We start from the raw sequence: 72,089 nt of genomic DNA, 5'->3' as shown, positions 1-72,089 counted from the left end.
GTCCCTGCTGGGGGGGAGGGGCCAGCCAGGGTGAGGGTGCCTGGTCGTTCTGGTCTCTGGTCCTTCTGGTAGTTCTGCTGTTTTGGTCACTGGGCTTTTGTTATATAGTACATCAAGTAAACTGTGTGATAAAAAAATAACCCAAAAAACTCATAGATAATGTTTTAGAGAAATCTCATTTCAAATTTTTAGATGTAACTGAGATGTAAAAATGCACACCAATTTTTGCATTTAAAATCAGCATAATTAAGTCATTCTCAGCCAGTTGACCTCTACATGTGTTTGCACTAAAATCTTCACAGAGGAAGGAGAAACTTCTTCAATCTAGGGGTACCTGTGTGCCTCTAAGCAAGTGTTATAAAATACTAGAGGCCCAGCACGTGATTGAAATCTCACGCAGAAGCACCCCCCTGGGAGCTGGGACTCGTCTGACTCACGCAGTGCCAGCCGCTGCAGAGTCAGGCTAGACCAGCGCTGCGGAGGTCCGAGACCCGCGCCTGACTCGCAGCATCCCCGGGCCCCCTCAGGTGTCCGCTCTGGGGCCACCTGAGCCGCCGTGCTGGCTTGGGCAGGGCCCCCTGTCTCTGTCTCCATCTCTGCTCCGGGCCTCACCTGTGCATGCAACCTCCTCCTGTCCAGTTGTGACCCGTTACAGTGTCCTGGCCTAATTTGCATATTACCTCTTTTTATATTTATATAGATTAGCTTATCTCCAGAATGCCATCAAATATTTTAGTATTTGGAAGTACATAATGAATACAAAAGAGTTAAGAAATATTAAATGGATTGTACAAATCATATACTCCATGTATTTAATTTCCTGAATTTGCTATCTTCCTCTTGGACCTGGAAGAGGTGAAATGAATTAGCCACAGCTGGTAAGTGACAGGAGTCATATTTAAACTCAAGTCTTCTGACTCCAAGGCCAGTGCACATTGTATTGCTTTACCTTTTCTCTTAGAAGTTCACAAATGTACAAGCCATGACGGTGTGGTTAATCACATTAACAGATGCCAGCAGTATTTCTTCTCTTGAACTCTAGTGCTTAGCTGAATACAACAAGTTTTTTTGTTTGGTTGGTTTTTTTATTGACTTCAGAGGAAGGGAGAAGAAAAGAGAAAGAAACATCAATGATGAGAGAGAATCATTGATTCACTGCCTCCTGCACACCCCCTACTGGGGATCAAGCTGGCAACCTGGGCATGTGCCCTGACTGGGAATCAAACTGTGACCTCCTGGTTCATAGGGTGACACTTAACCACTGACCCATACAGATCAGGCTGAGTATAACAATTTAAAAATTCATTCTCGCTTGGCAATCAATTATCATTAGATTGACTTTACTCAGCTATATTTTTCATATTTCAAAGTTAGAAGATATATGGCCCACAATTTTCTTTTATGACTTTTTAAAACACTCTAGAAATGAGGAAGAAAAAAAAAAAACCTGGGTTACATTTTCACTAGAGCATAGCTGTTCTTTTCTCCTGCCCCCATGACACCAGCCTCCTGCTTTTCTCTTTCTTTCCAGTTTCTTTTATTTTTTTTAAATATATTTTTATTGATTTTTTACAGAGAGGAAGGGAGAGGGATAGAGAGTTAGAAACATGGATGAGAGAGAAACATCCATCAGCTGCCTCCTGCACACCCACCACTGAGGACGTGCCCACAACCATGGTACATGCCCTTGACTGGAATCGAACCCAGGACCCCTCGGTCCGCAGGCCGACGCTCTATCCACTGAGCCAAACCAGTCAGGGCCCAGTTCCTTTTAGACCCCTTGCGGGGGCATCTCCTCTGCTTGCCCGTTAGATGCTGGTGTTTCCCAGAGTTCTGTCCTTGGGCATCTTTTCTTCTCAGCATATATGATGTCTTCTAGGTGATCTCATGCATTCAGTGTCTGCTACCTTCTGTAGACCGATGACTTCACCCTTGGTACAGATCATTTTGACATGCAGAATCATAGATGCCAGTTCCTCTTATTGGGCCATTCTGCCTGGCTGACCCACACTAAACTAAGTCTCAACATGCCCCAAGTGGAGTTCATTGCCTTCACCGCGCCCTGCTCCGCACCTCCCAGTGCTCCTCCTGTATTCTCTATGTCCTCCATGGCACCTGGGAGTCATTTCCAAGCCCTTTTCCTCCCTCTTCAACTTCAGGTGTTCACTCAGTCTCACTGTTTTGTCTGCTTTATATCTCTCAATGTCTTCCCCTCCTCTGTATCCCCTCATCACAGCCTCAGAAAGTCTAATCTGCATTATTCTAATACCTCTCCTCACCAGTCCCTCCCCCTTCAGCTGTGTCCCCAGGCACAGGCTGGACCATGTTATTGTAGCTGAAAGCCCTGCAATGGCTTCTTAACTCTCAAAGGGCAAAACCCAAACTCCAAGGCCTCCCCCACCTTCCTCTACAACTGAGCCCTCACTGAAATCCAGGTTTCATGGGCAGCGACTACCTGCAGCCTGCTGTGCTCCCTTTGCTGTCAATCATCTTCACTTACACTTCTCTGTCCAACCTCTTAGTGCTGGGTTGTTAGGTCTCTGCCTTTTATGTTCTTGTCATTACAGATTTATTCAGCAAATGTTATATATTTTTAACATTTAAAATTGTTTTTGTATTTCCCCATTCTTTTTTTCAATTTTTCTCAAAGAGCAAGCAAATCTTTTAAAATTAGAACATCTGCCAAAACCGGTTTGGCTCAGTGGATAGAGCGTCAGCCTGCGGACTGAAGGGTCCCGGGTTCGATTCCGGTCAAGGGCATGTACCTTGGTTGCGGGCACATCCCCAGTGGGTGATGTGCAGGAGGCAGCTGATCGATGTTTCTCTCTCATCGATGTTTCTAACTCTCTATCTCTCTCCCTTCCTCTCTGTAAAAAATCAATAAAATATCTTTAAAAAAAAAAAATAAATAAAATAAAATTAGAACATCTAACCTTTGATAAAACACCTTAATGAATAAGTAATGGTTTTCTCTTCTGCTTTATTTTTCTGATATAGTTTAGATAAACATAGGAATTGTATAACTTCAAAAAAGTTGTAATTCTTTTTAGTCTGTTCATATTTGCAAAGCTTTTAATTTTATATGTAACTCACACCAGAACAAGGCTGGGGTTGTGGATTTTCTCTGAGATCTTGAGTAAGAAATTAGGCTATTTCTTGTCTACCAGAGTAATTCTTCATTCCCTTCTTTTATAGGAAAAAAAGAAGAAGAATAAACTTTATGTTTTAGTATAGTTTTAGGTTTTATTCTTATTTATTTTTTTTTACTTTCTTTTTTATCTTTTATTTTATTTTTTACATGCAATAAACATTAATATTTCAAGAAAAAATTTTTAAATATAATAATATCAAAGCTGTACTAACACAGTATAATATCACAAAAGTTGTAAGGAAATATTAAAAATCTGCAAATAACAGGATTACTTCTATTATATTCTAAATTATTTTTTTTCTCTGGCTCTATTTTTGTTCATCAGTATATGTTGTTCATTATATTCCACAAATGAGTGAGATCATATGATATTTATCTTTCTCCGACTGGCTTATTTCACTTAGCATAATGCTCTCCAGGTCCATCCTAGTTTTAGGTTTTAGATTTACAGAATAATTGTGCAGGTAATACAAAGCATTCCATACACACACACTCCACTGCCCCCTCCCATACACACACATAGTTTCCCTATTATTAACATCTTTCATTAGTGTGGTACATTTGTTATAACTAATGTTCCAATACTGATACATTATTATTACCTATAGTCTGTAGTTTACATTAAGGCTCACTCTTTGTGATGTATAGTTCTATGGGTTTTGACAGAACATATTAAAATGATATGTATCCACCATCACTATTTCTCACAGAATAGTTTCATTTATGCTTCATTTATTCATCCTCCCCCTCCCCCTCAACTCATGGCAACCACTGAACTATTTCCTGTTACTATAGTTTTGCATCAAAATTCTATTTTTATTAAATTTATTGCAGTGACAATGCTTAACAAAATTATACAGGTTTCAGGTATAGAATACAATTCTATAATACATCATCTATACCAGTGGTCGGCAAACTCATTAGTCAACAGAGCCAAATATCAACAGTACAATGATTGAAATTTCTTTTGAGAGCTAAATTTTTTAAACTTAAGCTATATAGGTAGGTACATTGTTATTAGCTTAATTAGGGTACTCCTAAGGCTTAGGAAGAGCCACACTCAAGGGGCCAAAGAGCCGCATGTGGCTCGCAAGCCGCAGTTTGCCGACCACGGGGTAACTTAAGTCCTCTGATAGCTTCCTCCTCATCTGTATAGTAAAAATATCAGTGTATCCCTTGTAGTGTTACTATAAGGTGTACAGATTATGAATACAAGATGCCTAAGATAGCAAGATTTAGATACTTTGGATGGGATTGGTAAAAAAGCTAACATTTTATGAAATCTTAAAAATGGTGCCATGTAAACACTCTGTTGAATTTCCTTCTTAGTATACTGAATATCTTTTTAGTATGTAGTCCTTAAACTCATAATATCTTCTTTAGTCTTTTTTAACACTTTTGATCATGAGAATCCTGAGTCTCATAAATTGACAGTATAGTAGCCTGGAATGTCAAATGCAGGTTTTACAAAACGTAAGGTACACTTTATTTTCTCAAAACATAGGGATTATAATTTTGCCAGGTATTTATCCAATTAATCATAATTTTGTCAACATGCATTTCATGCATTCAATCATTCCTTATTTCATATCATTTAGCAACTGTCTATTACGTATCTGTTATTTGAAAGGCACTGTGCCAGACAACAGCAGTTGAACACACAATATTGAAGGAGAAAAACAAAATTGAAGGGCTGACACTAAGTTTTTAAATTTTTCTTTACATTATGTTTGGTTAATTGTAGATCTGCAGGTTTCATTACAATCTCAAGATTTTGATAAATATGTTAGAATAGGGTAAAAAGGTTGCTTAAATTTTATTTTCTGCATTGTTATAACTATAGAATAAAAATCAAACATACTATATAATAAAAGTTGGCTCAGGTTCTCTAAGCATCAAGATGCAGCATATATTTTCAGAAAACCAGCAATAAAATTCCAAATGTGTTTAAAATATTACTTTATTTTGTGTTGGTTTAAACAAACTCCTTGTGAATTGAAGAATTTAGGTGAGGCAGTTTTCCTCTCATGGTCATTTATCCAAATATATTAACATATAATCCCATGTTTTCATATGCTCTTTATGTGCTTGTTTTTATATATTAATTATAAATATCTATATCAAGTATTTTCATCTACTGTTTATTTTTTGCCATGAAAACGTGATCCTCTCTCTGTTTTTTGAATCTATTCTTCTTAAGTTCAAGCTTTAACAATTGCTTTTTTTTTCTTTCTGTGTAGTAAGAGTAGAAGAACATTGGGAGCTGCAAATAGACAATTTAAGAGTTCTGGCTCTTAGCAAGGGCTATCTCAGTGACTTGAGAGAGGAGCACCTAAATTCCCTGGCTATTTAAAGGAAGATAAATGCACAAAATCATATTAGTGATTCTTAGCATTAGGGGATAAGAGGGAGGGATACGGGCTAGGGGTGGAAAAAAATCTAGTATTCACCTTACATCTCCCAGTTCTTTGGACTTTCCTGGCTATTTTCCTGGCCGCTGGTGGAGGCCTTTGCCCCTTAATCCACAAGCTAAATTATAAATATCTACATTGTGAGAGTGGAACTTTGGGAAACTATCCTATTTTCCCCAATCTGTTGCCATACTATTTTTTTAAGAATCCTTTCCCAAGGCTGTTTATTGATTTGGGAGAGAGGAGGAAGAGTGAGAAATATTAATGTGAGAGAGAAACATTGATCAGTTGCCTCCCATATGTGCCCGGACCAGGGATGGAACCCACAACCTAGGTAGGTGCCCTGACCAGGAATGGAACCCGCAGACTATTGGTGTATGGGATGATGCTCCAATTAATTGGGCCACCCAGCCAGGGCCTTATGTTTCACCTGATATTATGATAAAGAACATGGCAGCCAACATTGACAAAGTACCACTCTATATAGAAATATCTTCTTGATGCAATATCCATAAAAATCCCAATGTCAATTTCAAAGAAATAGAACAAAAAAAATCATCAAATTTGTATGGAACCACAAAAGACCCTGAATAGCCAAAGCAATCCTGAGAGAAAAGAACAAAGCCAGAGGTATCACACATCCTAACTTCAGATTATTGCAATGGTACAATAATCAAAACAGTATTGTATTGACAGAAAAATAGACACACAGACCAATGAAACAGAATTGAGAACCCAGAAATAAACACACACATTTATGGGCAACTAATTATTGATAAAGGAGCCAAAACACCCCCTAAAAAGTATTCTTTTTATACTTAAGCTTAAAATCTTTATGTAATTTCCCAAGAACAAGTTGATACTTAAGCCTTTCCTTTGAGTTTTTCTTTTCTAAGAATGGTGGTTGTACGAAAATAGAGATAATAATGCTAAGAAGTTCATAAAGAAAGAAAAATTTACCAAGACTAATTAGTTGATAATCAAGATGTCATAAGTACATGAAAAGAGTATTTGTATTTGTCCTTCTATTATGCAAATGGAACCATATGCTTCATTAAAAAGTTATTTTGCTCTATTGTCCTATTTGACTTTTGGACATCTCAAAAGGAGTTGACTATGTTTATCACTGAAATAATATTTAAGTCTTGTTAATAAATTTTTTTACAAAATCACAAAATTAGAATTTAACCTCAAGTTCAGTAAGTATAGCCCAGTGGTCGGCAAACTGTGGCTCTCGAGCCACATGCGGCTCTTTGGCCCCTTGAATGTGGCTCTTCCACAAAATACCACGTGCGGCGTGCACATACAGTGCGATTGAAACTTCGTGGCCCATGCGCAGAAGTCGGTATTTTGTGGAAGAGCCACACTCAAGGGGCCAAAGAGCCGCATGTGGCTCTCGAGCCGCAGTTTGCCGACCACTGATCTATACACTCTATTGTGTGTTCAGCTACCCCAAATCAGGTCTCCCTCCATCACCATTTATCCCCTTCTCCCTCCCATCTCTTGGCAATCACCACTGTACCCTCCCCCCTCCATCCCGCCCCCTCCCCTGGCAATCAGCACACTGTTGTCCGTGTCTATTTTGTAGCAAATATTTCATCACCTTTTAAGGCAGATCCCTGTTTCCTTAAAATGAAAAAAAAGCATCTCATTAAATGTAAGTTAGTTTGCATAGCTAGGAAATGTTCACAGATTGGATTTTTTTTAGTTAGCTGTAGTGTTTTTCAAGGACCAGGTTGTATTTTCTTCTTTCATTAACTTGCAGTGAATAGATCACTGGTCAACTAAAGCTATAGGAGGAAGATCCACCCTTGGGAAATAAATGAGAGTCCAGATAGACCCAGAAATGCCCGTGAAAGATGCTGAATTCTCTTTACTACCAAGTGCAACCAGCAGTAGTGTAAGAGCTTAGTAAAAGGCTACTCGTACACTGGCCAGTGTGGCTCTGCTGGTTGAGTGTCATCCTGTGCACCGAGAGTCACTGGTTTGATTCCCAAGCCCAGGTTTCTGTCTTGATCCCCAGTAGGGAGCATGAAGGAGGCAGCCAACCAATTTTTTTTTTCTCTCCTTCCTTATCCTCTCTTTCTTCAAATCAATAAAAACATATTTATAAAAATTTGTTTTAGAAAAGGTTATTCCTTTCTTACATATGACAATGATAAAATCATCCAATACATCCAATATATAGTCTAGGTAATACAATTGCAGTGGTCAGTATTATCATTTTCTGTATTTTTCCATCAGAACAAAACCTAGTCAAGAGTTCAAACTGTTGCCAAAACTGGTTTGGCTCAGTGGATAGAGCGTCGGCCTGCGGACTGAAAGGTCCCAGGTTCGATTCCAGTCAAGGGCATGTACCTGGGTTGTGGGCACATCCCCAGTAGGAGATGTGCAGGAGGCAGCTGATCGATGTTTCTCTCTCTCATCGATGTTTCTAACTCTCTATCTCTCTCCCTTCCTCTCTGTAAAAAAATCAATAAAATATATTAAAAAAAAAAAAGAGTTCAAACTGTAGACCTCAGCACTGCTCATTTACAAATAGATACCTTAACGACCCATTTCTAGATGCTGTTCCCATTTAAAAGTGCTAGTGCATGAGTATCACTGTTTGTCTTGGAGTAAATGATCAGGACACCAGCGTAATACAGCAGCTGAAAGCAGGACTCAATGTTACCACATGCAGTCCGCAGGCAAGAAGCCCTGACCTTCGCTTGACCACATTGCAGTCATTTGATGCAAAGTAAACTTAAGGGACATAGAAAGACCAGATGGGCTATGATCCAAGTTAAAAAAGAAATCCCCTTTTGACTCTGAAGGCAAATAACTTTTGCTAGGTCTTGCTTTTACAAGTATGGGGAACAAAAAGAGGAGTCATGTGAGAAGCTGAGAGAATGGCATGACCAATGGTATGGGAGAGCATGAGCAGCCCGATAGCTTAACAAAAATGAATACTTTCACAGTGTTTTGTAGTTTTGTCATATACACACTTTGAATAATTATAAAGGCAGTGTTTATTAAAATACATCTCATTTTCAAAATTGAGCTATCAGCTATTAAAATGGGTATACAGTGGGGTCTTGACTTACGAGTTTAATTCGTTCTGTGACGTAGCTCGTAACTCAAATTACTCGTATGTCAAATCAACAGTGAACGAGTGAGACACGTGATGCTGGGCTGATGTTGTGGCGTTCACTGTGACGTTCGCTGCACCAACTAGTGGTGGGGTATCTGAAGCTGGCTCGTAACCCGAATTTTAGCTCGCAACTCAAAGCAAAAAATCGGCCGAGAGACGGCTCTTATCTCGAAAAACTCGTTAGTCGGGACACTCGTAAGTCAAGGCCCCACTGTACTTTTTTTTTTTTGATACAAGTTGTTCTTATCAGATGTGTTAATGCTATAGCAGTGTTTTAAGATAGTGAAAATCAACTGCTGAGAGGAACAGATCAGGGTGATCAGAAATGATCTAACAGGGAAAATACATGGCCTTCCTTCAGTGAAATGCTGGTGAGCTCTCTGAGCTGAAAGTACGACTTGCTATTCCAGAACTGTCTTCGTTCAGCAGATATGGAGTTTGCACATGCATTTTATGTAACTGGGGCAGACTCACATTAGGGGGGAAATAAAGTGTATGATTCATAAGAAGAATGGCTGCCTTTGAAATCGCTTCCTACCATAATACTGGCCACTTCATTACAGTGATAATTAGAAAATAAAAAAACAGAAATGGCCATTTAAAGAGGGAATTAGTGCTTAATTTCCTAGACTGTTTTAATGGATGCAATACTGGCAGGATTTTATATTTAGATTGCCAACAGAAGAATGATATGACTAGTGTTTTAGATCTGTTTTCTAAATGAAAACACTAAATGCAGCATGTGATGAAAAAGTATCTGGGACTGAATATATATCTTTACAGGAGTGTTTAAAGAAACACACGTATGGAGGTAGGCAAGTTACATTCATTTAATGCATCTCTAAACATTATAGCTTTCCTTTGCCCTTTTTTTCCTTTGGAACTTTGTATAAATGCAGTCATACAGTTTATCTTCTTTTGTACTTACATTCTTTATTTTTTGGCATGCAATGATTAAATGTCAATAGTTCTTTTACTTGAAATTTTATGTTGTACCGAGATGCTTTTTTAATGCACTTCAAGATGAGACATTGTGGGCTCATTAATTTCATGCCCATATTTCTAATACATATTTGTCCAGGGTGTGTAAGTTAAAAGAATTCTGATATTTGCCAATTGAATATATATGTATATATGTATAATTATAAAGGCAGTGTTTATTAAAATAAATTTCATCATTTCATTTTCAAAATTGAGCTATCAGCTGTTAAAGTGTGTATACCATCTACACTAATAAAAGAGAAAGATGCAAATTGACCATACCTTCATGATGCCCACCAGACAATCAGGAGTATGCAAATTAACCCAACAAAGATGGCGGGTTAATTTGCATACGCAGGGGCCGAGCAGCCAGGGGCGGGGTGGGACGCCCATGTTCCGGACAGCTCCAGCCGCTCCAGGCCTCTGGGTAGCGTGGGAAGGAAGAAATGCGGCTCTGGGTTAGAACGAAGGCAGAAAGGTGGCCCTGGACCGGAGCGAAGGCAGCGCAGGCAGCTGGGGAAAAGAAGGCCCATTCTTGCACGAATCTTGTGCATTGGGCCTTTAGTATATCTATATCTATATCTATCTATCTATCTATCTATCTATCATCTATCATTTATATACATATATCTGAATCAACAACTCTACTTGACAATAGAGTGAATCTTTCTGTAGTTCTATTTAATCCTAAAATTCCTCCAACTGCCTTTTCCTTTGGATACTTCTCTGTCCTCATCCCTTTAAGTAGAGATCTATCTATAGGTTCTGTGGACAGAAGATCTTTGGGGAATATAGCTTATGAGACATGTCTTGCCATGATGGGTTCAGAACAAATGGGACTTTTGCTTTGGCAAATGTGAAAATGGAATTATACCAAACAATTAAGTTAAAGCTATTTTGAAGAGGGAAGTTCTGAGCTTAGGAATTGTGTTAAATGTTACAGTCCCAAAATGCCATGGGCTGCAGGTAATTCAATTTGAAGGGTGAGGACATGTTTATTTTCCAAAAGGCTGCCCTTGTGGGGGTGTGACATGGCATTTCCTCAAATATTGGTAATGAATATGCATGCCCTGGGTGCACTCGGCCTCAGGTGTCCCATTTGAATGAATAATTATGATGGAAAGTCCACTAAACAAGCATGGAGGACACAGGAAACTCCATGAGACAATCATATATGAGGCCAGCTATGACTTGGCTCTGAAATCTTTCTTCCTTGACTCCAAGTTACCTTCTCCTGAAGCCTAACTTTTTGTTTATTTTAAAGTAAGTCACTAATAAAATATAAATGAGATAAATCAGGTCAGCAGATAGTGGTTGTACAGTATTTTACTAGAGAAACGTTTCTCTGAGTTTATCAATTTATGAGGTTAACAACTTTTTTTCTTTTTTAAAAAGACTTCCTACTCTTCTGTCTCCAGTATCAAGGAATTGAGGAATTGAGGACTTTTTATTTTTATTTTTTTATTAATACTTTATGAGAACAATACTAATTAGAAGATAGGTTTTGGTTCATTTAAAATCTCCTCACCTGGAAGTGACTTCAGTAAGAGATAAGGAATGACTTATTTTTAAGGCAGCACACATTGGCAATTATTGTCCTACTAAAGGCCCAGTGCACGAATTTGTGCATAGGTGGGGTCCCTTGGCCTGGCTGGCGATTGAGGCCTATCAGGGGGCCGGCTTGCCAGGGGGAGGGAAACTGGGAGGTTGGCTGGCTAGCCCCCCAATTTGGGGCCTATGGGGGTCCGGCTGGCTGGGGGGAGGCTCTGTGGGAGGTTTGGGGGGCTTTTAAAATTTTCCCTTTAAAAACCCTGACCACCAGGGGGCAGCTCCTGCGTTGAGCGTCTGCCCCCTGGTGGTCAGTGTGCATCATAGTGACTGGTCGACTGGTCATTCTGGTCATTCAGTCATAATGATCACTTAGGCTTATATATATACTAGAGGCCCGGTGCACAAAAATTTGTGCACTCGGATGGGTCCCTCAGCCCGGTCTGTGCCCTCTCACAGTCTGGGGCCCCTCGAGGGCCACTTCCCCTGGCTGCTGGCACCAGTTTTCCTCCGGCGCCCGGAACCCAGGCCTTCGCTCTTCACCGGGAGGGGCCAGCGTGGCGGGCTTTGCTCTTCGCTTTTCGCTGGCCGCTCCGGCCCCGGGGGCATGGCCGAGGCCGGTGTGGCAGGCAAGGGGGTTCCCTCTTTGCTCTTCACTTGCCACGCCGGTCTTCGCTTGCTGCTCCTGCCCGGGGCCAGCCAGCTTCGCTCCATTGCTTGGTGCCTACATATGCAAATTAGCCGCCATCTTTGTTGGTGGTTAATTTGCATATCACGCTGATCAGCCTATGGGAAGCGTAGCGAAGGTACGGTCAATTACCCTTTTTGTCTTTTATTAGATAGGATAGATAGCTCTAGTAAATTTTCTTTTTAAAAAAATTGTATTTATTGGGGTGACATTGGTTAATAAAATTATATAGGTTTTGGGGTATAATTATATAATAAATCATCTATATATTTTGTTCACCACCCCAAGTGAAGTCTCCTTCCATCACCATTTATTCCCTTTGCCCCCTTCTAACTGCCCCCAGCCCCTCTACTCCCTCCCCTCTGAATGCTGTTAGTCTGTTCTCTGTATCTCCCAGTCTGTTTCTATTTTATTAGTGATGCTGCTCCAAATATTCTTTTATTTTTTTTAACCCTCACCCAAGGATATATTTATTGAGGAGGGAGGGAGAGAGAGAGAGAGAGAGAGAGAGAGAGAGAGAGAGAGAAAATCATTGCCTCCCATACTGGTCCTAACTAGGAAATCGAACCTGAAACCTAGGTATGTGTCCTTGTGCCCTGACTGGGGATGGATCTACAACTTTTTTTTTTGTATATTTAGATATCTTTAACTGTAGCCTTTCTGATAAGTTTGTAGTAGACTTTCACTTGAGGTTAAATTTATATTTCACTGATGACTAATGACGTTGAGTACCTTTTCATATGTTTATGAACATTTGGCCATCCTCTTGTAAAATGTCTCAAGTTTCATATTCTAGATATGAGCTCTTTTTTGGTTTTGTGTGGTAATTTTCTTTTCCTACTTCGTGGCTCCCAGTTTTATGTTCTTGGTGATATCCTTTTTATTAATAAACCCTCTTATTTTAAAAAATTCTATTTTGAATTAATTTTAGATTTACATTAGAGTAGAAAAAAATACAAAAAGCTCCCATATGCACTTCATCCAGCTTCCTTGAGTATTAACATATCAAATATATCAAACATTTTTTAAACTCAGATATTAACATTGATATCATACTCTTAACTAAACTACAGAGTTTATTCAGATTTCACCAAATTTTCCACTATTGTTCTTTTCCTGTCCCAGGATTCAATCCAAAATACCAGAATACCATGATGCATTTAGTTGTTCTGTCTCCTCCAATCTGTGGCAATTTCTCAGTCTTTCATTGGTCTATATATTCTAAGAGCCTTGCAAATTGCTCAATACATATTTGTTGAAGGGATGAAGCAAAGTGACATTTGGGTCAATGGATGTCATCAGAAAAAAACAACTACAGAAAAATCAAAGCTCACTATTTTTCCATTACTTATTACAATCACTAATAATTCATACTTTCAGTGGAGAGGTCATGTGGGTCATGGCTTATTATTATTAACCTTTCTAAAAAATCAGTTCAGATGGGACTATTAATTTTAGTGGACTTGTGTCAATGTCATTTTAAAATGGAGCTGAATTGTTTATGATCATCTCTGCTCTCTAGAAAAAGTCCGTGTTCATGCACTTACAATGAAGCTTTCTGACATTATAGCCACCTCATTTGAATATTTATGTCTATTTGGAAGATATAGTGAAATCATAATATTATTTAAGTTGCATGCTTAGAGAAGCTGAGGATCATATGAGTTCTCAATATTATAATTTCAAATTATATGCCATTTAACAAAACTATTACAAAAAACTTCAATTCTGTGGTGAAGGTTTAATCATCTCTTTTTCAATATTGTGGGTAAAGTTAGTAAAATCAAGCAATTTATACTAAATCTCATCATATTACTGACAATAATTCAGGAGTATTGATTCCCAATTCTCTATTCTCTTTCTTATGACGGTAACAATACCTCCATCTAACATAGAAGAGTCACCTGAAATCATTAAGTATAACTTTTGATCTTGCTCTTACATGCCATATTTTTGAAATTCCCATTGTTAATTACCTTTAATCTCGACACCAGCTCTAGGTTTAGTCCCATTTTGATTTCCTGTTGGGGGAGGCTAATGGACCATAGTTTAGCAAGTCAGATTCCATTTGGTTCACCTCTGACCTTGGAGGCTACATTCTCTATTTGCCCCTGGTAATTAATCTTCTGCCATGTGTCCTATTTCCATTGATGTCTTCTCAGCTCTGACCACACTTGCCTTGGCTCTTTGTTCAGCACTTCTTGGTTCACAAAATTCAGATTGTGATCAGTCCTTTGATTCTACTCCCACCCCATTGTCCCTAAACACTTCTCCCTATGATTGATTTCCATTACCTGCTAATAAACTGCCCTAATGCCTACCTGTAAAACAGGGCTATTGCACTGATGCATAGGTGGACTGGCTGATCAGAGACACCAGGCAGAAAATCCCTTGCTCTTTCACCTCTGTCTGTGCATCCCTCCTAAAGCCTGATTGAGGAAGTCGGTATTCTGAGATGGGTTAATAAATACACCAACAGGATTGCCCACAAAAGTCCTTCCATGGTAAAGTTTTGCCCAATGTAAGTGATCCAGAGAAGGAAGGCAGCATTCATTCTTTGGGAGGACAAAGAAAAAGTGGAGAGGATGCCATCCTAAGGTGGTAATGAAGTTGGAAAGGGTAGAGGTTCAGGAATGGCAGGCTATTAGACAGGCATTAGGATCCGGAGTCAATGGAACTGGATTCAGGTCCATTCTGCCACTTCCTACATGTGAACCTTAGGCATGTCATTTGTCTGGCTGAGGCCTGTTCCACGTCTGCTCAATAGAAATGATTTCTGCCTTTCAAATTTCACTGGGTTTTGTACAAGTGATGCTTTCTTCACTGTGAACTAGACAACAGCAAAATTGAGGAATCTTACAAGATATTTGAATTGGTATCATCTCAAATAATCAATATTTTCAGGTGAAGTAGTCTTCCAATCTCAATTATATTAAAAACAATCTTATCTAATTAATCATGATATGAAATTTAAGCTTATTGTAATGACTGAATTTTATTTTCTATTTCTATTAGTTAATTTTCCTTCCAAAGGATTTTAAATCTATACTTAAATTGTTAAACATTACAAATGTTACTGCTTAAATTTGAAGTTTTACTAATTTAAATTGGTAAATAAACCAGTATTTTAAAAATAAATTGAATTAACAGACAGAAAGCTATTATTTATATGGATTGGGATGATAATCAGAGAATTGTTAATTAAATCACCCCAGCCTGCACCCTCTCCAATCTGGGAAATCCCCCTCACAATCCGGAACTGCTAGCTCCCAACCGCTCCCCTGCCTGCCAGCCTGTTCACCCCCTAACCACTCCCCTGCCAGCCTGATTGCCCCAACTGCTCTCCCCTGCTGGCCTGGTCACCCCCAACTGCCCTCCCCTGCTGGCCTGGTTGCCCCTAACTGCCCTCCCCTGCTGGCCTGATCACCCACAACTGCCCCTCCCCTGCCGGCCTGGTCCCCCCACAACTGCCCTCCCCTGCCAACTTGGTTGCCCCTAACTGCCCTCCCCTGCTTTTCTCCTAATGCCAGGTGCATTGAAAGGAACAAAAGCAATCAGGCTGGCAGGGGAGGGCAGCTGTGGGTGATTAGGCCAGCAGGAGAGGGCAGTTGGGGGGGGCACAATTAAGGTACATATTAATAAACCTTATCAGAACATAAAAATCCATTTTCACGTGCTCATATTCTGTTGAGTCAGAAATGAAACACACTATATACCTGATTGCTTTTGTTCCTTTCAATGCACCTGGCATTAGGAGAAAATGGAAGATGAGTCCTGCAATGAGATCTACAATAATCAGACTCCAAGGTCTCATTTCTATTGTCATCATGAAAAATTATCCACATTTCTTTACTTGTTTTACCTATGTAAGTCTTATCTATTGTATTACACTGATTGAAATGATCTAATTATATTTTAGAAATGTTGGGGGTATCACAGGATTAAGATATTAATAAAACACATTTTGTGATTAAAGTCTCAGAAGAATCCCTTAAGTGTTAAGTCCTACTTCCCGAACCCGCTGGAATCCAGTTCCTTCTGAAGCAGTGGTGAATCACTGAAGCGAACCTTTTCTTCATAATGTCACTGCAGAATAGCACAAAAAGTACTCTAACTACATGCCATGAAATTAAAACAACAGACCATGACTGGTGGGAAATTATGGGTTTTATCTTACTTTCGTGGAGATTTTAAAAAGTAACATTTATAGAGAAAGTAATGAATATTAAATCCTTTATACACTTACAATGACTCAAGAAATCTTTTCACTTATGCAAGCAGCTCCGTTGCATTTGGACAAAGAGACTGTGAAAGTCTCTTAAATCAGATTAGGTTACACAGAATGGGAAGTTAGGAAATGGAAGGAAATCAGGAGAACATTATCCAAATAATTCAAGATGTCCTGGTTCTGAAAACTTCTGGAGTTTATTCCCTAAGACCTTGAGACTTAAGTGTAGTCCATGGACCAAACTGATGTAGCATCAGTTTCTTGTTGGAGTAAAATATCAGGCCCCATGCCAATCCTACTGAATCAAAATCCTCCTTTTTAAGATCTTCAGGTGATTCACATGCACATTAAAATTTCAGAATCACTACCACTGTGGGAAATTACTATTTTGAAAACTTAATGTTAATGAGATAACCTACATGTATTTTTTTTTTAATCCTCACCCGAGGACACACTTAGAAAGAGGAAGGGGGAGAGAAACATCGATCAGTTGCCTTCCTTATGTGCACAACCAGGGTTAAAACCTGCAACTCAGGCATGTGCCCTGGCCAGAACTGAACTGGCAACCTTTCTGTGCATAGGATGATGCTCAACCAATTAAGCCACTCTGGCCGGGGATAGTAATATATTTTTAAATAGATATCACAGCAATCTTCTCTAGAATGGGTATGCCTTGAGTGAAGGTTATAGACTCAGCATCTCATATAATGCCTAGCTCATATTGGCCTGGAGGAATAAACGATGTTAAATAAAAATAGAGCAGTCAAGTTAGTGATGCTACACAATGTGTTAAAAAGGTTAAGATGGTTGGCTCAGTGGGCAAGTACAAGGACATTCAATATGGACATGATAAGAGTAAGTGAAAATATGAAAATTTTGCTCAAACATATTAGGAAAAATTATCATGTGCTTCATTAAGAAGGCAGCACACAAAGATTCTGAGCAATATTATGATAATTTTATAATATAATTTGATAATAGACTGATAATTTGATAACTGTGTAGTTTACAGAGCAAATGATATCAAAATGCGTATTTTACTTTTTGTTAATCCTCACCCAAGGATATTTTTCCATTGATTTTTTTCGAGAGCGGAAGACAGAAAGAGAGAAACATTGATGTGAGAGATACACATCAATTGGTTGCCTCCTGCACGCACCCTGACCAGGGCCTGGGCCAGGGAGGAGCCTGAAACCAAGGTGTGTCCTTGACGAATCGAACCTGGGACCCTTTAGCCAAACCGGCGTGGGTGAAATGCACAAATATTTTCATTATGCTAAGCCATATTAATGGTCCATTATCCTAGTCAAATCTTACTAAAATTCTTTTTGACCAAGGCAGAATCTATAATGTAAAGTGGATTTAAGAGAAATCACTTGAGAAAATTAAGAGATTTATAGTCCAGAGAATACTAATAATTATTTAAAAACATTTGTTGAGCATAAAGCCTGCAGTGAACTTCTAACTATCTGGAGTTAGATCAAGTTCCGCAAAACTGCCCTCACTTGAGACACCAGCTGCAATCTCTGAGGTTCCTAGGCTATTCACACCTGTTACCAACTGGTTACAAATTCAAGGGGTTCCCACTATCCCCTCAGGTTTGACTGTTTGCTAGAACAACTCAGAGAACTCAGGGAAGCACTATAATTTCCATGATTTTATTATAAAGAATAAAAATTAGGACCTGACAAGAGACCGATGGGGCAAGATTTGGGAGAGTAACAAACACTAAGCTTCCATGTTTTCAGGATGAATCACTGTCCTGTCATATCGATGTGTATTTCCAAGCAGTGGAGCTCTCCCAAGAGTTGGTGTCCAGGGTTTTTATTGGGGTCTCACTACACAGCCATGATTGACTGTATCATTGGCCACATGATTGAACTCAATCTCCAAACACCTTCTCCCCTTCCTGCCCCCCAACAGGTTGGGCTGATATAATGTGGTTCAAAACCCCAACCTATAGTCACAAGGTCAGTCTTTCTAGCACGATCAGTCTCCACCCTGTCATTATCTAAGGGCCCACCATAAATAACAAAGACACTCCCAACACTTGGGAAACTCCAAGGATTAAAAGCTCCCTTCCAGAGAACAGGGACAAAGGTCAGCCAGATTCTTTATTACACAACATGGCCTTACTGAGGGCTCTGGATCACCTCTAGGTCCAATCTTAACACAGTGATCCACATAGCCAGATTCTTCTGCTGTGTATTTTGTTGACTGAATATGCCAAAGAAGGGGACATAATATGGCAAAATTCACAATGTCATTTATCCAATTATCTTTTTTGATCTAATGATATTCTTTGATGTTCTTAGTCCTGTATGAGATATTTATTGAGTGCCTACTGTATGATATACAATTAATGTGAACATAGCTGATGAAACAATTTATATCTAATACTGCTTAAGACACACATATTTCTCTGCATTTAACAAATGTTCCAAGCAAAACATCCTTGCTTATTCATTGAAGTATGTCTCAAATTCTTTATTGAGAGACACCTCATCACTTAATGTTACTTTGGGTTACTTAAATGTTCATAGTGGGGTTCAATGGATAGAAATATCCCATAACAGTTATGTAATTGTGAACTCGTCTTCAATTTCTGTATTTGCAAAAATGTGAACATGAATAATCACATCTACTGAGAGAGGCAACATAGTGATTAAGAGCATGGACTCTGGAACCAGAGTGCTTGACAGACAGTTCTGGCCCTTTGCAGCTAGGTAAGGCGAGGAATGTCACTCACTCCCTGGGCCCACAGCTTCCTCATCTATAAGAGAAGAAAATACTTACCCTCATGGACATGTTGTGATGATTAAATAAGTTATTACATATAAAGCACTTATAATAGTGCCTGACACCTACCAAACACTTAAACATTAACAATTTCAATTATTATTTTTAATTCCCTTATTATTATTTGGTTGTTGGGATGACATGAGATAATATTAATCAAAGATCATATAACAAAATCTGGTACAAATATACAAACGTTGATTTCCTTTACTCTAGAACAGTGGTTCCCAACCTTGGCTGCACATTAGAATCACCTGGGAATCTTTTTAAAATCCTGATTTCCGGGCCTCATCCTCCGGAAAGTCTGTTTCTTTGTTACTAATGTTGTGGCCTCACCCCATAACAAAGAAACAGAATTTCCGGAGGATGAGGCCCAGAAATCAGGATTTTAAGAAGATTCCCAGGTGATTCTAATGTGCAGTCAAGGTTGAGAACCACTGCTCTAGAAATTATTCTATACTTCAGACTATTCATTAATACAACTCCATGGATACAAATAAGTGAGATAAAGTTTATCTTCATCTGATGGCAGGTAGAAAAGGGAAATGGAGTTATAAAGGGTTAGGCTGGAAAACTGATTTTTTAAACAGTGCTAAACAGTTTAAAATTGGGGGATGTGATGAGTTTGTAATAGGCAAACAGTGGTAAAAAAATTAGAAAAGCATGGAGGTAAAATGGTGCCCATATTAAGTTAAAATTACATTATTTTATCAAGGACTTGGAAAAATAACTTTTTTTAAAAGCACAAATCCTTATTGTCTTAGAGTTTAAGGCAGCATTATAAAGTAGAAATTAAGATTCCTTTCGTTTTAAAATATGGAAACTTAAAACTGATTGCCACTTCGAAATAAAACACCCACAGTATTTTAACATATAACAAATAAAAAATCAGTCCAAATTCCTTATGCTAGATTCTTAAATTACCACGAGCTCTGATGTACAAAAGCACATAACAGGTTAAAGTCACCATCATCATACAATAGAATTTTAAGAATTGAGATTAAATATTCCAAGTATATTATACTGACAAAATACAAGTAATATCACCAATAGCAGAGATACTGTTTTAATCAACATTACTTACACTGAAAATGAAGATGAGTAGCATTTTAAAAAATATAGTAGAAGCAATTCCAAAAACTCACTGCTAAAACATAAGGGCAAAAATCTTATGAGTTTAGACGAAAACCGTGCAAGCAACAAACTGTACAAATTTGCTATATCTATTTGTATTTCTTAAGGTTACCTTATTACATCTGCAACCTGACAAAATAAATTCCAAATTCAATTGTATAAGAAAAATGATGACAATCTTATTATTTTATAATAATTTAAGACATCAATTATTTTGCCTTCAATTAAAGAATCCTAATGATTAAATCTTTTAGCACCTCTTTGATGAATAGTAGCAAGTTTTTCTTGTGATATATACTTATAGGGTGCAGTATATTGTCTCCTTTTACTATACTGGCTATATTTCACAGAAAAATTAAAGCATGTTTTCTCTAAAGAATATTTTTAAGTTATCAGAGAAAGCCCTAAGTTTTAAAGTTTATGTAAAGCCTTACTCCAATCTTTACTTCCCTCTTTATAACAAAATTCTATCAACACATTCTTTAATAAAATAATCACAGAATAATTTTTATTTATAATGAAGTTATTATCACTAGACTTTAAATCATCAGTTCACTCTTATAACAGAGAATCAATTTAAATACCACCAAAATGGAATGAAGACAAAACAGTCTATTACATATCAGTTTCTCTGATATGCCATAATGATATCTAATTAGTCTTACACCATGGTCCATTTCCAGTGAAATTCTCAACAAACTGCTCATAATTACAGTCCTTTATATTGACATATTATTCTAAGGTGTGACAGATGCTGCTCTCTTGATTGCTTCAGAAGCCAAACAGTCAAAAAGTGCTCTGAGGAAAAAGGCTGACTTCATATGTAATCCAGTCACAAATGCCGTCAGTTCCTTTGGTTTTTATAATAATCCCTTTGGCAAGTGAATTAATTGACGATTGGTCCTTAGAATTCTATATGAAACAGCAGGCATCACCGCTACACAGTTTGTGCCAACGTCCTTGATTTTTTCACTTCCACTGTCTTGTTTATCAGATCATATATCGATGGTAGTTTTATTTTATCCATATTTTTGCTGTAAACATTGAGAAATATACCAAGGACAACTAACAAACCAGACCATATGTACCTAAGAGAAAAAATATATATTAAAAAAAGTTTAATATTAAGATAATTTATTATTCACCACAGAATTTGGTGATAAATTCACAAAAACCATGCAATAAAATAAAATTTTGAAATGGGAAACCTGCAATAAGTGTTAAAACAAAGATAGTTTTAGATCAGATTAGAATTTCATATTTTACTAGTATGTTAAGTGTATATATAGAATTAAGGTATTTTACAAACTACTAAATATAGTTCATTTGAATTTTTGGATAATAGAAAATTCAAAGTCCAATTCCCACCAGAAGTCTTAAGAGTACACTTAAAAGCCCTGGATTCGTAAATCTGCCAATGGCCATCTTGGGAATACAACTAGTTATCCCAGGTGGGTAGAAAATATGGAGATAAAAAGGGAAACATCCACAGAAAGATGAATTGGCAAAGATTACCATAATGTATACCTTCCACATGTAGAAAGAGTAATCAATTTATAGAAAACAAAATATATGGATGGAAATTTATTTTGTAGTTACCTTTAATTTTATACATTGATAATTTCTAGGTTTGAATCTTCTCAATTCCTAATCAAGGTAAGTGATTCTTTAGATCAGATTAGATCTGACTGATTAGGAATTGCTAGCATCATTGCTTTAAATGATGCTAATTTCAAACACATCTTGACAGTACAGAAAACAATAAAGGCTTTCACAAAAAGCCACAAACTAAATCATTAGGGCACAACAGATAGAATTCTTCTCTACCTCACTCCTTTGCGGGAAAAAGCAGGGAAACAAACCAATAATTTAAAAAAAAATTATATATATCTATTTCATATATTTGCACTAGGACAAGGGGGAATGAATCCCTTAATCTCAAGATGTAGCTCATATTCATTTATATTGCAAACAAGATCACATTTGCCCTGGGACTCTGGTTAGAGAATTTAAGTGTATAAAATGATTTCTTCAAAATAATTACATAAACTTCTGAAACAGAAGACATCAATAAATTAGGGAGAGAGATAAAAATATGCTTTATAAAGAATTAAGGCTGTTTCAGAGGGAATGTGGAACAAAGTAAAAGCTGAGAAACTTGTTGAATTAAACATACTTACTGAAATGTGAATGGCTTAGCAAAGAATATAAATGAAAGTACAATGGTCATGGCTTTTCTTCCTGTTGTCACTGTAGGAAGAAAGGTTGGTTTAGAATGTGCCTACTGTCCTGGAAATAATTTTGGAAATCATTCATTCAACACGTATTTACAAAGCCTACTATGTGCTAGGATCTTTATGAGGCGCAAGGAAACAATGGAAAGCAAAAAGCAAACAGCCCAGCCCGTGTGGTTGAGTGGTGACCTAAAAACCAGGAAGTCACGGTTCGATTTCCGGTCAGAGCATATGCTCAGGTTGCAGGCTCAACTGATTCCCAGGAGGAAGCATACAGGAGGCAGCCAATCAATGATTCTCCCTCATTACTGATGTTTCTATCTCTCTTTCCTCCCTTCTTTGAAATCAATGAAAACATATTAAAAAAAATAAAGTTAAAAAAAAGCAAATAAAAACTAACTGTTGCTGCTACTATGGAATTTATAGTCTAGTAAGGGTACAGACATTAAATATTATAGATAAATGTTAAAGCTCACCGGTAGTAAATACTTGAGGCCATCTAGTAAATACATGGAGGCCATGACATGATGGAGGCATATTCAGGGGTGGGGACCTTTTTCTGCCAAGGGCCATTTGGATATTTATAACATCATTCGAGGGCCAAACAAAATTATCAACTTAAAAATTAGCTTGCTATATTTGCTCAAACATTTAATTAACTCACCCCTAATGCCTTGGCAGGGCCAGACCTAATGATTTTGCTGGCCTTATATGGCCCTCGGGCCGGATGTTCTCCACCTCGTCCTTAGAGAGACTTAGTTTGGCAGGAACGCAAAGCTTTCCCAAAGAAGATATGATTAGGGGTTAGTCTTTAAAAGTAGCAATCTAATATCTTAATAGCGGTCATCTCTGATTAAGCTGATGAGTAATCCTTACAATCCTCTTTATCTGTATTAACTTTTACTTATCCTTGAAGTTATTACTTCAAATTAAGTCTGTTGCAAGCCCCGAAACCTTCCTCCTTAGTCCTATCCAGGTAGATATAAGCAACTGCATATATCTCCATTACAGCTTTTCCCTTACTTTTCATTATCAGTTGCTATCTTCCCATTAGACTGTGTACTTTACTTAATTCCTTGTCTCATTCATCCTTATATTCCCAGACTCTATAATTCCTGGTACTTATTGTCCAATGCATGAATGAATGAATACCAAATGAAGATACTGTTTTGGAAATATGTATCAGAGCCTGATTCCCAAATCTGTCTTTTCTTTTACTTTAGTAAACGGACCCCTCTCCCCCTTTTTTTAAATGGGCATAACTTTCAGCCTCTCCTACAACTAGGTGTGATCATGTGATTAGATTTTGGCCAATGAAAATGTGAGAAAAAGTGCTGTCTCTAGGAGTGTGATTTATAGGAAGTTTCCATAAAGAGAAATGTGTATTTCATCTTCTCTCCATCTCATTGACTGGAATGAGGAATAAGATGGCAGAATACATAGAAGAAGCCTGGATTCCTGATGAGCATGGAGACACCACACCAGCTCAAGAGGCAGTATACCGCATGGGGTAAGAGCAAAGATTAAGATAAAATATATGTAAACTACATAAAATAGTGACTGGTGCAAAGTAAGGGCTATGTGCGCATTAACTATAATTATTATCGCCACTTCTGGATTTCTTTTAACAAGCTAGAAATAGACCGGCCTAAACCTTCAAGACCAGGACTGCATCTCACAATTCTTTTCTTTCTTTTTTTAAATTCTAACTCAGGATATTTTATTTTCCCATTAATTTCTGGGGGGGGGGGGGGGGGGAGAAAGAGAGACAAACATCCACGTGGCAAAGATGCAATATTGGCTGCTTCCTGCACAGCTCTGGGAAACCTGCAACCAACCAACGCATGTGCCCTTGACTGGGAATGGAACCTGAGACCCTTTGGTCTGAGGGCCAACTCTAACCACTGAGCCAAGCCATCTAGGGCTCACATTTCTTTATACGAACATCAGGGTTCAATCAATGCATACCAATTGATATAAGTAACTGTTTAAAACAATTACTATCTTACAAGCAAAATTGGGACCCAAGCTAAGTATATGAATTTGCAATCTTTCTTGACAGCATGAGATGAATTGAATGATTAGTAATATGGTCTATTCTACAGCCAAATCCCTCTATCATTAGGGATGCAAATTTTCAAAAGGAGAGTCATACCAGAGCAAATAAAGAGAAAAGTTAGAAAGCAAATATACTCTTACAAAGACAGAGGTATTTGTTCATTTGTTTAACTCTGTGGTATTAAAATACGTATTTCTCTAGAACCATAGAAAATTAAAATCGGATAAATTGACTAATATACATATATATATGCATTATGAATTACAATTCTACAGATCTCTGCTGGAAATAAATCGAGTTCAATCAATTAGTACACAAAAGAGAAATGAAGCCCACAGAAGAGGAGAGACTTGCTCTCCAGGTCACAAGTCATTAACCTGCATCAGAGCTGGGACTGGGCTCCACCTTCTCTGACACGCAAGCCAGAGCTCTTCCACTTCTTGCAATCCTGGCGTCAGGGCTCTCTCCACATGGGAGACGCCAAGAGCACTCATCATCTGTACTGTTCATGTGGCAAACAATTCAAGGTAGTAGTGGGAGCCATCTGTTGCCCTCTTCAGGCCTCACCTGTAGCCCCTCATCTGTTTTCCTCACTCCTCCGCAGCAGAACAAATACAAATTCCATGCCTCTAAAGTGGAAGCAAAGTCCCCGCACAGAGCAGGTGCCTAATAATTGCTAGTGAAAAGAAAAGCTCATTTGGTTGATGTCCTGGCAAGTGTCCAAAAAGCTTTGTTCAAAACAGATCTGTCATACTTTAACTTCAACAAAACTGAAATTTTCAGTTATACAGTGTATAAAGCTACTATGTTTCTATGCAGACGTTCATCCATTATACTTTTTAATAAAACCTTATTTTAATGTATATAAAGGTTACTATTTCGATAAATGCATATGTTTGACTTTAAAATTAAACCTTCAGATAAAAAATTACGATTAAACATCATTTTCTTTAGAATTAAAAAAACATACCATAAGCCCAGGAATTGGAAAAATATGACAATTCTCTTTTTAATGAAGATTAGGTACTAATCTTTTGAAAAAGAGCATCAGAGAAAATTTAAATGCTTATTTTATAATCTAAGCAGGTATATTATTCCTACCTGTTACAGCAAGAAGTGCACCGAAATTTTTAATCAAAGCCAGGACAAAGGAAATTCCAAAATATCCAGTGAGGGAAAAAAGAAAAGCATAACCATAGGTTCGCATTAGATTCTGCAACATATAAAAAAGCCTGTGAGAAAAATGCAAAACAAACCCTGAGGTATTACAAATGAAATAAAACCACACTTTCATCAACTTCTTGAGCAATAATAAGCCATTCAAACAATGCAATCAAGCAAAGATTCTTATTTAGTTTTGATTTAATGGAAAAATAATGATGAAATTTAAAATCCACAACTTCTACATCATTAATAGTTTAAACATTATATTATAGGGTAGAGCAAGGATAAAACAAATTTAAGTATAAATCATTTCAATTCTGAAATAATTTTTGATCTATATATAAAGGAGTTACCAAATTACATTAAAAATAGTATTTTGAACAAGGGGAATCAGATATACAGAGGAAACTATTTAATGAAAGATGTTTATTTTTTAAAATGTGATTAGTGTTTACCTTTGAACAAAATGTTACTGCAGGGCCTAATCCACTAGTGCATGTCAATCCCAATAAAATGTACACAAAACCGATTGAATACGAATACAAAACCTAGAGTAGACAAAAATAAAATGGAAAAAAAGTGATATTAAACCAAAGGTAGAAAATGAAGGATTTTCAACTGTGGCTCAATTAATCTATTAAATTAAATTTGTAGAACAAACCATTTTTAAAGTAACATCATTGTTTCAATATGGCTTAACTTTCTGGAAATAATGGCTGATCCTCTTTAAAAGTCTACGCTTTATTTTATGTGCAATATAACACAGTAGTACTAACCCCTTCATATATGGTTCTGTGGCAGGCAGTTAGACAGACATGAGCAGAGCAAGGATGATGGGCCAGGTACAGAAGGTCACTGGGGTGGAAAGCGCCAGGTGCCTAGAAAAGGACAACTGTAGGGGGGGCCTCACCCCCAGGGTGACCTTTCAGTTGGATTTCCTGACCATTCTTCCTAGAGACAACATCCAGGCCTCAATTGTATTTCAGCTCCTGGCCCAGAAAAGCAGCAAAACCAGTCAAGGGACACCCGGCTGACCTCAGGACCAACCGGCTGCATTGACTAATAAACCCACTGCCCGTGTGCACACCAATCAATTAGTGGAGACCTAGACCCTGAAAGGACCCACTTGGAAAGCTGCTGAATATTCTATGAGATCTTCTCCTGGGACCTCCCCTAAATCCTTTAGCACTGAGGACCCAGTGAGCTTTTCCCTTCCCCTCACTCTCCCCCCAGGCATGTTACCATTACCTTTTTCACTCCCAAGCTCCAAGGGCCCTTCCTTTACCTTTATAACTTGTTTCCTAAGTCTATTTCTTTTACAAATTAATTCTTCTACCTCTGTGACTTTATAAATAAACTAGAGGCCCGGTGCAGGGATGCGTGTGCCGGTGGGGTCCCTCGACCTGGCCTGCACCCTCTTGCAATTCAGGACCCCTTGGGGGATGTCAGAGGCCCAGTGCATGGATTCAGCCTGATCCCCACAGGCCAGGATGAGGGATCCCACCTGTGCATGAATCCGTGTACCAGGCCTCTAGTATGCATATAAGATCTTTGGTTAATCTCTTCCCACCCTTCACCTCCCCCCTTCTCTCTGAGATTCATCAGTCTGTTCCATGTTTCCATGCCTGTGCACTGAGCGTCTTCCCCCTGCTGGTCAGTGTGTGTCATAGCTACCGGTCGAATGGTCGGACACTTAGCATATTAGCCTTTTATACATAGATGTTCTCTTACAGTTTGGGTCTTTGTCTAGACAGACCCCAAGTACCAAGGTTGCTGAACCCAGGTCCGGCCTGACCCCACTGGCCTAACACCTGGTGCCTTTCCTGTAGCCTACAACAGTTCCATAATTATTCATTTTTTGACTGGTTTAATTACTAAAGTCAAACCAGATTTGAATGTTGGGATTCTAAAAACATACACAAACACAACAAAAAATCTTTATAGCTACTTATTAACATGAAAAACCCAAAAGTTAAGTTTGGAAAGACATTAAAATATAACAAAAATAAGCAGTATACTGCATATTTATTGCTTAATTTCTCAATTTTCCTACCAAGCTTTCTATCCCAGTGTATTACACTCATCATAAGCCGAAACAGAAACAAACTTAAATAACTGTTATGTACTACTAATGCCCTATGTCAATTACTACATTTATTTCTCACAACCAACCTATGACATGAGTACTTTTAATCATCATTTCCCAATTTATAGATGAAGAAACTAAAACATATATTACCATCTTCCCCAAACAAGAGGGCTAGGAAAAATAGGATATGAACTGAAGCCATCTTAGACCAGAGCCTATGGTCATAACCACTGTACTACATTAACTTTCTGACTACTTACACTTTCTTAATTATTTTTTCTTTATCTTATCTAGGACTAGTGATGATGATGATCAAGGAAATGATGACAAGATTAAAGTTCCTATGTTCCTAGAGACTTAGCGCATCCCACTATACTGACAAAAAAACAGGAAAGGCCAGTCCTGTAACTCCTTTATGCAGTCTGCTCTGTCTCTCTAGCAAGTTGGATGGCTATAAAATGAATGTAAACACACACACCATAACTTTCCTATATACAAATACCGACCAGTTAGAAGATACATTGGAAGAAAGGCATTATTTGCAGTAACAATGGCAAAAAGGTGAAACATCTAACATTAACTTCAAAAGAAATATGTTAGATTTATATGAAGAAAACTTTAGAATCTAAGGGACATAAAAAAAAACTTGAAAAGGAAACTCATACCTTAATTCTTGGATTGAAAGAATTAAGGGCACAGATTCCATTCTCCCTAATTTAATTTATAATTCAATGCCATACCAATCATAATACCAATGACATTTCTACTTTATTTGGGGACATGAATACCCAAGAATAACTATTGGTAGTATTATTCTGAAAAACAAAAGGAACAATGGTGGCTAGTCCTAATAGATGGTAAATGTTGGATAAAACTACTGTCATCATATGGTTCTGGTGCAGAAATAAATATAAAAGAATATAATTCTGGATGCTAAGTTAGAATATGAAATAATAAAGAAGGCACTTAAAGTAAGCTAAAAAAGTGGATTATTCAGTACATGATATTGGGATGAGTGAACAACCATATGGAGGAAAATTTTTAAAGTTTTGGGTGGATCAAAGATTTAATAAAAAAGGAAATCATAGTCCTAGTTGGTCTGGCTCAGTGGATAGAGCATTGGCCTGTGGACTGAAGGGTCCCAGGTTTGATTCCGGTGAAGGGCATATGCCCGGGTTGTGGGCTCTATCCCCAGTTGGGGGCGTGCAGGAGGCAGCCAATCAATGGATTCTCTCTCATCATTGATGGTTCTATCTTTCTCTCCCTCTCCCTTCCTCTCTCTGAAATCAATCACTATATATATATATATATATATATATATATATATATATATATATATATATATTTAAAAAAGGAAATCATAAAATAGGCAACATGAGTAAAATTCTTAAATCTTAGTGTTAGGAAAGCCTGTTTCAATCATAATATATAGCCAGAAGCCACGAGGAAAAGATAAACCTGACCACATAAAAATTACAAACTTCTAAATGGAAAATAATACCAAATACAAAGATAGGAGAAAAATGATCAAAGGATCTTTTTAATATGTAAAAAGTATAAATCATTGAGGAAAAATTTATCAAATACCATACCATTAGCTATTAGCAGTGATAGTAGCATTTTTATTTTTTACTTTCCTATGTTTGAATGCATTACTTTTATGAAAATAATGATAAACTAGTTTTTTGGTTTTTTAAAACATATATTTTTATTGATTTCAGAGAAGAAAGGAGAGCGAGAGATAGAAACATCAATGATGAGAGAGAGTCATTGATTGGCCGTCTCCTGCAAGCCCCCTATTGGAGATGGAGGCTGCAACCCAGGCATGTGCCCTTCACCAGAATTAAACCTGAAGGCCGATGTTCTATTCACTGAGCCAAACCAGCTAGGGCAACGATAAACCAGTTTTAAAATGCAACGCCAGTCTTCAATACCATAACTATTTCATAAAGTTAAATATATCACCATTTTTAGTCTGTGTGTTGTGAAGAAAAAAAACACTAGAATATTTACCATTTCTGAGTTAGAGGCGTTATGCAGTTTCATAGCCTTCTCTTGAACATTTCCAATAACAGCATCAGCACATAGTGCCAGGGAAATAAGGATCACACCTTCAAGAAGGCACAAGAAAAACACAACCTCCTTATTTAAGCATATGAATGAGAATCAAGAGTTTTCAGAGATGCAATTGAGCTAAAAAATAAAAGTAAATCTTATTCACATTTGTTTCATAAAGCTGAGCAGTTTTATCCACAACCAGTTGTAACAGGCACATAAGTCACATAGGTGATGTTAATAAAAAAAAGTAGCTACCACTAAGAAACTGCATTAATGCTGTCACCATTACTGTGCTTTACTCTCATGTCAAATAATAGTTCTGTGTTTAAACTAGATTTTATGTTTGAAAGGAATACTGTATTAAATAAATACAGAAGAAATTCCTAGATTTACTGGGATTGGTGGTTAGTCAGATGGAGAGGGAAATCATTAAAAAACAAAATTATTAAAATGTTTAATTTAAAACACAAACATGCATACAGTTGTGAAGGCCTTTTCTTTCAATAGAGGTACTAAAATTCTGCACTTTCTCTTTTGTTTAAACCACACTCATAAAACAACTCTCTATGATTTCCAAGTTGTTCTGATTAAATAGTATCTATCTATCTATCATCTATCTATCTATCTATCAAATATCATGAACCCTGGAATTTAAAAAAAAGTACACCAAAAACTCAGGAACTTCTGAAACAATTAGGGTACAGAATCCTTTCATATTTATATGATATCCCCAATTTTTATAGTTATTCCATCCAAATGTAATTCAACACTGATTTTATTAACTTGTCAACCAAATTGTTTCAATTAACTTAGTTTTTACAGAAACAATTCTTTCTTCAAACTTAACTGTTTTTTCCATTGTTGTTAATCCTCACCTGAGGATATTTTTTCCATTGGTTTTTAGAATGAGTGGAAGGGAGGAAGGGAGGGAGGGAGGGAGAGAGGGAGGAAGGGAGAGAGAGAGGGAGAGGAAGAGAGAAAAACATCGATGTGAGAGAGGAACATCAATGGGCTGCCTCCTACAAACCTCCTACTGGGAATCGAACTGGCAAATTTTCGGTGCACAGGACAATGCCCAACCAACTGGCCATTATAAAAAACTGAAATAATTTTATGAAAATACTTGATTTATGGGGGCAGGAAGCGGGGGCTAGAAGGTGTCAATGGGAAAAAAGGGAGACATCTGTAACACTTCCAACAATAAAGATAAATTAAAAAAGAAATAAAAAGAAAATACCTGAATTGCATCCTAAAGGTGGATATTTACTGAGTAAGTCTGACATACCCCTTTATACATTCTAAGTTTTATTTATGTCTATCTTAACCATTTTAATAGTTAATCTCCTTCTCCTTTAGATAATATACTCTTATAGATCAGGGCTTATGATAAATGCTCAACTATTATTAACTAGAGGCCCGGTGCATGAAATTCGTGAAGGGGGGGGGGGAGGTGGTGTTCCTCAGCCCAGCCTGCATCCTCTAGCAATTCGGGACCCCTCAGGTGGGTTCCCTAGGCCTGGCCGATGATCAGGGTCTATCGGGGCTTTCCTTCCCCGGGCTGCTGGCAGCTGGCCCCGCCCCTGCTGCTGCCACTGCTTGCCATCTGTGTGGTGCTGCCCCTCCCTCCCCCGCCACCAGTCACCTCCCTCTGCGAGCACAGGCGTGAGGTGCGATCACTTGGCTAGCCTGGACCTCCCTCTGCAGGGCGATCACTGGCTGGCCCCACACACTCGCCACAGGATCGCTGGCTGGTGGCCTGGGCCTCCCTCTGTGGGGAAATCAATTTCGGGGCCCCCAGACTGATCGCTGCACAGAGGGAGGCCCCACCTACCCGCTGCAGTGCTGCCGGCCTGGTAGCTTGGGCCTCCCTCTTTGAGGTGATCGATCGCAGGGCTCCACGACTGATCACCCAGCAGAAGGAGGCCTTTCCCACCCAGCCAGGGCTCTGCGACTGATTGCCACACAAAGGGTGGATGAGGCCTCTTTCTTTGGTGCGATCGATCATGGAGCCCCCGCATCGATCACTCTGCAGAGGGTGGCCTGGGCCTTCCTCTTCGGGGCAATCGTGGGGCGATGGCGAGGTTTCCCGACCAATTTTATTGCACCTGCCTTGGCTGGCCTGGCGCCAGTGGGTGTCATAGCGTGGTCATCCGGAAGGTCCTCTGGATGGTGGTTCTTCTGTTTGGTTGTCTGGCTGATTTGCATATTACGCTTTTATTATTATCTACACTAATAAAAGAGAAACATGCAAATTGGTGTCACTCCGCTACCCTTCCCATTGGCTAATCAGGGCAATATGCAAATTAACTGCCAGCCAAGATGGCGGCCGGCAGCCAGGCAGCTTGAAGCGAACATGAGGTTTGCTTGCTTCAGTGACGGAGGACTCCAACGTTCCCCGCCTGCCGCTGCCGGCCTCTGAGCTTGCAGTTTGAAACATTGTTACAAATATAGAAGCTAAACAAAACCCCAGTAACCTGCTTTCAGCCAGCCGGGATCTCAGAGCTGGAGTTGAAATAGTGTTTCGATTATAGAACCCAAACAAACCAGATACCTGCTTTCAGCAGCCGAGGCCTAAGAGCTGGAGCCAAGCCTCAGAACTAAAGCTGGCCCAGAATAAAAAAAAAGAAAAAAAGGAGCGGTTGGGAGCTTCAGTCATCCGCCAGCCTGAAAACAGCCCTCAGCCACTCACCCAGACTGGCCAGGAACCCCAGTGGGGACCCCCACCCTGAAGGGGGTGTGACCAGCTGCAAACAGCCATCATCACCTCATCCAGGCTGGCCAGGCACCCCAGTGGGGACCCCCACCCTGATCCAGGACACCCTTCAGGGCAAACCAGCCGGCCCCCACCCGTGCACCAGGCCTCTATCCTATATAGTAAAAGGGTAATATGCCTCCCAGCACCAGGATCAGCGGAGCCGCGAGGCCTCCTGGCACCAGGATCAGTGTGACAGGGGGCAGCGCCCAAACCCCCTGATCGCCCTGCGGCTCTGTGTGTGACAGGGGGTGGGGCCACAACCTCCCTATCCACCCTGCTCTGTTCGTGACAGGGGAAGGCGCCCCAACCCCCTGATCAGCCCTGCTCTGTGCCTGATAGAGGGGAGCTCCCCAATCCCCTGATCGCCCTGCGGCTCTGTGTGTGACAGGGTGCGGCGCCCCAACCCCCTGATCGGCCCTGCTCTGTGTGTGACAGGGTGCGGCGCCCCAACCCGCCCCCCCCACGGGCCCTGCTCTGTGTGTGACGGGGTAGAGCCATAACCTCCCCATTGGCCCTGCCCTGAGTGTGACAGGGTGTGGCGCCCCAAACCCCTGATCCGCCCTGCTCTGTGTGTGACAGGGGGCGGTGCCCCAACTCCCCTATCGGCCCTACTCTGTGAGTGACAGGGGGGCGCTCCTCAACCCCCGATGGGCCTTGTTCTGTGCGTGACAGGGGGGAGCTCCCCAACCCCCTGATGGGCCCTGCTCTGTGTGTGACAAGGGGAGCTCCCCAACCCCCTGATCGGCCATGCTCTGTGCGTGACAGGGTACAGAGCCCCAACCCCCCTGATGGGACCTGCTCTGTGTGTGACAGGGTACGGAGCCCCAACCCCCCTGATTGGCTCTGCTCTGTGCGTGACAGGGGGTGGCATCGCAACTTCCCCATCGACCCTGCCTTGAGTGTGACAGGGGGTGGTGCCCCAACTCCCCAATCGGCCCTACCCTGAGCGTGACTGAGGGTGGCATCGCAACCTCCTGATCCGCCCTGCTCTGTGCATGACAGGGGGCGGCGCCCCAACTCCCCAATCAGCCCTGCTCTGAGCCCGACCAGGGGCTGCACCTAGGGATTGGGCCTGCCCTCTGCCACCCGGGAGCAGGCCTAAGCCAGCAGGTCGTTATCTCCCGAGGGGTCCCAGACTGTGAGAGGGCACAGGCCGGGCTGAGGGACCCCCTCTCCCCCCCGAGTGCACAAATTTTTGTGCACCGGGCCTCTAGTCCTATATAATAAAAGCCTAATATGCAAATCTTCCAAACTGCGGAATGAACGGTGGAACGACCGGTCACTATGACGTGTATTGACCACCAGGGAGCAGATGCTCAATGCAGGAGCTGCCCCCAGCTTGTAGGCCCCAGGCCAGCCAAGGTGTGTGCCAGCAGGGATCCCTCGGTCGCCCCGCAGAGGAAGGCGATTGGCGGCAGCGGTGGCAGGGGGCAAGGCCGGCAAGCAGGCGGCACCAGGCCACCCAAGGGGGGTGCCCCTGATCGTCTCGCTGGTCGCCCCACTGATTGGCCCTGATCTCTGGCCAGGCCTAGGGACCCTACCCAGGCATGAATTTCGTGCACCGGGCCTCTAGTAGATTATAAAATAGGGTTAGGTTCTAATTCTCTTAACAAGTATTTCCATGTAACTCAGACAGAGTTAGCACTTCAGTTATAGTGAGAAGTTACAAACCACCTCCTTCCATAATTATCATCACCACCATCACCCCATTCCACCAGGGTACATACTCTCACACCCATTACTTCATCATCTCATTCTGTCCTCTCACCACCTGCGTGTGAGGCACACTATCACCATTGCCTCTGGATAAGAAAAGCGCAAAGGGAGGTGGCACTTTAGCCATGGTTATATTTCTAAGTGTACAGACCAGAATGTGAAGGCATGTCACTGATAGCAAGTTCTGTGCCTTGTCTAAAACTGCCTTTTCCTCAATTAAGAGTCAATTTTCTCAGTTTTCAAATACACTCTTCCTTTTAGATTTGCAGATATGAAAATGAAGTGTTTCTGAAAAATCTAAACTATGTGAGAAACACCTGCAACAATAAGTTTTCTTTGAGTGAAACTCAATGAAGGACCACTTGCACCGAATGATCCAAGGTGAAAGAACAGATATAAGAGGCTCTACCACATCTTCTGGTTCTTAACAGACAGCTCTAAGAAGCTGAACTGGTTAAATTTAAATACCTTAACTTAGCCTGATTAAACAGATTAGTAAGAAAGGTTGACTAACAACAGGTAAGAATAATGAAGCTGATGTAAATTATTTTCTTCATTATGTAATACTTTTTCCTCACAAATAATTATACTTACTATACTTTGTACTATATGTAATACATATGTAATATACATTCTTTTTCTGTTCTCTCAGAGTTTCTTTGAAGACTTACATATTTTAAATACAATTTTTATCAGGTTAGGAGATGGGGAAATGGGATGATACTAAAATAATTTTATGAGTAAAACTAAATAGTTAAGAATGACAATAAGTATATATAAAGAGTTTCTCCATAAAATCATTAGAATGAAAACAAGATTCTAACACATTTTTTATTCTTATTTATTTCTAAACATATTATAATACCTATTCTATTCAGGAAAAAAAATCTAAAATTAATTTACAAAATTCCACATGGCACACTACTGTGGAAACTTTAAGCGTGTTAAGGTTATGACCATATTTATATCACCCAGATTAATACTTAAACACAGCATACCCTTCTCTCTTTAGCTAAAACAATGACAAATAAATGTGTAAGTCTCAACCTAAAAAAATGAGAATAAAAAAATTACTGTAATTCTCCTATAATTCATGTGTGTATTTCCAATTCAGCCATAAGAAATTGGTCTACCATGTACTGTACTTGATAACAGAAGATTTTGACTGAGCAAACAACTTTCTGTCACATCAGAATACATTTGTACTAAAAACAATTGCTATATTTCCAGAGTTGTAATATTTTTACTACATCTTATTTGGAAAGTCTGAAAGCTTTATGTTAGATATGAGACTTATAGATGTCACACCATCATTTAAAATCCTTATGAAGTTGTAAAAATTCTTACTGTAAATCGAACTGCCTACAAAATCTAGGAAGACAAAAAAATTCCTTACCTGTCAGGTTAAAATTGGGTGCAATTGTGCTGTCAGCAAGTGTAAACCATATCAGGCCAAGGCTCATACACACCGCAGCAGACACATCTGCAACATTGTAACGCTTGCCTGTGTGATAGAAATATAAGTCAACTTCAGAATGGAAAGACCCACTCAGCAGTTTTAGATCTATGTGTTTAACCAAGGAGGTCAGGAGTCTTTTTCTATCTAATGTCAAACATATATGAAGAACACTGAGGTCAAGGCATGAGAGAGTCACAGATCTTCTGAAAATTATATGATCAGCGAGCACTGATGTTTTAGATATCAAAGTCTATATTATCTGTTATGGTAGTGAGTAAATATGAACATTTAAAACGTTTATGAAAATTAATGCCTCCTTTTCCTTATGTATAATATACAGCTATGAATTTTCTTCTAGTTTACAAATTTACAAAGTAACCAGAGTAATTATTCAGGCTATATTACTGTTTAAGTTTACAAATACCATAATCAAATAACTACTAGGTAAGTGAGTATTAACTTATTTTAATATAGCCACATTTAAATAACAAAACCATGTAGTAACTTCTTGGAAGGAATGTAAGGAAATATCATACATGCTCAGTTAGTTATGACATTAAATGTGGTTTTTAATAGGGACTGAGATCATTGTTTTTTCCTGTGTGAATAGTTATCCTGAAATTATATGCAAAGTAGTTGACAGACATGCTTTCATTAAAGGGGATTTTTGGGAAGACATCTAATGGATAAAATGAAGTCAGGTTGTATAAGGATGTTGGTGATACAGAAACACTTGGTGACACAGAAACACTTGATTATCAACACATGAGCATTCCTCATGACAGTGATATGAACAACTTGTTCTGCTGCTTCTTGCTTTGATTGCCTCCTTTTTTACTGCTATTTCCAAAGAGCTTGTAACTTGATTGGGGCTCTAGGAAATCAAGAAGCCAGCAGAATTGGTAAAACAGCAGTTCTGCTTCGGTTAAGCTTTACTTCAACATGAGAACAGCCCATTTGTATAAGGAGGTAGAGACAGAGCCCTGAAGAGTACAGGACTGGAAGAATTGAAAAAAGGAGCTTTCCAGGTACTTAGGTGCTTCTGAGCTATACTTTTAATATGTGAATATAGTATTTCTTGAAATGTAAGTAGACTCCAGACTAAAAGAATAAAACAAAGTACTACTTTTATTATAAGTCCAAATTATTGATTTCAGATACTAAGGTAGATCACAAGTTTTAGTATTTTTATAATACCTTATTTTGTGATATCACTCAGAATTGTTATATCTAGAATGTTCATTAAATTGACCAAAGTTTAATATTTTTCCTAATGCTAGATGCTATAACATAGCCTACTAGTTTCAAACAGGATGAAAATACATCATTACTATACCTTGAATAAAAACTCCTCCTAGCATTACAGGAATCAACTTGCAGCACTTGAAGATGACTTGGGTTGGATAATTCAGGTAGCCCAAGGAAGTATTTGATAACCCCATAGTACCCACAGTAAGAAAAGCTATTATCATGTAGGTTTTTCCTGGTATTCTGTAAAAGACAATTTTTAAAATCTTCATTTTGGGATCCAATTCATACTTGTTAGATAATGTGTTTACAATGTGTAAATGTCTACTTACTCTTTTTATTTCTGTTTAGTACTTTTAGAAATATTGGTTAAGTTATAACATTGTTTATTATATAAAAGAATATCACTAAAAATAATGATTCACCCTTATTTAATCAATCTTAATTGAGAACTCCCAACTGTGTGAAAAAGTGGTATATTAGAGAGCCACTTACATTCTTACTGTAGGTATAAGGTATAAAAACTATCTTGACTAAATTTAGAAAAAAATAAATTTTGGCCTTTATAATAGTAAAAGGCACCTTAATTAATTTATAACTTCTAAATTGTTCTGTTTCTTAATGTTTCCATCTAGCATTAGGAAAAGTACATCCACCCATTCTGCTAGAGTAACCCGAGCAGAATTTCTCTAAAAAAATTACATGTTTAAAACTCTGGACATAATATTTATTACTATAATAACTTATGATTTATTTCTGTCTGTATGTTGTAAAATATTAAAACAACCAACTTTCTGATGAGGAATCTCTCTTGTTATGTTCCCAAATCTTCTACTTTGAATTCTATCTGGATTTTCTAAAGAAAATTCTTAATTTGGCATCTTCAGAATTTTGAGCTATCACTGTGAGCATATGCTCACTTTGAGTAGATATTTAATGGTCTAAAATAATACTCTTGTACATTGGTGTGACTAACACAGGAAGCACTGTTCACATAATTACATTATGCTGCCTCCTTAGATCTAGTTTCTATTTTGGGATTTGTGTTCATGTTTAAATCAAGGGAACAAAATTCTTTCATATTTTAATATGGCTAGATGTAAGGCAAAATAATTTACTGGAGAAATTCAATTAGAATGCATCATTTCCACTTACATTTCAATTTTGAGGCCTTTTCCTACTTAACTACTAATACAGTGGTCAACATTTAAAGTCCACATGGAAATAATTTGGCATGCCCGTATGCATCAGTGTACATGAACACTGATTTTTACTCTGTTCGTGGGGTTTAATCCCCAGTGCATACCATCAGGGAAGCAGGACAGCTCTGCTTCTCTCGGTAAGGATAGACATCACGTTAGTCAAACAATGGCCAGAAAATAAAAAATTCCAGCCAGAAAAATCACAAGGAATGATTAGAAAAGCAGCACAGAACAGGTAGAAAAAAAACCCAGCCTGAAACTCAAAAAACCTAAATTCAAAAGGCCCAATTCTAAGAGCAACTTGCTATATGAACTCATGAAAATCCCAGCATCCCTGTAGGTCTGTTTTCTCATTGGTAAATGAGGAAATTCGAGTTCATCATCTTGCCTGTGGGATTCTCCTTGTTTCTGTTTTTATTTAACATCGTAATTGCATACTTCCTTAGATATGGTGGGAAAATTGTAACTTAAAGTAATAAAGTTGCAAGGTAATCTTTGTTGCAAAATAAGAAGTGGTATATTTAGGGTATTATACTTTACCATGTGCTTCACCACACATGTACCACATTTGATTCTCAAAATGAAACAGAGAAAAATTAAGAAACTTCCCTGAGCTCTTGACGGAGCTGATTAGAGGCAGTGCAAGACTCAAAGCCCTGTTTTCTGACTCCAAATCCTCTATTCTTTCAGGTACACTGGTATTCATAAAAATAGACAAAAACTAAGCAAAGGTCTATAGAGCAGTGCCACTTAACACGTTAAGCGCCACGCCTGTTTTGTCTTCCTTTCCATTTAGCCCGCGATATCCGATTTCACTGATATGCTGGCGGCCGGAGATCTGTGTAAGGTTCGATAAGACTGCACGTATATTTTCAGATATATTTCTTGTATTTATCGCAATCTGTACTCTGTATTCTTTTAGAAATGCTTTCTCTTCAGTCAGCTGTCTGTGGTTTGTGTTCCAGTGCAGTTTAAAAAATTTTTCTTTATCCATAACAGTGACAATGTCAGTAGAAGCAGCATGTGAAAGTGATTCAAGTGAAACTAGTTTTCCTAAAAAACGTCATAGAGTCGTTCTTTTTTCGTCATCAGAGGATGAGGATGAGGATTTTGAAGAACGGCATGATCTGAGAGGTAATCAACCAAGAATTATGCCTTTCACCTATCTGTCTGGCTTTAGGATTGAAGACTTGAATGTAAAGTCATGTGCAACAGTAGAGAATTCTTATGAACTGTTTGTGCCTAATGAATTGTTTGAGGATGTCGCCAAACGAACTTGTATGTGCCGCAAAAACTAGGGGTTGAAAACTTGCAGCGTTTGTGTAGGTAGACTGTGACAAACAAAAATGAAATGAAAAGATTTTTTGGGTTGATTCTATGGATGGGACTAGACTACCACCTTTACATTTATATTGGTCCCATGATCCTGCATATATGCAAACTTTCCCGAAAAAAATGTCAAGAAATAGATTTGAAATATTATTACGAATGCTGCATTTTTCAGACAATAGGGAGACAGATGTTTCCAATCGTTTATGCAAAATAAAACAACTAATAGATAACATGGAAATAAATTTCGAAAAATAGTATGATCCATCTGAAGCTATATGTATCGATGAATCTTTGATTCCATTTCGTGGCCGCATAATATTTAGGCAATATTTAAAACAAAAACACCACAAATATGGTATTAAATTATTTAAGTTGTCCTGCGGATCTGGGTACACGTATGCTTTTCATGTATATGCAGGGAAAAGTTTAGAAAAAGAAAATATGGCACCAACTAATGTTGTAATGTCTCTTTGTAGAGATGTATTCAATAAGGGACACATGTTGTACACAGACAACTAGTACACGAGTTTAGATTTAGAATATAAATTACTCGATAATAATACTCATTTAGTAGGAACATTATGTTCAAGTCGACGGGGAAATCCTCATGAAGTAACGTCAAAGAAACTAAAACGGGGAGAAATTATAGCAAAAGAGAATAAAAAAGGAATAACCAGTTTAAAATGGAAAGATAAGCGGAACATCTTACTTCTTTCAACAAAACATACATCAGAGATGGTGAATGTTGAAAATAGAACAGGTCACTACTTGAAACCAAAAATTGTTGTGGATTATAATGCAGGAAAAGCAGCAGTTGATGTATCTGATCAAATTACGAAAACCCATGAAATGGTATAAAAAGCTAGCCTTTGAGCTCCTATTAAATATTGCTGTTCTCAATGCTCATATCTTATTTAAAAATATTAGCAAGAAGAATATGAGTATCACAGAATTTCGGAAGAAATTAGCTGTCCATCTAACAAATTGTCGGGATGAAGAAATTCCAAGTAGCAGTACTGTAAATATACCTCAAATATCTCATCACAAACTGCAACAAAAAACTGGAAAAGTGTCTAAAGTTAGAAGATATTGTAAAAAATGCTACGAAGATAATGCAGCATGATTTGGATTAGATATTGCCAGAAAGTTGACAAAACAAGTTATAACATTCTGTGAAACCTGCACAGGACAACCATTTTTGTGTATACAGTGTTTTAATAATATTCATTAAGTTTTTTTTTGGTAACAAGTAATATTTAAGATCTTTTAAGATCTCCAAATTATTTAAAATTTATTAATAGAAGAATATACGATTTTAAACTGTATATCGTCAGTCAACAGTGACTGACGTGGCTTGGATGGAAAGTATAGTGTCAGTCACCAGTGACTGACATGGTGCTTAACGTGCTAAATAAATTCAGAGATGAATTATTCTCAGAAATGAATTCAGAAATATGAGATTAGGTGCACTTTCACTGTAACAGACCTCCAAAGACTTTTTATAAAAAGTTCATGGGCTGTAGAATAAAAAGGTTTCAATTCATAATTGTATTTATTATACATCGATTCTATCAAATCCCTTCACTTTGTTTAAATCAAACAAATGACGTTACCTTTAAATATGTATGATCATGTGGTTTAATGGTTGGGATAAACATGGCTTCGGGCTCACTCTCCATCTCATTTGGGTAGCTGAGAAGGAGGTGTACCTTTTTAAAATTTAACATTGAGGAGATGCGTTTCTTCGTCGTTTTTCATTTAATAGAGACAGTATTAGATTCTTTTACTTTAGAAGCAACAGTAGTCCAGCAGTTTGCAATAGGTAATGAATCATGAGGGTTCCTTATGTATTAGTCTTGACATATGTATTTAATTATTTTCTATTCTATCAGCTATGGCTAAATCTTAGAGTTTCAGAGCATGAAAATAGTGAAGAAGTTATCCTCATTCAAACATTTTTAATATCACTGCTATAATAATTTATTGGCAATATAGAGAGATTGAGAGGTAAAATTAGACCCATGAAGAAATACTGAAGATACAAATTAAAATATTTAAAATTTTATAGTTATCTCCATATAAACATCAAAAACATTTATGAAAGAAAAAAGCTGTGAAAATTTTCTATTTTCACTGAAGGATTAAACATTTGTATCAATGAGACAAAATACCAGTACAGTATCAGAGTGCCTTATTACATTTTAAACTGCCTAATATATATGTGAAATATTTACATATTAGGCTCTGATATGTTAGAATAACCACACTTACCAAAAACATATTCAATTTCCTTACCACCTTCTAATTATAATCAGAGGCAAGGTTTTACTGTATATTGTTCTATATGCCATTAAAATATATGGAGATGTTTCCACAATCCAGATGGCCCATTTAAAACATATTGTCAGCCCTAGCCGGTTTGGCTCAGTGGATAGAGCATCGGCCTGTGGACCAAAGGATCCTGGGCTCCCGGTTAAGGGCATGTACCTTGGTTGCAGGCTCCTCCCTGGCCTGGGCCCTGGTGGGGCTCATGCAGGAGGCAACCAATCGATGTGTTTCTCTCACATCAATGTTTCTCTCTGTCTTTTCTTCTCTTTTCCACTCTCCCTAAAAATCAATGGAAAAATATCCTCAGGTGAGGATTAACAAAAACAAAACAAACAAACAAACAACCCATATTGTGAAACAAGCTCCTTTGGTTTTGATGAAAAGGAATATGATGAAATTTCTCTGATGTCTAAGAATGCAATTTCAGCCACTGGACATTACAAGTATGACAATGTTAAGTGAAATATATCTCACAAAACAAAACCTAACTATACATTTTAAAAACCACTACAAAAACAGGTATTGGTATTTCAATTTACCACTCTGATGTAGTAGCACTAAAAACCACTACAAAAACAGGTATTGGTATTTCAATTTACCACTCTGATGTAGTAGCACTGTAAATCTTTCAGTAATCACACCTATGTCAGTGAGATTTATAAAAACACACATGTACATATGAATACTTTCTCATTTCAAAATATATGTACGAAAATATCATATTTAATATTTTTAATAAGTTGATTAAACTGCTAAAAATGCTTGGGTATTAGATGTTTTATTACATTTATTTCATGTATTACACTCTGTAATGACTAAAAAACAAAATTTAACTACAACTAGTGAACTTGTCAAAAAATAAAAACAAACCACATACCTTCTTCTTTTGTCCTGAATAAGCTGAAGTTCTATTAGGCCAAATATGGAGTAAAATGCAAACTGTACTAATGTAAGGTACCAGCCATAGGGCTTAAAACCCTCCACTGAAAATATTAATTCCTGTCAAAAGATACATGAATACTGTTAAGTTCAAAGAACCAATTTCCTCACAATAAATTCCAATAAACACATTTATTAAAAAACACTCAAATCACGACACTTCTCAGAGGTACAACTAGAGAAGTTAGGAGGCCTTTCCAAAGAACTGACACTAGATGTCCAGGTATGAAAACCAGGAGAAAAATTAAAAGGGTTAGGGATAGCAATGAAGTAACAGTATTGTATGCTTTTCTCTCTTTCTCTTGTTAAATTTACTGATTTCACAGCGAGAGAGAGGAAGGGAAAGAGAGAACATGGATTTCTTATTTCACTTATTTATGCATTCATTGGCTAACCTGACTCCAAATCCTCACCAGGGATCAAACTCACAACCTTGGCATATTGGGACAATGCTCTAACCAACTGAGCTACCCGGCCAGGGCCTTTTCTTTCTCTTTTTTAAAAGACCAAAATTAGAAGAGTTGCCCCCAAAGTGAGAAAGGTACCTGATTCAAGAGCTCATTTACTATTTAAAAAGCATATTTCATTAGAAGTCTATTATCTCAGGTCTGTTTTTCTATAAAACTATAATCAGTTCAAATCAATTTATCTATTTATTTATTTAAAATATATTTTATTGATTTTTTTTACAGAGAGGAAGGGAGAGGGATAGAGAGTTAGAAACATCGATGAGAGAGAAACATCGATCAGATGCCTCTTGCACACCCCCTACTGGGGATGTGCCCGCAACCAAGGTACATGCCCTTGACCGGAATCGAACCTGGGACCCTTGAGTCCACAGGCTGACGCTCTATCCACTGAGCCAAACCAGTTAGGGCTCAAATCAATTTAATGTTAATTTTTGAATATTTGTGCCACAGATTATATAAAACTTCTTGTGAGGAAATGGTTATTTTGCCTAAACATAATGTTGTACCATAAAGTATTATTTGCATTAATTTTTTAAAAGACATTCTTAAAAAGTCATTAAGAGGTGTTCTAATAGTTATTTTACTATATCAGATTTCCCCCACAAATATATGTTTCAACTGTATTTTAAATAAATTTTAAAAAGATAAGATTTATGTATAAATTTTCTTTCAAAGAAAAACTAAACATAGCTTCTAAACAGACTCTGAACTAGACTTTGTACATTTAGGATACAGCATAATTCCTCAAATTTAGATTTCATGTTAAGTAAGTCTGCAAAGTATTTAGGATTTTTCTGGTTTATGAACTATAAAACATGAAAATAGCTTTATTAAGTATTTTGGCATTCAGATTATATAAATATATAGCTAACTTCAGTACAAAACTCCAACCATTTTCTTTAAACTATTTTAATATGCAATTGTGTCATTTAGTAACAACGCCAATTTCACAATAATGGTGTTACAAACTATTTATAGCAATTTATCTAATTTTAAAAGAAACTGCACATTAGCTATAAAGTCTCTGATTGTTAATATATAATGGAATTTGTACAGTAAATTTCTAATTCATTTTCCTTTGCAATGACTAACTTCGCTCCCAAGTTATTTGGTAAGAATGATATTTTTTTAAAAAAAATGTTTTCAGCAAGAATTCTAGCTTTTATTTGATAAAATTTACTATTTTTTATTGTTCTTCACTGTGATATCTGAATTTTTATAGCATTTTGTAGTGGCAAAATCAGTTATTATAAAAATTAAGATTTTAATTCATGTTTTTGTTTTACACTAATACTCTTCAAAGCATTTTTATAAGCTAAGGAATAGTCACAAATCACCTTTATTTATATTTTATCTTTAAGACAATGTCAGAGTATAATGATTAAGCTCTTTGTGATTAATACAGCATGCCAGAAATATCTGTGTTTGAAAAAAACACATCACCCTCCTTTTCTTGAATTATAAAGGGTTCTCTCATGTTGGGGAGTTGCATAAAAAGCAAAGTTGGTAATGGCTGAAAATACTAATGAACTGACCATTAATAATATTAGTCCATTTCAAAATTCTGTTTACACTAGCCTAGATCCTCCCATCCAACCCAAGTCTTTGAAGGTCAGGAATTTACTGCTGGTTAAATGTATATACCTATGCCATAACACAATGCAAATGTGAGACAAACTGTGGAATGTTAGAAATGTTTGGCACAGGTAAAAAAATAAGGTTCTGCCAAAGTTAGAATAGAAAAAGAAACTAACAAGAATGAAAATACAATAGGTGTTTCAAAAAAAAACAAAAGGATTCAATGATCACAGAATCAAAGAGATACCCTCGGAAAAATATAAAACATCTATGTAAGCTTTTTTTCAAAATTGACCTGCTATTATTAAGCTCCAAGAATGAAGAATGAACTGGAATACAGCTTTTGTGCTATCATTAAATTTTAATGGAGAATTATGTTCCAGAAACCAATCAATACTTGAATTATTCACTTTTAAAAACAAATACATGCTTACATTATCTATATTTTGTTAAATATTTTAATTTTTTCATACTTTTAATTTCTTAAGATTGTCTTTGCTCTCTTTCCCTCTTAAAATATTGAATTCTGAAACCGTGACCTCTGATGAAGCAGATTTACTTTTAAGAGGCCCTCTTCTACTACTATACTGAAAACTTCAAATTTGTGAATAAACCAGTAACTTATAAAGGAAAATATCTTGAACAAAACTCTTAAGTGCTCTTATTGACCATACTTGTTATAATTACCATAAACAAATAACTAATTTTTACCTGTAAATATCCATAAATGAGGTAAAATACAAAAACTCCAGCAACGCATATGAAAAATTGAGTAAGTTTGTTAAATCTGCTAAGATTTATGCCAAGCACTACAATGTCATCTATTGACTTGATATGTGGTGACATTGTTTGGGTTTTGGACGGGACAGTTATAGAAATATATTTCCTGGAGTTGTTGAACTTGAGATCCATTGTTCTTATTTTGCCACATTCAGATTTTCCAAAGGTATCTTTGTTGGTTTCCTCTCCTTTGTTCAGTTTTTCTTTTGCTTGCTGAGCTAAGTCCTAAAGAAGGAAATAGGCCATGTAAGCAAAACATTTGGATCATAAAGTACTATGCTCCAAATAATATTTCAAGTCACACTTTAAAATTATACAGATAAATCTCATAGTCTCTGGATATTAATATATTAATTCCCCTATTCAATTTTCCAATCAACCAAAAACATGTCGACTCTCCAATTTATCTTCACCTAATAAAGACCAATATGTCATTAAATTAAACATATACCATTCTCATTTCCAAACGCTAATCTCATATTTATTTCATCAAAGAAGTAAACACACCTTTATGTTTTTATATGTAGAATATAATTTTTAAAGCCCATGAGTTTATGCATGAATCTTCACATTAATGTCAATTCTTATTTGCAGAAGAGTAAAGAACAACTGATGCTTCTCATATACTAAGACAATATATTTGCTAATGGCATTTTAAAATAAAGTCAAACAACTGTAAGTGACTTAAAAAGCTAGATTTATCAGAAACTACAGAAAGGAGGATATACTTTAGCAATAGCATCTCTTAGGTAAAAAAAAAAAAGTTTTCTTTCTTTGGAGAAAATAATTTTAAAAGTCTTTAGGGAGGTGTTGTTCAATGGTTGTAAAGTTTTAGTTAAACAAAATGAGTAAATTCTAGAGATCTGTTATACAATATAGTGCCTATAGTTAAAAACAAGATGTTGTGCACTTAACATTTGTTAAAAGGATAGATCTCATGTCAAGCGTTCTTAATCATACAAACACACAGAAGGGGAAATAAACTTTTGGAGGTGATAGATATGTTTACTACTTTGATTATGGTGATAGTATCACAGGCATATGCATATATCCAAATTCATCAAATTGTATATATTAAATGTGCAGGTTGTTTTTAAATATATATCAATTATACCTCAATAAAGCTGTTTAAAAACAAGAGAAAAAAGTCTTTGGGAAAAAAAAAGTCTTTGGGATTGCAAAAAGCTGAGAAACACACAATTTTTGTTAGCATGTAAAAAAAAAAATCATGAAGGCTCCATAGATGACTGTCGATTTTCTTTGGATTTATACATGGTGGGGCTAAAGTAGGTCTACAGTTGATGGTATGGAAAATTAATACAATAATTAATGATCAATAAGATAAGAATAAACTCTGATTTGCATAGTATTCTATATCAATAGTATTCTTCTTCTTTCTAATACTTTGTCACTTCAACACACCTACTGGCAATCTTATGAGCCACAGACCTATACGAGACACGCATAAATCCCTGTAGCACTGTTACTTCTTGGACATTTGTGCCAAAATATTAATATCCATACTGAAAATTTCCACAGAGCATCTAAAATGAACATGAAGATAAATTCACTTCTGTTGCTTACTTGAGGCACCAGCATTAGAAAACCTGCCTTTTAAAGCTTTGCATTTAGAATGCAGTTTTATTAATCAGAACATCATTGGTCAGATCATGTGACTGATGAAGGAAGACCCTGTGAGCTCTGAAACCCAATAATTGTGATCTTAAATGTTTGTCATATCCCTTCCATTTCAGACATTAATGACATTACAAATTGACATCTAAAAAAATTAGGCCAATGTCCTTGTGGTGCAGGAAAAAAAAAAAAATCAAGCATAAAGTTAACACTGGTTAACATTTCAAACTAAATAGTCGACATTTTGCTTTGCTTTATAAGTTTACAGTAACTCTTGAAACTAAGTACAAAAAACATACTGCCTGAGGTCTCTTACTAAAGACAACCCAGATATTTAATTTTAGTTACTTGAAGGCATAAATAACAGCTAAAACCGAATAAAAAAGCAGTATTTCTAGCACATAGTAAATTTAAAAAGTTATAAGTAACTGGTGATAATGTTGATTTACAATGACCTACTGCAGTCAAAAGTATTTCAGCAAATTTCTTAATCCAGTCTTTTCCAACCTTTGAAAGGTCTCCCACAACAAAAGGGTAAAATATGAGGAAATTAAGCCATTTCAGTGTAAGTAACCTGAAGTAAGCTTGATTCTCTATTTTGTCACACTCATTACTACAAATAAAAGGATCTTACTATTATAGTTAGATTAAGTGGTTTCTAGATATTAATCATGACCTATGGGGAATGATTATAAAACAGAGAATAATAAATGCTATCCAATTCTTTGTACACACCTCATTATACAAAGTTTAAGAAACCGTGTGGTACCTTTTGAAGGTTACTCTTCTTTTCCAAGCGATAAGACTAAACTTAGGGTGTATATATATATATGTACATACATATAATTTCATATATATATTAAGTATAAAACACACTTATGTAAATTATTTTCAAATGCTGCTATCTCTTTCTCTTCCAAGTCACAAACTACCTCAATTCACTTAGAAAGTTTTTCCAACAAACAATTCTCGACATCTGCTATCCTCCTGAATATGTCCAACGCTAAAAAATCAAAGCCCTCTTAGCACACCAAATCTTCCGGCCTTCGTTCCATATTTAAAAGAAAAATAAAACGGTTGGGGAGAGAACTGAGCTGCAGGGACGGGAGGATCGGCGTAGCTTCCAGGGGAGGCTGAAGACCCGCACTTAATAACCTGTAAGAACCATCACCTTGCCCTGCAAACCAAAAGGCCAGCGGGGCCCCCTCTTGGGCGCGGAACCCGGAAGAAGCTCCCAACTAAGATGCGGGCTCGGACCCCGGGGGACCGGTCTTTCTCCAGGGGCCCCTGTGCGTGGCCGCAGGCCTGCGACCCAGGGACCGGGCAGGAGGGAGGGCGGAATGGGGCCAAGAGCAGCGCTCCTCCCGAGAAACCGTGACACCGGGTTTCCGGGCTGCACAGGAGGAAGTGACCCGCTCTCCCTGCCAGCCTCAGCCTCTCCCCGCAGGTTCCTGAGGGATGAGGGGAGGTTCTCGGGGGCCAGGGGGGCGGGGCGGTCGGGTCCCAAATAGGACGCCAGGCCCCTGCGGCACGTCCCCTCCGGAGCCTTCCAGGTGACCCCAGACTGGGTGGCGCCAGCCAGACGAGCGTCTCCCCCTCCCCACGTCCGCCGCCATCACCTCCGGCTTCTCCTCCTCTCGGACTAATCTGGCACTGTCCGCCAGGTTGCCGCCTCCACGCAAAGGTCCTCGCGGTGCCGGCGCCCGCGCGCCACTTCCGCCTATGTGTCTCGGCGCGCGTGCGCAGTCCTACGGCCCCGCCTCCCGGTTGGCCTCTGGCCGCCGCGCCGGGCTACCTCTTGCGCATGCTCTCTCTCCTCCGGGGCGCGGGAAGCGTGCAGCCGAGGAGGGCCCTACCGTGCGAGGACAGCGCTCCTTACCCACTAAACATGGCCTAGGGGCGGCGACCGCCAGTGGGGTCAAGTGTGCTCCGCTTGTTCCTGGGTGCAAGCCTCAGCTTCTGCAGCCTCCTGCTAGCAGGGGCCTGGGACGCCCTGGCTTCTCCAGCCCCGTGGGCGCCCAAGCGGGAGGAGACCCCATGTCAGTGGCCCTGCATTGAAATTTGAGAAGGCGGCCAAGAGGAGAAAGATGACCCGCATTTAGAAATCTTTGGGGTTCCCTCTTTCCTCTACTTGATCCTAATGAGATGAGGCAAAGTCGACGTACCTTTCTCTGCTTCCCTGTTCTTACCTGACTTGCACCTGCTTTCCGGTGTAAATGGACTGAAGTAACACTTGGGTTGCCTCTGACATTATAATTCAGCTTGGAGCTATCGTAACCCGGTCCTTGCAACACAACAGAAGTGTTGCCAGCATTGCTTTGACAGCGTCCCTTACGGCTCAGAATGTAGATTCCATAGCTTGACCATCTATCAAACTCCTAAACATCTACCTCGGGTTTAGGGCTACATCCACAATTACTGGGATGTAATGATGTGAAAAACCAAGATGGGATGGAGTGGTGATAAGTTGTTTTTAGTTAACACTAAAATGATACCGAAGGCAAAGATGCTAGGACAGAGCTGGAACATTTTTAAGTGCATGCTTTGGATAACTAGAAAGGAATGAATTGGATTGATATATGTTAGAATCCAGTCAGTTATGTAAAGCTTTTAAAATCTCACAGGCATTATACAGAAAGAGCATGTGTGTTTTGTATTGGGGGTTTGGTTTCTGTTGAAGTAACACAGATATCTTCCATTGTAAGTGGTGGGTGTGGCCAGGCATTTTCATTCAATCCTTATTGACTTGTAGTAGGCAATTAGACAGGAGCAGAGCAAGGACCATGGGCCAGGTTCAGAAGGTCACCAGGGCAAAAATCCCAGGTGCCTAGCAAAGGACAATTATTGGGTGGGACCTCCCCCGCCAGGGTGACCTTTCCTTCCCTAGCATATCGCTGGTCATTTGGTTTGGACCCCCTGACCTTTCCTCCCTAGGGATAACATCTAGGCCTCAGTTGTATTCAGCTCTAGTCCCAGAAAAGCAGCAAAACCAGACAAGGGACACCAAGGTTGACCTCAGGACCTGCATTGGATAATGACCCCCTGCCCTGGTGCCACCAATCAATCGGTGGAGACCTAGACCCTGAAGGGACACACCTGGAGAGCTGATGGATATTCTATTAAGATCTTCCCCTGGGACCTCCCCTAAAATCTCCACTCTTGAAACCCTTAGGATGGAGGATCCAGTGAGCTCTCCCTCTAGGAGCATGCCCATCCATGTCTTTCCCTCCCCTCCCCCCACCCCCAGGCTTGTTACCATTAGCTTCCTCATTCCCAAACTCTGCTTCTATAACTTGTTTCCTAAGCTCATTTCTTTTACGAGTTACTTCTTCCACCTCTGTGATTTTATAAATAAATGTTCTCTTATAGTTGAGTCTTGGCTCTGAATTCTTTCCTAACCAGAACTGGAGTACTGAGGTTGCTGAACCCAGGTTTGGTCTGATCCCGGTGGTCTAATGCCTGGTGTCATTCCTGCCACCTACAACAGACTAGGTTAGGTAGGTGTTATAAGCATGTTATAATATTGAAATTGAGGCTTGGAGAATAAAAATTTCTTAAAGAAATAGTAAGTGACAAAGGCTTTCAGTGATCCCATACTGTTACCAAATAATGTGGATTTCATACTACTCTTAGGCATTTAAATAATTTATTGAGCTGTATTATATAGACATGTATATAGGTCATATACACGATCCATCATTTAAAAGTATGAGCTCCCTGCCCTAAAGGAGTTATGGATACACATGACAAAAAAGTAAATGTTGGTACAAAACAATTTACATTACAAGAGGTGTCATAAGGTACCATCCACTCAGGCATGCATGATTGCAGTAACCTAACAGGTCTTTCTACTTCCCTTTATTTCTCTATATCCAAATCCATTCAGCAGCTGGAATGATCCTTTCAGAATCTGTGACCAAATATACATTTTTCTGCTGAAAGACCTTTTATGGCTTATGGTATTACTCAGATTAAAGTTCAAAACCCTTATTGTGGCTTCTAAGAAAGAACTTGATGTGGATTGACCACATCCACAGCTACTCTTCAAAAGCCATCCAACCCTCTCCAAGCATATTAAGCATCAGTGCTCAGGACTTACTGTTCCTTCTGCATAGAATGCTGCCCTCCCCGATGTCCACAACACATACTTCCTCGTTTTCTTCGGGCCAGTGCTCAAAGGTAACTGACCAGACAGTTCTTCCATGACTTCCTTCTCTAGGAAAGTTAACCCCTGCAAGTGTCCTCACCCCACTTTACTTGTCTTCATAGCAGTTTTGATCACTTCCTGTATATTTATTGTCAGTCTCTCCAACACCTTTTGTTGTTGTTGTTAATCCTCACTGGAGGATATCTTTTCATTGATTTTTAGGGAGAGTGGAAGAGAGAGGTAAAGACAGAGAGAAACATTGATGTGAGAGAAACACATCAATTGGTAACCTCCTGCATGAGCCTCGACCAGGGTCAGGGCCCATGGAGCCTGCAACCAAGTACATGCCCTTGACTGGAATGAAACTCGGGACCCTTTGGTCTGCAGGCCGACACTCTATCCACTGAGTCAAACCAGCTAGGGCTCCCCCACATCTTTTGTGCTGCTGCAATTTTGTTCCACAGAACAGGAATTTTCTCTCATTTATTCACAGCTATACTACCATCATCAAGAACAGAGTGCTTGGGGCATAGCCTCCACTCAGTAAATACTTCATGAATGACTATGACTAAGTGCCAAATGAGTGCTAAGACAGCAGAATGGAAATTAGAAGTAGTAAAATGTTGACTGGAGTGGATTATGAAAGCTTCCTTTAGAAGGCAGAACCTAAATGATGCTGAGGGTTTGGTATGGGGAACAGAGGGGAAGAAAGGGTAGTCCAAGCAGAGTCAACCAAAATAAACAGAGGCATTCAACAAGGCAGTAATCCAATCTATAGAACTGCTAATATGCTGATCTCTAAAAGCACACTTAAACAGGAAAACTGCTAATAGCTCATCTGTGAAAATTCACCTTGCCTCCCAAGGGCTAATTTTCCTTAGCAAGACAATTTTGTAAGACCATTTGTGGGCTTGTGAAGTGGTCCTGGTGAAACTGAGTGCTGGTTGCCCACAGCAACAACTTTAATAATACACTCATATCTTTTATATTTTCTTCCCATTTTCCTCACTGCTTCTCGCTAGGATCACCACCCAAATGATCTAACTTCACTGAAGTAATTGTCTTAAGTTTGCATTTGTGGAAAAACCACGTCACTAAAGTTGGTGTAAGAAGAAAGCCTCAATGCAGCCTCCCCGGTCTCAAAGTAGGTCACTCCTCACTCAGACGACAGCAGGAATACTTCCTGGTGTGCTATGGCATCAGGATTGGCTAAGGCTCTTACCTGTGGTGGCCAGAAGATGAACATGAAACAATCTGCATGGTAGTTCTGACATGTGAATGGGAAAGGGGCAATGGTACTTACAAGAATGAGGAAATTAGCTGGCTATTTTTTCTTTTGAACTTTCCTGATCAGCCAACTATCAACTCAGGACTCAATGCAGGGGCTAGAAAGCCTCCATATCAGAATTTAAAGAGACCTTCATCTCTTGCAGCCTCAGGAAAGACTGCTAACCATCAGTTCAGGATTTAATTATAAGGGTAGCAGGGCTGCAATGATGATTAAATGTAACCCTTGGAGATCTCTATGCTAAAGTCAGGGCCCTGATAGGGGAAGAAAAGGACCATGAGCTCTAGGAAGGGGACAACTGTGTGGGCAATACTAGGAACCATGAGCCTCTAAATCCCCTTGAGCCCCTTGGGATGGTAGAAGCAATCCTTTCCATTTGATCGGGAGAACAACTTTCCCTCACCTGAACACCATGAAAAAGCTTCATCAGAGACAGGTGCCTGACAAGATCATGATTGTCCTCAAGGTCTGCTCCAACCTCCAATTATTGTCTCCAGACCAAAAATTAGGGTCGGCTCTCAATATAGCCTGAGTGGGGAAGTGCAGCCCACTTTGGGGAGGAAATAGCTGTGTCACACGAAGTATCACTAAATCTAGCTGGTAACAACTAACAACAACTATGAGACCACATGCCAGAATCCAGGAGTGAATCCATTGGACTTGGGGAGAGAGGAAAAGGGAACAGAATATCAGGCTGGATAAGGGAGGATTTAATGACATAGGAGCAATCTCTATGGCTCAGAATTTAATAGGAGGTGAGGACACCTACAGCTAGTCCCAATGCCCTGCTGAGACAGTTCCTTGAAGCTTGAATGCAGAAAGCCTACCGTAAATGAAGCAGGGATAGTGAAATGACCTTGATAATATTGAAGAAGGAATCAGAAGCCCCAGGGAGATGGTGCTTTTAGAATGATGGTGCTTTTGTTATGTGAGAACAAAGAACCCAACACCTGCCCATGTTCCCTGGGAAGGCTTGGTGGACACTGCTGCCTTCAATAAGGCAACACAGAATACACTGGTGAGAAGGATGTTGGCATCTCTGAGAAGCTTAGTGTCCTCTGTAAAACAAGGCTAAAGTAGAAGATGCATGGATGTAGGATCCCTAATAACCAATAGGGACAACATGGGTGATGTAATTCTAGAGGAGCAGAAGCCCAGTGATGTCATTTGGCCAATAGAAGCAAGGTGGATGTAATTACCAAAATAATAGCAAAGCCAGAGTGGCAACCACGTTGCCTTGGTTCACAGGCTTATAATCAAAGTGTTCCTAAGGGTAAGAAAGATGTGTATCTTAAGAATATTGTTTGCCTTGAATAACCATGAAAGCAAACAAAAGAACTAGTGAGCAGAAGGCTGACACTAATTGCCTTAACAAAAGTAACCTCATACCCTGACCTTTGAGGAAGAATCTTGCAATGCCACCATGAGTTATCTACAATGAGTTCCCAATATATCCCCTAAGGTACCAAAAGCCATTTACCCATGGACAAGCATACTAGTATGCAACATGAATTACCAGATTCAAGGGCTGTTTGATACAAGGACTAAATGGATATTGAATGATATGAAGCATTCAAAATGGAGGCCAGGTGATAAAAGGAGTTCTGCCCCAAATCTGTTTCATAACATGTCCAATGGGTCTATGGATTCCCTGAGGTATAATTGGTATTGACATGCTTAGCAACTGATAGAGCCCTCTCTCATCTGTGATAAAAGTTCTTATGGTAGGAAGGGCCAAGTTGAAGCTCCTGAAATCATCTCTTCTCCCTGGGCCAAGACTGTACATTGGAAGCATTTGCATCCTAGGAAGAAACGCAGATTGCACTACCAGCAAAGACTTTAAAAATATACAGATGATGACCTCCATCAAATACTCATTCAATTCACCTTTTTAGCCCTTGGGAAAATTAGGTGGAAAATGGTGTATGTTGGTAGACTTTGTACAAGTTGTGGCTCCAATAGCAGCTGCGATTGTGCCAGTTGTTGTATTTTTACTAAAATAGATAAAAATAGCATTTCATACATGTTATGTAGTTGTTGAGCTAGCAAATGTTTGGTAAAGCAGAACAAAAGCAGAACAATTTTATGCTTTGTGAAAATGACTTCAGTAGGCATTCACTGTCTTTTTCCTAGGGCTAGGACAACCTTCCCACTCTGTTAACATTGAGTCCTGTAGTACTCTTTCTTGTCATGAACTCCTCTGTATTATTGACATCATACTAATTTGACCTAGAGAAAAAGAGACAAGTTCTGGATACTCTAGAAAGATACCCATGTGCCACAGAGGGAGAGATAAAACCTATAAGGATTTAGAACCTGCTAAAGTTAGGAGCATCTAATGATTTGGGAGAGTCTGTGGCATCCTCTTTTCGTTTTACCTGAAGTGAGAATTTGAGGCAAGAAGTTGTGTGCAGGTAGTTTGTTTGGAAAGTCATCCAGGAAGCAGAAGGTAAACAAAAAGGAGAGGGAGAGAGAGAAAACGCAAAGGCATATTAGGGTTCATATGGAGGAAGCTGCTCATTACATATGCCCTATATAAAACCCTCAGGAACTGAAAGCCTGAAGGACTAGAGTTTGAAACATTTCTCCACAGCGCCTGTTACTCAAACTTCCTGAATGTACTTTCTAAAGGACATCTGTAGTATCAAAGAAGACCATAAGACAGGAAGCAGAAAGACTTGCAGTGCCTGCTTGAGCTGAAACACTATCAGTAAAAAGTGGATCAGAGTGTCCATAAAAATGTTCTCCAGACTATGGCTTAAATCAGAGATTTACTGAAAGGATGTCATGTAGGCACAGAAGCATTGGTTACATCCTTTAGTGAAGGAAAAGCTACTGCACTTTGTAGCTCCTATTGCAAAAAAGAGAGATACAGCACTTGATGGCCCTTAATTTTGGAGCCACATGTACCACACTGCTTCATTCCATTCATTAAGTGACTTAACTTTCAGCTCAGTGGGGCCCAGAGCAAGATTTAAGCTGTACTGGATTGTCAGCTTACTCTACCACTGGATTTGTGTGACCCAGTAGATTCAACGGGTCGAGGAATCTGTGGTGGATATTGTTGAATGGAACTCTGGACACCCCAATAGAAGAATTACAGTGAATACTGGCAGATTAGAAGACCGGCTCCCACTTTTTGTAGCTGAGAACTGCTCAACTTTAAGCTCCCATGATGCTTCTGGGGTCTACTAGAGACTGGGTGCTGACCATTGGACATCCAGTGGTTATGAAATTGCAGGTGCCCATCATGACCTAGCTGTTGTGAAATTCAGATCCATTGAGTCATAAAGACAGACAGGTGCAGCAGCAATCTGCTGTAAGAAGAAAACGGTGCATTAAGGACTAGGCCTGAGCAAGTTTAGACAGCAAAATAAATTAGGTGAGAGAGTGGGCTAGACTCTCATATTACCTACTTGTATTGCACCAGTGCCTCTCCCTCAGCTCACACCTATGGCCTCAGGAGGGCCTTCCCGGTGACTAATTAATGAAAGAGAAAACAACAACAACCACTACAACAGGGACCTTTATTCAAAGATCAGTTGGTTGAATACCTTGGTGTGTGCTGAAAATGAATTACTGCTCTACTGCTGCCCCATTCAGGGGTGGTTCTAAAAAGACATTAGGGAGAAATGCCCCCAGTGCACAGAACTGTGGACACTTGATATTCACTTGGTATAGAGTGAGAAATGGCCTCACCTCTCCCTCCTGAATAGTGTATATCTTTGGTCAGGGGACAAGTAGGTATAAAATTGGCAGATTGGATACAAGGAGTTCTGGGGAAGAGGCATGTGGATATACCTCAGGAGTGGGCACAAGGTCCTGAATCTTTGTGTCTCATTTTATGCCCTATGTAAAGCCCTACTGCAGGGGAGGCACTCAGTAAGCAAGTAGACAGGATGACTTGTCCAATGTGTGTTAGCCTTTGTTCTCAGCAGCTTCAGTGCTTGGCTGATATGCTCATATATGGAAAAACCATGAGGTTAAGGAGGGGCATATGCCTGGCCAAGCAGCTAACGCTCCTGCTTACTAAAGCTGGTGCAACTACTGCCTCTTAGAATGTCCAGCCTGTCAGCAGCAAAGATTGATGGTAAATCCAAAAAAAGGAGGAGCAAGCCACTTGCTTGATTACATAAAAGCCCCCTTTTCCTGGAGAGAGCAGTGATTTGTCTTTGTGTAATTGACACCTCTCTTGATATGACTCTGTCCTGTTCATAGTGCCTCTGCCAGCACTTTAGTCTGATAAACTTCCAAATACTTATTTGTTTGACATATTGCCTCTGATTGAGACCCGCTTTATGGTAAAGGATGTATGACAATGGACACATGATCATGGGATCTACTGGTCCTACTATACATTGCATCATCTGGAGGCAGCTGGCCTAATAGGACAATGGCATGGTCTAGGGAACATTAAGTCTCCTCAGGAGCAATACACCAATAGGGTTGAGAGGTCATTGTCTGAATATTTATAGGCAAAGAAACCTAGGCTGACAGATATGGTCTTGTGCTTCCAATAACTAGAATACATGAATTTGGGAGCCAAGAAGTGGAAATAATATTGATCTCTCTCACAATGCTTCCCAGTGACTCAATTGCAGAATTTGTGCTTCTCATTTCTCTACTAATTAGAGAAAATCTTGGAAAAAACTCTTCTACTGTGGACTATAATAGGAGTCAATGAATATATGTACCACTTGATCATTTAGATGCCTCACACTAGTGGCCAAGAAGATGGAGAAGAAACCTGGCTTCTTAGCAGGACCTGCTTCATAGTAGACCCTGAGTATTATGAATGCTGCTCCACCTAGTGGGGACAAGGGGAATGTATGTCTACAAAGCTAGTGGATTCACTGGAGTGTCTCTTGGTGTTTCCATGCTCAAATTGGTGAAAAGGCATTTGCAGCAACAATGGCCTAACAAGGCCATTGTCTCAGTCACCCCAATAGGCTATCAATCAGTTGTAGTGCTGACCAAGGGTGAGATATATATAGAATGGATGGTGGATGAATGAGAAGGTAGCTATCAACTACAGCCTCAGGACAGGTGGCAGCAGTCGGATCTCTAGCTTATTCTATTTAACCTTGGATATTAAATCCTCTTTAGAGACTGAATCTTCTCAATCTCACCCAGTCACTTCCTGCTGCAGTGTATTGTCTCAAGCTTGCATTATGTGTTTTTGTTTTCTGCTTTTGTGATGCTGCAGAAGCCTGAAGAGCTCATTGCACCCCATCTCTCATACACATGCATGTACTTGCACGCGCGCACACACACACACACACACACACACACACACACACGCACGCACAGCTGCTGCTTAGATGGTTTGGAGAAGTGAACATCTCCAGGCAGTGATCCACCAGTGGGGGATGGGCACCTATGTATAAATGCTCCTGCCTTCCAGTAGGAGGACACTTTTGGATGCCTTTTCCATGTTTCTCACATTCTTATGTCCTGGGCAATCATCTTTCATAGTAATAAGAGTTAGGTTCTAGAGTAAGACTAAATTTAAATCCTTACACCACTACTTGCTTGTTGGATGTCTTTGAGCAAATTACTTCAATCTTCTAAGTCTCAGCCTCCCTATGTGTAAAATGGGGATGAGAATAGTACTGAACTGGCTGGTTGTTGTGATGGTTCAGTGAAAAAGGATTAAATGGTTAGCACAATGCTTATCATCTGATGAGCCTTCGGTAAATGTTAGCTATTATTTTTATTAATATGATTTACTATCATTACACTTCATTCATTTCATTTACATATTATTATCACCAGCTGCCTCTTTCTATTTCTGTCATAAAAAATAACTTAGACAACATTTTCAAGTTAGGCAGTTCATTGGTAGATATGTGGGTTAGGATGAAGTGAACAGAAAATCTAATTAATTCAATTTTCACTTGCTATACCTGCTACTGGGCACTGGAGATGTCAATGAATAAGGCAGATATGGATCCTTGCCCTCACCAAGCTCACACTCTTGTGGTGGAGACAATTATTTACACAAGTAATTATAATGTGATTGGTGTTAATGATAAGGTAATTAGCTACAGGATGTGATGGGAGCGGTAGACAGTGCTAATGGGGCTGTGGCTATAGATTCAACTCCCTTGTAGACTGGTTGACTTCCAGGCTACAGTCTCTGCTCTGCTCTCTCCCAAATGCACAGAGGTTCACAGAGCTGGGCCACTTGGACACCAGCCCCCACTCTCTTTCTTTCCCAGCACTATAATTTGTGTCCGGAAAATTCTACAAAAGAGGTAGCATTTGTAATGACAGGGAGAAGTATTTAAGCCATTTAGCATCTGGTTTGAGAATCTCTTTGAGAATCTTTTTGTTTGTTTGTTTGTAAGAAGGAATTTGGTAAGTATCTTGGAAAATTATTACTAAAATGCTTTCTATGGAGTATTGGTCTCCTTTTGTCGCAAATGACAGTATTTAATTTTTTTCTTATGGCTATCTACCCCCAAAATTTGAAAACATTTATTCACAAAGATATAAACACCCCTATGTTCATTGCGGCATTATTCACGGTGGCCAAAACATGGAAACAACTGAAGTGTCCTTCAATAGATGACTGGAAAAAGAATGTGGTGCATGTATACAGTGGAATGCTACTCAGTATTAGTCTTCTTAACACGAAGTTCCTTTCACTTCTTAGAACAATGCTGTCAATAGGAATATAATGTACACTACATATGCAGTTTAAAAATTCCTGCTAGCTACATTAAGAAGGTGAAATGGAACAAGTAAAATGAATTTTAGTCATATATTTTATTTAACTCAATATAGACAAAACAATTTATTTATTTATTTTTTATTTTAGAAATACCATTGACCTTTATTAATTATATTAAAGATTTATATACCATTGACCTTTATTAATTATATTAAAGATTTATATATATAAATTTATATTATATAATATAAATAATTATATTAATTATAATAAATTACAATTTATTATACATAAAGTTTTAAAAATCCAGTGTGAATGGTAACTTCCAGCGCTATTCAGTTCTGAGGAGCCACATTGCAGGTACCCAAAAGCACGTGGCACTATTGCCTAGCATATTAGACAGTGCAGTTTTAGAGCATTTTGATGAATTTTGATGGCACATTTGGAGGGGAATGGAGTTTAAAGTAATACAGAAAATCCAGGAGCAGGGATCAAAGCTGCATGGAGGAAGGAGAGAGAAAAGAGAATGATCAGGTTAGGTTGGCTTAGAAGAGGCTGTAGGGACAACACAGGTATCTCATTGGAGTTAATTAATTATCCATTAAGTATCTAAGTTGCAATTCTACCACTCCAGATTTCTGAAAAGCTTTGGTAAATCTGCATTGCTCATTAATGCCTTTGTGCAGGTGAATTATTTCAGGTGAACTTAAAGGAGGCTAAAATCTGTGGCCAGCTTGGGGTTGGGTAGTAATTGAGACTGCTACCAGGGCTGTAGGTGCAAGTGAGTGGAACATTGAGTAACTCCTGTTTTGCTCAAGGTAAACGTCTTCCTCCTACTGTCCTCTATGGTAGTGCAATTCTTGAAGGGTATGTGGTACTAACTGTTCAACCTGCATAACCTTTTCTGAAGGCTGTTCTTTATTTCATGGCTGCAACCAGCTTCATTTTGAAACTGACTTCTATAATACTGTACCTTCAGTTCTCCTTCCTCACTTGTTCTTGACCTACTCTGGCCTCAGAATAAACATATTTCAGTCTTTGTATCCCTGATCTTTTGCATACATTCAACTTTAGGCCACATACTATGTTTTCTATATTTATTCCTGTACAGTTCTCCACCCACCTATGCTTTAGTTTCATATTTCAAGTTGCTCACTAGACATGGATATAGTAATATAACCTTGAGATTATCCTAAACCTGACCTCAGTTTCTTTCACTAAACAATATTTCCCCTCACTTCTTTATTTTTGTCAATGAAACTCTCATTATCTGTTACTTCTATTTCTTCCTCTTGTACTTACTGTTAGTACACTTGGGTCCATCTTGTGTACAGGTGGCTGGATTAGCTTCCTGTTGCTGTTGTAACATGTTACCACAGACTCAGTGGCTTAAAAGACAATTTTTTTTGGTCTTTCTCTGGAGGTTCAAAATGAGTCTCATTGGACTAAATTCAAACTGTCAAAGGGCTGAATTTCTTTCTGGAGACTGTAGGGGAGAGTTTATATTCTTGTCTTTTCCAGCATCTAGAGCAGGGTGGGGAACCTCTTTTCTGCCAAGGGCTACTTGGATATTTATAACATAACTCGTGAGCCATACAAAATTATCACCTTAAAAATTAGCCTGCTGTCTTTGGTCAAACAATTAACTCACCCCCAATGCCTTGGCAGGGCAGATCAAATGATTGCTCCGGCCTCATATAGCCCACAGGCTGGACGTTCCCACCCCTGTGCTAGAGGTTACCCACATTCCTGGTGTTACAGTCTCCTTCCACCATCTAAGCCAGCAGAGGTCAGTTGTCTCACACTGACAGATCCCGCTGACACTGACTCTTCTACCTCCTTGTGATTGCATTGAGTCCACCCAGATAATGCAGAATAATCTCCCCATTTTAAGGTCAGTTAATTAGCAGCCTTAATGCTATCTGCAACCTTAATTCCCCTTTGCCATGTGACTTAATTTATTCACAGGTCACAAAGATTAGGACATGAGCATGCTGGGGAAGGGGCATTATTCTGTTACTACAGTACACTTGCCCTTGACTGGACTTCTGGACACCAATCTTACCACTGTGTTAGGCTGTGTTTCCCCAGAAGCAGTTCCAAGACAAGGGTTTGCATAAAAGTTGTTTGTTTGCAAGGTGGATCCTGGAAATACTGGTAGGGAAGTGGGAGCGAGCTGGCGGGGGGAAGGAAACCAATAAAGGCTGTGATATCAAGCAGGTTACCACTTCGGTCAACTGAGCCTCCTTCCCGCTGGGGACTGCTGAGGGACAGTATAATACACAGCTCCAAGTTTTCCTCAAGAAGTGAGGAAACTTGGATACTTATCTTCCAACTCCTTCCTATTGGATGAGGACTTTTCTTTAGGTCTGTAACACCTCAGTGGTCACTTCAGTCCTCCCCATGCCAACAAGCAAAGCCAAGAGAAAGCACTGAACAGGGAGTAAGATACTGTCAGTGCTCTCCAAGCAAGGGCCAGCAGTAACGTGCTTGAGGATGAAAACACTCTGCTACTGACTATTGCAATGAGGGGGAATGATATTAGGTGGGACCTGGGAGGCATCTCAGAAAGGGAGTATTAGGAAGGACTTATAGAATTTGGACCACCAGTCGGGTGATTTGGGGGAGGGTTCCAGGAAGTGGGCACTTCTCCCGGAAATCCAACAGAAATGTGTCTATTGCCAGGAAACAGAGTTCTCTCTGACTGGTTATTATCTTCATAAGGAAGGAGGAACAAAGAGAAGATAAACTTGTAATTGGTAAGGAAGTAGCTGTCACTCCATTAGCTCAGACAGGGGCATGTTTGGCCATTTTTGGAGTTTCGACAATGTTCTTGTTTCTGTCTTACTTCAGACACAATTACTGAGTGGTCTTGTTTTTGTCCTAATCTATCCTGGTCATGAGTGGTCTTGTCTTTGGTGTTCTATGACATTGTTTATGTTCAACAGGACACCATGGCCAGGTAGATAATGCCAGGGCAGCTCCCAGCTATCAGGGGCTGCTTTTCCTGCTCAGTGCTATGGTTGCATACTAGAATGGGGAAGCCAAGACACCAACAGCATCTGCTACTCCTGACTTAACCCATTGTACAACTTGTTGTGAGATGAATATTAACATTTCTACAATACTTCTTTCATCATAGCTTTACCATATATATTAGTTCTCTATTACAGCTAAACAAATTACTGTACACTTAACAGCTTGAAACAAGACCCTTGTGTCAGCTCACAGTTTTGTAGATCAGAAGTCTAGGTTTGGGTTGGCTGGGATTTCTGCTCAGGATTTTTCAAGGCTGAAATCAAAATGTTGGCAAGGACTATTGTCTGAAGCTTGGGATCTTTCTTCAAGCTCATTCAGTTGCTAGCAGAATCCAGTTCCTTGCAGTTTTTGGACTGAAGAGCTTGCTTCCTTGCTGGCTATCAGTATCTGCTCAAATATTTTGCCCATTAAAAAAATTGATTTGCTTGTTTTATTTTACTACACGATATTTGTGCACTCAGGGTGGGGAGGTCCCTCAGTCTGGCCTGCGCCCACTCACAGTCCAGAAGCCATAAAAGCAGTCTAAAAAACTATAACGATAATTAATAACCCTTGGGGGATGTCCACTCACCAGCAGGGAGCAGACCTAAGCTGCAGTCGGACATCCTTAGTGCTGCTGAGGAGGCGGGAGAGGCTCCCACCACCACCGCTGTGCTGGCAGTCATCAGCCTGGCTTGTGGCTGAGCAAAGCTCCCCCTGTGGGAGCGCACTGACCACCAAGGGACAGCTCCTGCATTGAGCATCTGCCCCCTGGTGGTCAGTGTGTGTCATATTGACCAGTCATTCCCAGTCATTCTGCTGTTAGGGTCAATTTGCATATTACCCTTTTATTATATAGAATTCTTTTGTTTATATTGTATATGATTATCATAATAATTATTGTTTTTTAAATTTTTTTTATTGATTTTAGAGAGGAAGGAAGAGGGAAGGAGAGCTAGAAACATCAATGATGAGAGAGAATCATCGATCAGCTGCCTCCTGCATAACCCCTGCTAGGGACTGAGCCTGCAACCCGGGCATATGCCCTGACCAGAATCGAACCGATGACCTCTTGGTTTCAGGGTTGACGCTCAACCACTGTGCCATGCCAGCTGGGCTGTATGTGATTATTTTAATGTCACTTAGGTCTTAACAGCAAAGTAAATTCTTCTAGAAATAGAATGGCTATTTTTTATTCATTTACATTTAAAATGATCTGTGATAGAGGTAACATGGAAAAAGAAAATTACTTAAGATATCTTGTAGCAATATTCTATTAGATTAATCAGGAGGAGGGGGTGAGGCTGAAGACCAACATAGCTTGGAGAAAAATTGTAGCATTTGGTTTATTTTATTTTAACATGCTTTGATAAAGAAGTCGGTGTTCTTTCTTTCCTTTTTTCCTCCCATTTTTTTGTCTTATGTTTGTTCAAAGTAATGGAATAAAAATGGTATTTTTCAGGCTTATTAGAAAGCAGAAGTTCCATTCACATCTGTGGCAGCATAAAGAGCAGAGGGACTGGGGAATGAGCATATCTGGTGTCACAATACACTTAAACATTAGCTACCAGCTCTTTTTCTAAGGGTGTGCTGCTGAGTATAACCTCGGTGAATACCTGACTCTGGGGAGACGTCCCGCACATCACTTTAAGAAATAATGGGCCCAGGATCTTAAAGGCCACTCTGTTTTTTATAAATGGCATTTTCCTCTTATATTAACAATCATTCTTGATAGGAGCTTTGAAAATACCAAAAGTTGTACACAAGCTGCATCTTCTCATTAATGTGGTGTGGGTGGCATTATTCACTAATTATTATCCATTATTATTGCTATTGGTTCTAAGACTGAGTAGAGTGTCGCTATCCCTTTAAAAGCAATGTATTGCCTCAGTATTTTCAGTTACTGGAAAGAGTAAGGATTATCTATTACAATGCTAAATTTTTTCTTTAGCTATCTGTTGGGAATTGACATTTGGCATGCTGGAGTACTTTACCTCTTATCACAAGTAACATGAGAGGTTTTTGTTGCTTTGCACACATTTGGAGAGGATAGGCTATTTGGACAATTTAAGTAGCCAACTCAGTTTTGTATTGAATTACCTGCTTTAAGCAAGGTGATCCCTCTGAAACACATTCTGTTAAATAAGAGAGATGGCAATAATGAAAACATTCATTCTTGCTTCCAATCTAAGTACCCTGCTGGGATAAGAGTTTTGTAACAACATAGTCTGACAGTTGGTTAGTTTATAAGCTTTTCAGCACCAAAGTGATTGTAAATAAAGTGAATTGGACTTGTTTTGAGATAACACTTATCACTAGCTGCGCATATCTATTAACTTCTATGTTAAACTACATATACATGCATATGTATATCATACTATGCATGTTCATGAGTGTTAAATGCTTTTGGTAGAGCTGTTTAAAAGGCCTTTATTCATTCTGTGAAGTAAGCAATTTTTAGCAAGGCATGCCTGAAAGTAAATCTCATTCCTGTACATATATAAAATAGCTATAGTATTAATGATCTTTTTATTTATTTATTTATTTTATTATTTTTTTAAAATATGGAACGCTTCACGAATTCGCGTGTCATCCTTGCGCAGGGGCCATGCTAATCTTCTCTGTATAGTTCCAATTTTAGTATATGTGCGGCCGAAGCGAGAACATATTGATGATCTTTGATCAAATTGTGAGGGGACAGTGTAGCAAAATAAATACTACCTGGAAATCTAAAGATCTGAATTTGAACCAAGGTTCTGCCACTCTCAAGTTCTATGACTGTGAGAAGTAGCATCTTCTTAAAAATCCTTCACCATTCTCCTGTTTGGTAAGTAGATTAACAGTTCTCCCTCTTGAGGCACTGCAACTCTTATACTCACTTCTGTTTGCTTCTATTAGCGCAGTAATCACAGTGTGTTTGCAGTTTTGTGCTTCTCCCCACCACCCTACTCTTTTACTGGGCTGTGAGCTCTTAGAAACCAATGACCATGTCATATGTTTAATCCTCACTGTCTGATACAGTGCTTGCTGTATAGGGGATATTCAATGACTATATGTGCTTAATTAACAGATTTGTATATGAGGGAGTTGGAATAGAGTATTGGTAAAAACTCATTGTTTTCTTATAACTTGATATTGAATACAATTGGCATTTCCTCCTCGGCATCTTTTTAGATACTGAAAATCTTTCCCTCACTCTTGGTGGCCAGAACTGGGTAACATATTGTCCTTACACCAATATCTGGCAAATGAGATGGAAAGAGCAGGGACTTTGGATAGGATACCTACATTTCTGGCTTAAGCATATGGAAATGTAGGTATCCATTGTTTGTTTATTTGTTTGTTTTCTGTGTGTGTGTGTGGTATGGGAAGATTAAAAGTTCCATTTCATATGTATTAAATCTAAGATGTCTATAAGACAAAATCAAGAAGTCAGGGAACAGTTGGACATTTACATCTGGAGTAAAAAGAGGAAATGAAAATGTAAACATAGCCAAGAGAGGGTTTGGATATGTGGAGTACTGATTTGACTATGTGGCCATGGGAGAGAGGCAGCAAAATGAGGCTGGCGCCACACTCTGAAGAACCTCAGCATCTCAGAGCTGGTACAAGAGAGCCAGCCAAGGAAAATCCAGGTAGGTAGGGGTAGGAGGGAGGGCAGAGTGCTGTCCTGGAAGCCATAAAGGTGGTGTTTTTAAGAAGGAAGGAATGGTTAATTGTGTCCTGTTTGCCAAAAGGTTGATCAAAATGAAGACACGAAAGTGGCCTCTGGGTTTGGCACGGCAGTTCTGTGGAGTGGTGCAGAAGGAGGCTGAATCACAAGAGGCTGAAGAGGGAGGTGGGCAAGTAAAGACAGCAAACACAGCTCCCTAGAGAAGTTTGCCATGAAGAGGCAAGGATAGCTACCAGGCTAGGTAGGGTCAAGGAGAATGAGGCTAAAGCCAGAAGACACTAAAGCCTGAAGCACAACTATATGCTAATGGAACTTTCCCTTAAAAAAGGAAATGATTGATAATGCAGGAGAAACGAAGTAGGAGGTGTAGATGAAGAAACGAAGATGAAGGTGTAGAATTCCCAAGAACAACACACACATTTATGCACATCCAAATGTAATTTTAGAATTAATTATTTATTGGAATATACATAGGATGTCCACTTTTTGGTGAGACAGTTTTGTGAAGTGGTTAAAAATCCAGACTCTTAGATTGTTGGGGTTTCAAATTAGCTGTGTGACCTTGAGGAATTTACATAACCTCCACTTCCCTAATTTATAAAATGAAGTTAGTAATACAACTACCCACCTCATAGGGTTGTCATCAAGGTGACCCAAGTTAACATAGGCAAAGCATTTAGAGCAGTGCCTCGTACATGGTAGGTAATCTGTGTACCAGGTACCTACGTTATAGTATTTGCTGGTTTGGGTTCTACTACGTAACCTAGGCTAAAGGTGCTGCCTTCAGGAAAAAATTATTGATTTAAATTTTATTATTATTTCTACATATGTCTTGAGTTATGTGTAGAACTTTATAAAAACTGTTATATATTGAGATGAAGCCTGAAGTAACACAGTGAAATTTACATTTTGGATGATAGCTTTCTGAACATTAGTAAAAAACAATTGGTTGGTATTTGATGTTTATTATTTTCTGCTTGCTGGAACTCTTGTCCTGAAACATAAAATTATGAGAGCTAGATATTTATCAGAAAGCATCCAGAAATATTTGAGGGCAAGCAGTCAAGGTACTAAATTAAAACATAGTATGAAATGGAAGGTGGATATGAATCTTGTACTACACACAGAGTACTTTCCTCTTTCCTTGCTGAATGTTAATTCCCACCCAAGACTATCTAGCTGTTTGCAGGAGTCCGCAAAGATAGAACACGTATAGGAATTAATGCTCTGTGGGTATACAAGATGCCGGCCCTGAAGAACTACGAAAGCATGAATAAATGTATTCCAATTACAGGCTAATGCAGGTAATGGGTTTATGGTGCTTAGAGGTCTGCGTCCGTCCTCTGACAGCCTGCAGACATTAGGAGCCCCTCATGACTCGCCTGCAATGCAGGCATTATGGAGTGATTTTTACTTTACTGCCTTTTCCATCAGATCATCCCCTTTCTTTCACACACAAGGTTAATTCACTTCTTGATCACATTATTTCCTCGCTGCTCTTTGACAATATAAAAATTCTGAGTGGACAGCTCAATCCCTCTTCCATCTCAGATTTGATTGTTATGGTATTGCCTGGCGTCCCTCAGAGGCCTCCAGCAGCCTTTGCTGCACTTTATGACACTTAAATGGCTCGGCTACAATTTCTCCATCTATTCACGAAATGCTGTTAATAACTCATTTCCAAAGAGGCCCTTCTTTATGTCTTGGCATTAAAGGAATTTTTATTAGGTGCCAGGATAGGTGACACACAGCCCCAGTAACCAAAGAGTTAATTAATCTGTTGAAATTTATTGCCTTTTATACTGCACTCAGTGTGACAGTCCCTAAGAGAAACAGATACTATATTTACAACCCGGGCTGAAATATTCAGTAATATAGTCTGCATACTGACCTACTCCATCAGTGTATGCCTTCTGCTGGAACATCCATTAATCACAGAAGATGAATTTGCGTAATCTATCTTCTTTTTTATTCTGAGATTCCAATAAATATTGAAATAATAATTTATTGATTACCTTGCAATATAAATGTGTAGTAAAGTCACCCAAGACATTTGCATGGTAATGCGCTTTGGAAGTTCTTGGCATTCTATGGGAATGACAGGAAAAACTGTGATAGGAGTTCCATGGAATACTCTTATGGGCAAACACCAAGTAATTTTTTATTGTGGGTGGAGAAATGGTAAGGTAGTTTTTGAATTATGAAAAATTATAACCACACCCACAATAATTACATTCACCAAAGTAAACAACATGAGTATTTAGCACATTTGCACCTTTCCTTCTTGTGTATTAATTCCAGAATGTTTTAGATCACAAATAATTTCTTTGTGCCACTTCTCACTTGTACATCCCCCTTCTTTCCTACACTTATGGGGCAAGGATGAAAAAGGAATCTCAGGTGCTAGCTTCTATTTAATTCCAGTAAAATATGGGACCATTTAAAAAAATTCTTCAGGTTGAAACATGTATTTCCTAGAACTGTAGTGTAGATAATGATTTGGTTACTCATCTTAAATCTGAGTTCAATCCTACCATTTTTATGAGTTTTTGCTGTTACTTATGGGGAATCAGTTCCATCATAATTTTAGGATCATGATACTTTTTGCATGAAATCTGATTTGGTCCAGAAACATTGGAGAAGTGTATAAAAGGTGTGATAGAGCATTGAGATGCCCAGTGGGTCAAGCGTAATCACTGTTAAAAAACCGAAAATTCTAAATGTCATTGTATCTGGATACGTTGTAAATGATTATGCTGTGTTGGGTAAACATGAGCCGAATGACTGGCATCATCTGTGATGCACAGGCCCCACTCCCAGTGGCATCACACATTAGGGTTTGTGATCGGTGCAGTTCTAGCTGAATTCAATCGCACAGTTAAGGTAGCCCCAGTTCTGGTCTCCATAATAATTTATCTCAGTTTGGGGCAAGTCTTTATGATCAAGATAACTCTTCAGAGTGGATGAAATTCTAATGTGTGAGGTTTATTTTCTAGTGCTTTACTGATAAGGTTAACCAGATGGTGAAATGTAATAGCTTGGAAGATCTACTTTTGATATACAGTCAATCATTTCTGGAATGATAAAAAAAAAAGCAAAAAGGAACAGAGCTTTTTGCATTCACTTCTTGGTTACAAAATTGAAAATGTACTTTTTTAGAGGATAAAGAGTATTTCCTTATAATTCTCCTGCCATTTAAACCTCTTAGCTATATATTTATAAAGGAAGACAAAGTATTTCAAAAAATTTGCTATAAAATGTTATATGTAGCATAATTACAACATATTTTTAATGAAAAATTATGAAACTTTTTAATGCCACCTGAAACAATATTACTGATTTAGATTTCAAAACAAAATATGTTTTCTTCAGTATTTTTAGAAATAATGATAGCAATTAAGTCATATGTTTCTTCTATGTCCATTTTATTTTGATGAAACCTCAAACCAGTGACTATTAACCTAAAGAATTAAGCAGCCATGATCTTTATTCTCCTATAACATGAATAATTTAACACAAACATTATTCTTTGAAGATGGACAATATACATTTTTTTCATCCATTTTGCTTTCTGGTGATTTGAATTATTTTAATCACAAATATATATCTTTAAATATCCCACAAAGGAATTGTGTTGGTGCATTAGTCTACAGGTATTTCTTTGGTGATTAGGTTTGCTATGAGATAGCATATTACCACATAATTGCTTTACTGCTCTTTTTTTTTTTTGTCCGTTTTACTTGTTGGTATTGGTAGTTGCTCCTTGCTCTGCTCATATAAAGTTACATTCTGATTTAAGTTCTCCCTGGTGTTTGGCTAATTGGACTATTCATTTAAAGTATTCTATGTTTTATCACCTTATCTTCCATGCTATTTTACATTTTGGATTGACTGATTCTAATTCCTGTCTCACAGAGTATAATTTCACAGTAGCATAACCTTGGGAATCCATTAAATTTGGCCTTTAGAACACTGCTTTGTTTTTCTCCACACAGTGGGGAAAGCTGTGGCATTTTCTGGCAGCCACATTGACTCTCTCCTTTTTTATAGCAATGTTACTTCCCTTCCCTACTTAATTCGAATCAATGCAACATATATATTTATTAAGCATCCATTACATGGCAAGTTCTGTTACGTACTGAATATATGAACTTGAAAAAGCATAATTGCTACTCTCAAGCAATTCAAAGTCTGTTGAGTGAGATAGAAAAGTAACAATGATTTTCAAAAACCCGTTTTTCTCTTCATCACGTTAATTAACTTCAGAAACTTAAAGTTAGAAAATTTTGGAAACTAGCCATTTATTGAGCCTTCATGCAAATGACTAATCCTAGCCATTTATTGACCTGGAAAATAGATTCATGATGGCTCTCTTCATTATTATTCTTTACACTGTAAATTAATTTTTATGTATTTTTGTGTGCATTGTAAATTTAACAATAAAAAATGTTGACACAAAAGTAAGAAGCCAAGAACAGAAAACACATTTAAAAAACCTTCTCTCCCCTTCATCACATTAATTCTTTAACTTCAGAAACTTAAAATTAGAAATTTTTGGAAACTAGCCATTTATTGAGCTGATAGCTTTACTCTATGGTAGCTTTTAATCATTAGACATCTTCAAATTACCAGTTGAAATGGATTATGCTAATATTTGATCTTAACGGGGCTATAAGGCAAGTGCTACCATTGTATCATCCCCATTTTACTGACAAGTGAGGTGAGTTCCAGAGAACCTGCCCTGGCCTTTACCTCTAATGTACTTGAGGAGGGGTTAGAAAGTGGCACCTGCTCACTCTTCCTGCTCTGCAGGACATAACATAGGTTATTCAGAGTAAGAATAACCATTATTATTGTATAGTTATCGTCTCACCTCCAATTAGTGAATCCTTTCCCCAGAACTTGTAATGCTCCTCTATCATGTAACAAATTCCCACCCATACTCAAGAGTGTTCCTAGGCTCTGCTTTACTCCTAGGTAAACCTATTCCTTTGGTTTATTTGTCTATTCCTATCCTATTCTTACACCATTTAATGCTATCTACAATAATAAAAGAGTAATATGCTAATTAGACTGGACGTCCTACCAGACGACCTTCCGAACAAAGCCAGGGCTGTGAGGGAAGCCTGGATCCCGGGTGCCAGAGGGAAGCCAGTGCTGGCAGCCAGGGGAAGGAAGGTCTACTCTTGCATGAATTTCGTGCATTAGGCCTCTAGTAATTTTATAAAAGGTTTAATGTCTGATTGGGCAAGACTCTTTTTTCTTACTCAAAATGTGTTTTCTCTTCTTGGCTCTTTACTTTTCTCCTTCTCCTTCTCCTTCTCCTCCTCCTCCTCCTCCCCTTCTTCTTCTTTTCTAAATTGTTTACCGTATTACATATGTTTCTTTTTTCCCCTGATTGACCCCTCCCTGGCCACTCCCATCCCCCCAGGGACAAACTCCCACCACCCCAGTGTCTGTGTTCATTGGTTATGCTAGTATGCATGCATACAAGTCGTTTGGTTGATCTCTTACCCCCTTCCCCTCTCCCTGGCCTTCCCTCTGAGATTGGATGGTCTGTTTGCTGTTTCTTTGTCTCTGGAACTTCTTACTTTATTGTTAAATTTACAATATACACAAAAATACATACAAATTAATTTATAGTGTAAAGAATAATAATGAAGAGAGCCATCATGAATCTATTTTCCAGGTCAAGAATTAAAATAGTGCCCTGATATTCTTCTTGTTATAATCCTCCTTGATTTTATTCTTCTCCCAACCTCTCCTTTCCTCCTAATGGTAACAAGAACAAGGTTTTCATGTACATTTTTCCCTGGCTTTTTCCATATAGTTTTTCTATTTTTGTGAAAATATATATTGTTTGTTCTAATTGTTTATGACAATTATATAATGAAAACAAATTGTATATAATTTTACCTAACTTGTTTAGTTTGTTCAATGTTATGTTTTTGATATTCTTCTATGTTGATGTAAATAGCTGTAGTTAATTTATTTTCACTGCTGTATAATATCGCATTGTATGAATATAAAATTATTTTTTCATAATAGTCTTGATTGATATTTATACTCATTTTAGGTTTTTAAGTTACTATATGAGTAATGCTGCTATGATTATGCTTGTATACAAATTCTGGTATGTACATGCAAGAGTTTTTCTCAAGTATATAC

General features: G+C 38.6%; 1 protein-coding gene and 1 non-coding gene across 2 annotated transcripts; both read right to left on the bottom strand.

Moving 5' to 3' along the window:
• Positions 1-19,982: 19,982 nt before the first annotated feature.
• On the bottom strand, positions 19,983-49,370 carry SLC35B3 (solute carrier family 35 member B3). Its single transcript, XM_014459362.2, has 11 exons — positions 49,309-49,370; positions 48,739-48,847; positions 45,416-45,709; positions 42,595-42,716; positions 36,944-37,098; positions 35,545-35,652; positions 29,633-29,730; positions 25,986-26,078; positions 25,468-25,579; positions 22,254-22,323; positions 19,983-21,161 (listed from the first exon to the last, which is right to left on the bottom strand). The coding sequence occupies exons 1-11, from the start codon at positions 49,368-49,370 to the stop codon at positions 21,011-21,013; spliced, it is 1,374 nt and encodes a 457-aa protein (XP_014314848.2). The 3' UTR covers positions 19,983-21,010.
• A 15,436-nt stretch (positions 49,371-64,806) lies between these two features.
• Positions 64,807-64,913, bottom strand: LOC111826873. The gene has a single exon (XR_002830310.1). It is a non-coding gene; the product is annotated as a U6 spliceosomal RNA (small nuclear RNA).
• Positions 64,914-72,089: the final 7,176 nt, after the last annotated feature.

The sequence above is a fragment of the Myotis lucifugus genome, unplaced genomic scaffold, assembly GCF_000147115.1.
Source record: "Myotis lucifugus unplaced genomic scaffold, Myoluc2.0 scaffold_107, whole genome shotgun sequence".
Taxonomy (NCBI): Eukaryota; Metazoa; Chordata; class Mammalia; order Chiroptera; family Vespertilionidae; genus Myotis; species Myotis lucifugus.
This window is presented reverse-complemented; position numbering and strand designations above follow the sequence as displayed.

What these genes read in the sequence shown, in the direction of transcription:
- SLC35B3 (XM_014459362.2), bottom strand. Translation starts at nt 49,370, where the DNA reads ATGTCAGAGGCAACCCAAGTGTTACTTCAGTCCATTTACACCGGAAAG. An exon ending in AGGAGGAGTTTTTATTCAAG is followed by an intron (nt 35,653 to 36,943) that starts GTATAGTAATGA and finishes TCTATCACACAG; the next exon opens with GCAAGCGTTACAATGTTGCA. An exon ending in ACGCCTCTAACTCAGAAATG is followed by an intron (nt 26,079 to 29,632) that starts GTAAATATTCTA and finishes TGTCTACTCTAG; the next exon opens with GTTTTGTATTCGTATTCAAT.